The sequence below is a fragment of the Panthera uncia genome (assembly GCF_023721935.1).
Source record: "Panthera uncia isolate 11264 chromosome C1 unlocalized genomic scaffold, Puncia_PCG_1.0 HiC_scaffold_4, whole genome shotgun sequence".
Taxonomy (NCBI): Eukaryota; Metazoa; Chordata; class Mammalia; order Carnivora; family Felidae; genus Panthera; species Panthera uncia.
In genome coordinates, this window is record NW_026057585.1 from 40291373 (window position 1) to 40363461 (window position 72089).

The 72089-nt window shown below is 38.0% G+C and overlaps 2 pseudogenes; one reads left to right on the forward strand and one right to left on the reverse strand.

Annotated features, from left to right (window-relative positions):
* Nucleotides 1-16485: 16485 nt before the first annotated feature.
* Nucleotides 16486-18151, forward strand: LOC125912475 (BTB/POZ domain-containing protein 10-like; annotated as a pseudogene).
* A 52190-nt stretch (nucleotides 18152-70341) lies between these two features.
* On the reverse strand, nucleotides 70342-71224 carry LOC125912480 (mitochondrial nicotinamide adenine dinucleotide transporter SLC25A51-like; annotated as a pseudogene).
* Between the last annotated feature and the right edge of the window lie 865 nt (nucleotides 71225-72089).

The window sequence follows — 72089 nt, forward strand, 5'->3', positions numbered from 1 at the left end:
GAGATATCCTTAGTGTTTTACGTGATGGTCTTATTTAATACTGACAGTATTACTATGAATTAAGTACCATTATTGATTATTTCCATTTTCCAAATGACAAAACTAAGGTTTTGAGAATGTAAATAACTTGTCCAAGGTTGGTCACACAATTCACAATTAAAAGAGCCAAGATTCAGGAAGGAAGTGAAGAAAGGATACTTGAAATGTCCAAAGTACAAAGTATATAAATTTTTATTATATTATCTATACTTTCCTCCCTTTTGCCACTAAAAAAAAAAAAAAAACAAGAATTGATACATCAGTAATATGGAACCTGCTCATCAAAAGCAGCTGGAAAAGTTGTTAAGACAGCAAATGAAGTGAATCATTGAAAAAAGGTATAAAGTGTGGATCCATCTGTCTTAATCTTTGTTAGAAAATACACTTCTTTTGCTAGAAATTCCTGGTGCTGACACAGTTATTACCACAGTATTTATGAAAGTTGAAGTTGGTCCCAAGATAGTTTAAACAACCTAGCTAATGTGCTGAAAAAGAAAATAAATGGCTTACAAACCTGATTCATGAGAGGACTCTAGGATACATTGCCCTTACTTCCTTTTTCAAAAACAGTGATATCTAATCTTATTCTGTGAATTAGCATTTTATCAGTTTTCAAGCAGTATCTAATGACCACATCTACATATTTATTCACAGAGGCATGAAGAACTAGAACAAGAAAATTACTAGTATCTCTTGCTTTGAAGATGTCCAGCTAAGTTCTGAATGCCTGCCAGCTTCATCAAGCATTAATTATTAAAAAAAGTAAAACATAAAAATGATCCTGAACTTGAATGATCACTGTAGAGAGATTGTACAACTGTTAGAAATGAAAAATGGCTCATTTTGATATTGGGAAAGGAGGTTAATCATGCAAGTTAAAGGAGATTTTGTTAGAATTCATCATTTACTCATAGCATTCAGATTTTTATGTTACCCTACCTCACTTTTCTTTCTTCTTCCTTAATTAAGGTGATAACAAAACCAATGAAGTTTAAAACACAATGGTTGCTTTTAGTCAAGAAGAAAATAGAAAATTTTTAATTTTCTACCTAAAGATAAGGTGTTTCTTAAATCTTTCTTTCACTCTCAAAGTAGCAGAATATATTACATATCTGGGGAATATTTTGGAATTCATTACACAGGGACCAAAACTATCATGCTTTCCCCAACAATCCTGCAGCTGACAGAGTTTGTGCCTGGGCAATGTGCTTTTGAGTTACTGTTTACCATAAAGAGAGGTATGTGGAACATACAACTTTCTATATTGACCAAATTGCCCCCATGCACACGTTTCCAGAAGATTCCTTTGTGGCTTCATTTAAAACAATACATATTTCAGATAATACCTCACTGCTGCCACCTAGGCTGTTTAAGCCAAGAAAAGTGACTTATGCATTGACCATATTATACAAAGGCAACTCAACTCCTCAAGCCAGCCCATAACTGTTTCCCAAAAGTTAGAAAAAACTGAGAGGGTTTGTGATCAACACTCTCCCCCCAGCCAAGGAAATTCTACAGAATGTGCTGCAAGGAGAAAAAAATGATCCCAAGTTAAGGTTTGAGATGTAAGAAGGGATGATAAATAAAGAAATTGGAAAATATATGGGAAATCTGAATAAGCATTGATTACATAAAACAAGAGTATACATGTCTAAAACAATAGCAATAGTGTTTAACTAGTGATTTTTTTTTACAATACAACTAAAATACTGCACAAAAACAGCATATAAAATGGAGGGGCATATTTGACTTAATGTGTTTAACATTATATTATTCACAAAGATAATACTTACATTGATCAACTTTAGACTTGTTAAGTATGCATGTTTGAATGTTTTGGGTAAACACTAAATGTTTAGAAATAGAGTGTATAACTTCCAAACTAATATAAGAAGGAGAAGATGAAATGAGAGGAAAAGGAAACTAAAGAGAGAGAGGATTGTGTGCTACAACAGAGACCAATACACCTGTCAAATTAAGAATGTACAGGGGTGCCTGGGTGGCTCAGTTAGTTGAGTGTACCACTCTTGATTCTGGCTCAGGACATGATTCCAGGGTTGTGAGATTGAGCCCCGCATGGAGTTCCGTGTTGAGTATGGAGTCTGCTTAGGATTCTTTCTTTCTTTCTCTTCCTCTCTACCCTCTCCCCTGCTCGCTCGTGCTCTCTCTCTCTCTCTCTCTCTCTATTAAAAAAAAAAAAAAAAAAAGAATGCACATAACTGCAGAGCCCATGATCCACAAGTTCCATGCCTAGTAACACACATTTGAAAGCCTCTTGCACATGTGCACCAGGAGATACTTACGAAATATGAGGGAAGCAACCCCCTCAAGGTCTTTGCACTATCCCCTCTGCTTGTAACATTCTTTCCCCAGATCATTGCATAGTTCCTTCTGTCACCCCCAAATCCATTTTCAACTATTCACACTCTCTATTCATTCATTCATTCATTCATTCATTCATTTTGAGAGAGAGAGAGAAAAAATGTGAGCAGGGCAAAGGCAGAGAGAGAGAGAGAGAGAGAGAGAGAGAGAGAGAGAGAATCCCAAGCAGGCTCTGCACTGTCAGCACAGAGCCCAACATAGGGCACAAACCCACAAACTGTGAGATCATGACCTGAGCTGAAATGAAGAGATGGATGCTCAGCTGACTGAGCCACCCAGGCACCCCAAACTATGCACACTGTTAATGAGATCTTCTCTGATAACGCTGTTAAAATCTCAATTCTATCCCCAATATAGTCACTCCTTATCTTTGTCTCTGCTTTGTCTCTATCATACTTATCACATTCTAACAAATCATATAATTTACTTTTTTTGTCTGTGTCTTCCAACTAGAATATAAGTTCAATAAGAGTGGGGATTTCTGTCTCTTTTGTTCACTGAGGTATACCCAGAATCTAAAACAGTGCCTCACATACAGTGGGCATTCCACTGAAATAATATCCTCACTTATTTTAGCAGAGAGGAATAAAGAAATAGCTCTAATGTCCATCAACATGGAAATAGACATGGGATTTGTGTTTATACAAAGGTATATTATGCAAGTGAGAATGAATAAACTGCATGCATCGATATGAATGAATTTTAAGAACAGATTGTTGAGCAAAAGCAAGTCACCAAAAGATATATACAGCATGACTACCTTTACATAAAGCTCAAAAATGTGAAATGTAAACAATATATTGTTTAGGGATACATGAGTATCTGCTAGAACTATAGACAAAATCAAGAGAATGAAAACTCAAAATCAAGATCCTGATCAAGTCTGGGCTCTGAGAGAGAAGGTAGGTGAGATGGGAGTACAGAAGTTCTATGTATTAAGCTGAATGGTAAGTACATGGGTATTTGCTTTACCATTTTTTGTATTATTTCCTATATATTAGATATAATATATACCCAACTGATTTGATTTTTTTAATTTTTCAATGTTTATTTATTTTTGAGAGAGAGAGTGTGTGAGCAGGGGAGGGGCAGGGAGAGAGGGAGACACAGAATCTGAAGCAGGTTCCAGGTTCTGAGCTGTCAGCACAGAGCCCGATGCAGGGCTTGAACCCATGAACCATGAGATCATGACCTGAGCCAAAGCCAGATGTTTAACCGACTAAGCTACCTAGGTGTCCCTATACCCAACTGACTGTAAAGAGCAACACAGGTTTGGTCTTTGTCTTTCAATGATTTTCTGCTTCTCTGGTCACTAAGATATAAAACATGGTTCATGTCTCCCTGCTGCTGAGTGAACAAGAAGCTACTGGGCATCATTAAGTAAGCAGCCCTAAGGGCTACACTTGGGGCCAGAAAGTAATAAGCCTCAGATCCAGGTCTAGCTCTTGTCTTCTAACAGAGTATATGAAAAGCCCACATTTGATGGGTAATAAAATGGTGCTTTGCTATTTAATCTTGTCAAATCCATCTTTATTCCTCTCCTTCTTGATGAGTCACGGCAGTTAGTCCTCAGATAACATAAAAAAATTCGTTCAGGGAGCCTGTGTGGCTCAGTCCATTCAACATCTGACTCTTGATTTTGGCTCAGGTCATGATCTCATGGTTGTGGGACCCAGTGCCATATCAGGTTCTGCGCTGACAGCATGGAGCCTGCTTGGGATTTTCTTTCTCTCTCTCTCTCTCTCTCTGTCTCTCTCTCTCTCTCTCCCCTTCTCCCCTACTCTCTCTCAAAATAAATAGAAATGTTTTTAAAAAAAAAAAAACACAATTTATTTCAAAACTACGCACAAATCTTTACAGCACAACGCCACAACTGTTAGAGGTATTTAACCTCTAACAGACCATCAATCAGGTATCTAAGTCACTGTGACTAAACTCTCTCCATGGTCCATGCCATGAGTACATTTGTCAATGGCATTTATTCTATTTTACTTCTACCACCAAAGCAATTCCTGATGATGTTAGAATGAATAGACTTAAGTTTCATATCCTTGTAAAATGTTGCCACCTTGGCCTTAAATTTTATAATATTATAATAAATATAAATTAATCATGACCTTTGGAGAGCCCCATCACTTAACTAATTTTAACCATTCTACATTAAACCTTTGAAGATTATTCTCAACATAGAAAAAATAAACTGTTTCCCGATATTATACCTGTCATAGGTACCATATCTAAAAGTTCTTCAGTCACAACTGAATTTTCCTCAATACCAAGATAAATACAGACAACGTGGTAGTATTATTTATATCTGTGTTCTCATCAGCTACAATTTAAAAACTCTGCAAATGCTCCTACACTCAGAAGCAGTATTTCTAGATAGGCTTCTATCTGTAAATGCTTTCCTTAGTTTGGGAAACAATTTCTGCCACACTTGGTAGATAATCTTATAAATAAAATCTTATAAACTTTTTACTATCTGCAAAAAGTTTTCATACTGGGTCAGTTGTTTCAATTACCACACAGTTGTTTCAATTAGCATTTCAAAGTATCTGCAACTGTTTTGTTAACACTCCAAAAGAAGCCCTACTGGTATGTCAGTTCCTTTATCAGATCCTTAGGTTTTTCTTTTTTATCAGTTGTCTTTACCTGGTATCAGTCACAGTCCTAGGATGATTTACTTCCTAATGACCTTTTAAAGTTGTATTCTTTCAGGGGCACCTGGGTGGCTCAGCTTGTTAAGCATCTGACTTTGGCTCAAGTCATGATCTCACTGCTTATGAGTTTGAAGCCCTGTGTAGGGCTCTGTGCTGACAGTTCAGAGCCTGAAGCCTGCTTGGGATTCTGTCTCTGTCTCTCTCTACCCCTCCCCCACTCATGTACTGTCTGTCTGTCTGTCTCTCAAATATAAATAACATTAAAAAATGTTTAAGTTGTATTCTTTCAAAACAGACATATCTTGATATTAAATACATGGAATATCTATCTCTTATGTGTACGCACAGAAAATATTCCCTTTTGCTCTCTCCCATTTTTCTTGACATATGCAGCCTTCTTTATCTATCTTTTACTTTGCCACTGATGCCAGAGATAAGAATACAAGAAATGTTTTATTTCTCTCTTAATAAGTGGTGGCTGACCCTCAGTGTCAACATCAGAGAGACCATTAGAAGAGACAGAGCCTGGAGCAACTCTAGTACTCACCTCCAGTCAATAGTTGCTTTATGAAAATGTGGGTCCATCATTGTCGAATGTCTGATGTTTCAAGAAGTACCAGAAATTCATGCTTGAGGTTATTAAAAATAACTCACAATTTTTAATGTTGGCAAATAATTCAATTTCTTTCTAACATTATATGGTTCAAGTAAAATACTTAGCTGACCAGGTACAGCCTATAGGGAAGCTGTTTGAGACACCAATAAATGCTTTGATGTTTCAGTTGTTGATGTGACCTTATCAAATTCAAAGGTAATTTAAGATACTTAAACTTACAATGCTCCCAAGGAAACACAAGATTCTGGTAGCAAGTAATTAGATTCTGAGTTCCAAAGCTCTGCAGAAAAATACCCACACTCCTAGTTAAACAGCAAGACAACAGATCTCTGGTCCACTGTCAGTGCAAGTTCACTTGTGGCAGTATTTAAACAGAAGGATAAATGGAAAGAGACAAGTCACCTTTTTCCCTTTAATCTTTACACACAGTGAGACTCCAATTCTTCCCCTTTCCTTTCCTTTTTCTACTTTATCAAATCTGAAAATGCCAAGGCATTTTACAGTTTCCCAATATTAACCAAAATGTCTGAAGTCACCAGATAAAAACAAAGAAATATCCTCATAGTTAAAGGGGATATGGGAGATAGTTAATTTAACTCATGTAAAAACCCAATGATTTAGTCTTAAGCTAAAAGAAAAAAATTCTATGTGCAAAAGTAGCAGAATTAAATAATTTCTGAAAAAAATTCCCAGCAACTGATGGACTAATTTTACATGGCTTTGCAGAGTGACTGACTACCCTCTTAGGAGTTCATTAAAAGCCATTTAATGAAAAATGTAAAATGTTAACATCCTCTCTGATACCAGATCTAACTTCATTGCAATTTGCATATTTTATTCATCAACATTGTCTTTTAATTTTTAATTAGTGTTAGCCTTAAAACACATTTCCATCATCTGTTTCATCAAATTAACCTTTATGATGTAATGAAAAAATACAAAGTACAAAACACAGACAGACTACATTTAGGAAATTTACAGACACTGATGATAATATTAAGAGCCTCTTAATATTGTTTCTTAGGTTAAGGTCCATCCATAACCTACTAAAGCTCTTAATTGACCTTCTATCTCAGGTCAGACAGATCCAATAAAGTATGTAAAACTAATGTGAATGCCTGCAAATAATGTTTTGAGGATGGAGCCAAGAGAGCACAACTTACTCATTGGTATATTACCAGCACCAATACTTAACTCATTTCACAAATGTTAGTTAAGCAGCTACTGTGTGTCTACCAAGCCCACTATACTAAGTGCTGGGAATAATAAAATGATGAACAAGTAGCTAAAGAATTTACAGAATTGCTATTTATTCAGCACTGTACCATATACAATGCTGTTATAAGAAGATATGTTAATTTGAATCACAAAACCAAAGCATAGCCTATAATAAACATCCTTGTGGTCTTTCTACATTTTCCACTTGAACATTTGGAAGTTTCAAGTGTATATAAATGATATCCTATTAACAGCATTATGCACATATTAGAGGTAATTGTGCATTGTTATATCAAATATTTGAAAGTCTTCAGTATCCATTATTTAATCAAGTGGTTGCAGAGTCAGCTGGCATATTATTAACCAGCTTCTCTACTCTGCCTCATTAAAAAAGCTTGTGTACAGAAAACAAGCACTAAACGTGAAATAACTCCATGAGGTATTTTATTTTAATAAAAAACATATCTGTGTATACATACACACACACACACACACACACATATTTTGTATGTATGCCCTAACTGTCCACTAAAGAAGCCTAGAAACTGATCAACACAGTAGTAAAATTCCTATTAATGAAATTTTTTCCATTAAAAGAAGCCAGAATTTCTTGAAGAAATTGTTGATTCAAAGTCTGGGACAGAAGCTGTACGAGAAGAACCTGGAATATCTTGACATACCAGAGAGCAAGGAAGTTATCAATAGGACTCCAGAGGATATCACTGGTCAATGATGGGGTAATTTGAGCTTCAATAAAGAATATAATTGCATGTTTCTTGCTCAAGATGGTGATGTAGGAAGACTCTGAACTCACCTCCTCCGTAGAACACACCCAATTACACCTGTTAATAGAGCAATTCCTCCTGAAGAAGAACTGAGGTCTGACTTAACAGCTATTAAATAACCAAAGACAAAGAGAATGGCAAGAGAAAAATAGGAGAGATGGAGACACAGTAACAAAAGGAATCCTTACCCCCAACACTGTGAGTGGCAGTGGGAAGGGATAGTACTAAGAGACCTAGAACAGATCCCTCTGTCCTTGGGCACAGAAAAATAGTTGTGGTTGAAAAGAACAACTAGCATATAAGACAGAAAACACTAGAACCCTGCCAAGAAGTGAAGGAACTATGAGAAGGCTCTCCAGGTCAGTGGTACTGGAGAATGATCAGGTTTATGTTCCCACCCCACAATGGAAACCTGGACCAGAGCAGGGTCCAGACACCATAAGGGGTGGGTCCAGCTATCACAGGGAGCTTACAACTTCAGGGAACCCAGGGTCCACAGGCCCACACCAGCACTAGCCATGTTGGGACACAGGGAAAAAAAAGGCTGTGGTTCCAAAGGACCCAAGAACTACGGGAGTATTCTCTCCCCATGCACCTTAAAAGCCTGGAGCAGGATCTGACTCACTGTGATTCAGTCAGTCAACAAAAGTCACCAAGCATACATAGTTTGCATAGAGGTCACCATACACAAGACCACTTCTTCTACTTAGGAGAAGTAGTCATTTTGCCTTATCCATAGAAACAAATACAGGAAGTCAAGCAAAATGGGGATGCAGAAGAATATGCTCCAAAAGAAAGAATAAGAAAAAAACCTCAGTAAATGAATTAAATGAAACAGATAAGCAATATGACTGATAAAGAATTCAAAGTAGGGGCGCCTGGGTGGCGCAGTCGGTTGAGCGTCCGACTTCAGCCAGGTCACGATCTCGCGGTCCGTGAGTTCGAGCCCCGCGTCGGGCTCTGGGCTGATGGCTCGGAGCCTGGAGCCTGTTTCCGATTCTGTGTCTCCCTCTCTCTCTGCCCCTCCCCCGTTCATGCTCTGTCTCTCTCTGTCCCAAAAATAAATAAAAAAACGTTGAAAAAAAAAAATTAAAAAAAAAAAAAAAAAAGAATTCAAAGTAATGATCATAAAGATACTCACTGGGCTGGAGAAAAGAATAGAAGAACCCAGTAAGATCTTCAATAAAGAGATAGAAAATGTTTAAAAGAACCAATCAGAAGTAAAGAATATAATAACTGAAATAAAAAGAAAAACACACACTAGAGGTAATCAATAGTACATTAGAGAATGCAGAACACATCGGCAATCTCTGGAAGACAGGGTAATGAAAAGAACACAAGCTGAGCAGCAAGAAGAGAAAAGAATTTAAAAAGTCCAAGAAATCTTTCACATTACAGGGGTCCCAGAAGAAGAAGAGAGAGATGAAGGTGTAGGAAGCTTATTTGAAAAAATAATAACTGAAAACCTCCATAACTTAAGGAGGGAAATAGTCCAAGAAGCACAGTTCCAAAAACGATGAACCCAAGGAGGTCTACACCATGGCACATAATAATTAAAATGTCAAAGTTTAAAGATAAAGAGAGAATCCTAAAAGCAGCAAGACAGAAACAAAAAAAGTTACCTACAAGGGAAAAATCTACAACACTATCAGCTAATTTTCCAGCAGAAACTTTGCAAGCCAGGAGGGAGTGGCATGATACATTCAAAGTGCTGAAAGTAAAAAACCTACAACCAAGAATACTCTACTGAGAAAGGTTATCATTCAGATTTGAAGGAGAGATAAAGAGTTTCCCAAACAAAAGATAGAGGAGTTTATCACTACTAAATCAGGCTTACAGAAATGTTAAAGGGACTTAAGTGGAATAGAAATAGCCATAATAAGACATAAGAAAAATATGAATAAAAGATATAAAATATGACAACATACATAAAATGATACATATGATCATTTTATGATATGATACATAAAATGTGGAGAAGGGAGTAAAAAAGGAAGAAAAGAAGAAAAAGGAAAAGAAAAAAGTATTTTTCTGGGTTTTTTTTGGTTGTTTGTTTTTTGGGTTTTGTTTTGTTTTTGTTTTTGCTTTTGTTTTTGTTTTTGTTTTTTTTAGAATGTGTTTGAACTTAAATGACCATCAAATTAATATGGACTGCTATTTACATAGGACGTTATATATGAACATCATGGTAACCACATACCCAAAACCTATGATAGATACACAAAACGTAAAGGGAAAGAAAACTGAACAAAACACTATAGCTACTCATCAATCACAAAGAAGAGAGTAAGTGAAGAAAAAAGGAACAAAGAGGAACTACAAAAAACAAACTTTAAAAATGGCAATAAGCACATGTCTATCAATGATTACTTTAAATGTAAATGGCCTAAATGCTCCAATCTAAAGGCAATGGTAGAATGGATTGAAAGAAAGAAAGAAAGAAAGAAAGAAAGAAAGAAAGAAAGAATAATCATATTTATGTGGCCTACAAAAGACTCACTTCAGACCTAAAGATGCAAACAGACTGAAACTGAAGGGATGGAAAAACATTCACGATGCAAATAGAGGTGGAGAAGAAAAGCCAGGATAGCAATAATTGTATGATATGAAATGACTTTAAAACAAAGACTGTAACAAGGGACAAAGAAGGGTACTACATAATGATAAAAGGATTAATCCAACAAGAGGCTATAACAATTGTAAATATCTATGCATTCAACACTGGAATACCTAAATGCATAAAGCAAACATTAACAGACATAAAGAGAGAAACTGATGATAATACAACAATGGTAGAAGACTTTAACACTCCACTTACGTCAATGGATAGATCATCCAGACAGAAAATCAATAAGGAAACAATGTCTTTGAATGACACATTGGACTAGATGGACTTAATAGAAGTATATAGAACATTCCATCCAAAAACAAATACACATTCTTTTCAAGTGTGCATGGAACATTCTGCCGAATAGATCACATATTGGGCCATAAAGCAAGCCTCAATAAATTTAAAAAGATTGAAAAGATGTCATGCATCTTTTCTGACTGCAATAGTAGTACTATATCACAAGAAAAAAAACACAAATACATGGATACTAAGAAAAAACAAATGGGTCAATGAAGCGGTCAAAGAAGAAATAAAAAAATACATAGCGACAAATAAAAAAGGAAACACAACGGTCCCAAAATCTCTGGGACACAGGGAAAGCTGTTCAAAGAGGGAAGTATATAGCAATAAGGACTACCTCAAGAAACAGAAAAAGACTCAAACAATTTAACCTTATGGCTAAAGAAACTGGGAAAAGAAGAACAATGGCCAAGGTGAATAGAAGAAATGACATAATAAAGATCAGAACAGAAATAAAACACATAGGGACAAAAAAACAATAGGAAAAGAAACAATAAAACCAAGAGCTGGTTATTTGAAAAGATTTAAAAAGTTGACAAACCCTTTACCAGACTCATCAAGAAAAAAAGAGACGATCTACTGAGGATTGATGGGGGGTGGGAGGGGGGGGAGGGTGGGTGATGGGTATTGAGGAGGACACCTTTTAGGATGAGCACTGGGTGTTGTATGGAAACCAATTTGACAATAAATTTCATATATTAAAAAAATAGATATATTATTTCCTAAAAAAAAAAAAAGAAAAAGAAAAAAAGAGAGGATCCTAATAAATAAAATCAGAAACAAGAGAGAACAAATGATATCACAGAAATACCAAAGATTGTAAGAGAATACCATGAAACTTATGTGACAACAAATTGGACAACCTAGAAGAACTGGATAAATTCTAGAAACATACTATCTTCCAAAACTAAACCAAGGGGGAGGAGAAAATATGAACAGACTGAATATGAATAATGAAATTGAGTCAGTAATCCAAAAATACCAAAAAACAAAAGTCCAGGATCAGATGGATTCACAAGTGAATACTACCAGACATTTAAAGAAAAGTTAAAACCTATTCTCCTTAAACTATTTCAAAAAATAGAAGAGGAAAGAAAGCTTCCAAATACATTCTTCAAGACCAGCATTATCTTGACAGCAACACCAGATGACACTGCAAGAAAAGAAAACTACAGGACAATGTCCCTGATGAACATAGATGCAAAAATCCTCAAAAAAAATTAGCAAACCATATACAACAATACATTAAAAAGATCATCATGATCAGGTGAGATTTATTCCTTTGATGCAGGGGTGGTTTAATATTTCAATTCAATCAACATCATACACCACATTAACAAAAAATAAAAAATCATATGATCATCTCAATACATGAAGAGAAAGGATTTGACAAGATTGAACACTCATTCATGATAAAAACTCTCAACAACATGGAGTTAGAGGGAACATACCTACCATAATAAAGGCCATATATGAAAAATCCACAGCTAATATAATCCTCAATGGTGAAAAACTAAGAGCTTTCTATCTAAGGTTAGGAGTGAGACAAGGATGTCCACTCTCACTACTTTTATTCAACATAGTACTAGAAGACCTAGCCACTGCAACCAGAAAAGAAAAAAGAAGGGGCATCTGGGTGGCTCAAACATCCAACTTTAGCTCAGTTCAGCTCTTGCAGTTCATGAATTTTGGCCCCACATCAGGCTCTGTGCTGACAGGTGAGAGCCTGGAGTCTGCTTTGGATTCTGTGTCTTTCTCTCTCTCTGCCCCTTCCCAACTTGCTCTCTTTCTCTCTCAAAAATAAATAATAAAAACATTGTAAAAATTTAAAAAAAAAGAAATAAGAAGCATCCATACTGGTAAAGAAGATAAACTGTCACTATTCCTAGACAACATGATGCTACACATAGAAAATCCTAAAGATTCCATCAAAAAAACTACTAGAAGTAATAAACAAATTCAGTAAAGTGGCAGGATACAAAATTAATATCCTGAAATCAGCATATTTCTATACTAACAATGAAGTCACAGAATGAAAATTTTAAAAACAACACCATTTGCAATTGCACCAAAAAGAATAAAATAAAACATCTAGGGATAAACTTAACCAATGAGCTGAAAGACCTGTACTCCAAAAACTATAAAACATTGATGAAAGAATTTAAAGATGACACAAACAAATGGAAACATATTCCATGCTCACGGGTTGGAAGAATTAACACTGTCAAAATGTCCACGTGACCCAAGGCAATCTACAGATTCAGTGCAATTTCTATCAAAATACCAACAGCATTTTTCACAAAACTAGAACAAATAATACTAAAATTTTTATGAAACCACAAAAGACCTCAAATAACCAGAGCAATCCTGAGAAAGAAGAAAAAAGCTTAAAGTATCTCAATCCCAGATTTCAAGATATACTACAAAGCTGTAGTAATTAAAAAGTATGCTACCAGCACAAAAATAGACACAGATCAATAGAATAGGATAGAGATCCCAGAAATAAACCCACATGTTAATGGTCAATTAATCTATGACAAAGGAGTCAGGAATATATAATGGGGAAAGACAGTCTTTTCAATAAATAGTGCTGGGAACATTGGACAGCTACATGCCAAAGAATGAAATTGGACTAATTTCTAACACCATACACAAAAATAAACTCAAAATGTATTAAAGACCTAAACATGAGACCTGAAATCATAAAAATCCTAGAAGAGAACAAAGGCAGCAATTTCTCTGACATCAGCCATAGCAACATTTTTCTAATTATGTCTCCTGAGGCAAGAGAAACAAAAACAAAAATAAACTATTGGGACTACATCAAAATAAAAAGCTTTTGTACAGTGAAGGAAACCATCAATAAACCAAAAAACAACCTACTAATTGGGAAAAGATTGTTGCGAATGATATATCTGATAAAGGGTTAATAACCAAAATATATAAAAAACTCATACACTTCAACACCAAAAGAACAATTCAATTTAAAAAAGACAGTCTCTTCAACAAATGGTGGTGGGAAAACAGGACAGCAACATGCAGAAGAATGGACTACTTTCTTATACCATACACATACAAAAAAAATCAAAATCGATGAAAGACCTAAATGTGAGACAGGAAACCAGTAAGATCATAAAGAGAACACAGGCAATAACCTCTCTGACACTGACCATAGCAACTTCTTACTAGACATGTCTCTGGAGGTAAGGGAAACAAAGGCAAAAATGAACTACTGGGATTTCACCAAGATAAAAAGCTTCTGCACAGTGAAGGAAACAATCAACAAAACTAAAAGGCAACTAATGGAATGGGAGAAGATATTTGCAAATGACCTATCTGATAAAGTGTTACTATCCAAAATCTATTAAGAATTTATCAAACTCAACACCAAAAAAACAAATAATCCAGTTAAGAAACGTGCAGAAGACATGAACATATTCTTTTCTAAAGAAGACATATACATGGCTAACAGACATATGAGAAAACACTCAATATCACTCTTCATCAGGGGAAAATCAAAACTGCAATGAGATACCACCTCACACCTGTCAGAATGGCTGAAATGAACAGCACAGGAAACAGATGTTGGCAAGGATGCAAAGAAAGAGAAACCCTCTTACACTGTTGGAGGGAATGCAAATTGGTGCAGCCACTCTGGAAAACAGTATGGAGGTTCCTCAAAAAGTTAAAAATAGAACCACCCTATGATCCAGTAATCACACTACTAGGTATTTACCCAAAAGATACAAAAATACTGATTTAAAGGGGCACACGCACTCTGATGTTTATAGCAGCATTATCAACAATAGCCAAATTATGAAAGAGTCCAAATGTCCATCAACTGATGAATGGATAAGGAAGATTTGGTATCTATATACAATGGAATATTACTCATCCATAAAAAAGAATGAAATCTTGCCATTTGCAATGACATGGATGGAGCCAGAGTATATTATGCTAAGTGAAATAAGTCAGAGAAAGACAAATACCCTATGATTTCATTCATATGTGGAATTTAAGAAACAAAACAGATGGACATAGGGGAAAGAAGAGAAAAAGGAGAGGGAGACTCTCCCTCAAATGGTAAGAGACTCTCAAACCATCAGAGACTATTAACTAAGAGAGAACAAACTAAGGGTTCCTGGAGGGGAGGTGCAGGGGATGGACTAAATTGGTGATGAGTATTAAGGAGGGCATTTGTTGTGATGAGCACTGGGTGTTATAGTAAGTGATGAATCACTAAATTCTACTCCTGAAACCAATATTACACTATATGTTAATTAACTAGAATTTAAATATAAACTTGAAACAAAAAAAAATCCAATTAAAAATGGGCAGAGGATCTGAATAAACATTTTCCCAGAGAAGACATACAGATGGACAACAGATACATGAGAAAAATGCTCAACATCACTCAGCATCAGGGAAATGAAAATCAAAACCACAATGAGCTATCACTTCATGCCTATCAAAATGGCTGAAATCAAAAACACAAGAGGGGCGCCTGGGTGGCGCAGTCGGTTAAGCGTCCGACTTCAGCCAGGTCATGATCTCACGGTCCGTGAGTTCGAGCCCCGCGTCAGGCTCTGGGCTGATGGCTCGGAGCCTGGAGCCTGTTTCCGATTCTGTGTCTCCCTCTCTCTCTGCCCCTCCCCCGTTCATGCTCTGTCTCTCTCTGTCTCAAAAATAAATAAAAAACGTTGAAAAAAAAAATTAAAAAAAAAAAAACACAAGAAACAACAAGTGTTGGTGAGGATGTGAAGAAAAAGTAACCCTCATGCCTTCTTGTTGGGAATGCATTCTGCTGCAGCCACTATGGAAAATAATGTAGAGATTCCTCAAAAAATCAAAAACAGAATTACCATATGATCCAGTAATCCCACTACTATTTACCCAAGGAATACAAAAACACTAATTCAAAAGATATGTACCCTTATGTTTATTATAGCATTATTTATAATAGACATATTATGGAAGCAGCCCAAGTGTCCATTGATAAACAAATGGATACAGAAGATGTGGTACACACACACACACACACACACACACACACACACACACAAATGGAATATTACTCAGGCATAAAAAAGAATAAAATATTGCCACTGCAACAACATGAATGGATTTAGAGAGTATAATGCTAAGCAAAATAAGTGAGTAAGAGAAAGACCAATACCATATACGATCTTACTTACATGTGGAATTTAAGAAACAAAACAAATGGGGGCACCTGGGTGACTCAGTCAGTTAAGCCTCTGACTTCAGCTCAGGTCATGATCTCCCAGTTCGTGAGTTCAAGCTCCGCATCAGGCTCTATGCTGACAACTCAGAGCCTGGAGCCTGTTTCAGATTCTGTGTCTCTCTCTGCCCCTCCCCTGCTCATGTTCTGTCTCTCTCTCTTTCTGTCTCTCAAAAATAAATAAAAACATTTTTAAAAACTAAAAAAAAAAAGGAACAAAGAAAAAAAGAGCAAACCAAATAACTAACAGACTCTTAACTATAGAGAACAAACTGATAGTTACCAGAGGAGCCATCAGGGGGTGCAAGGATGGGTGAAATAAGTGAAAGGAATTAAGAGTATACTTATCATGATGAGCACTGAGTAACATACAAAATTGTTGAATCACTGCATTGTACACCAGAAACTAATATAACATTGTATGTTAACTATACTGGTATTAAAATAAATTAATTGAGGCAGCCACCTGAGTGGCCATTGCCACAGACACCTCCAGAGGACCCAATTGAGGAGGAAGCAGAGGTTTCGCTGGCTCCCGCCTTCACCTAGGTCCTCCCTGGACATTCAAGAGGGACTGCAGGTTATGGGTACTACATATGCTTTCAGAGCAGTACTGTGAGGAAGCTTAAAGTGGGATGGCAGGAGAGCCTCATCCTTATGACCCGTGACTCCAGTGATCCAGAGAATTGGGATCAGAAATTGCATAGCAGATCTCATAAACTGTGTAAACATTCAAGTACTCCCACACGTGTTGCTAAAGGAGTTGTTGACCACACCAAAATGACTCTACATGGTGCTAGTGGGGAACATGAACGATCAAGAGATAGATGAAGGTCAAGTGCCAGATCACAAGATTCATCTCATGAAAGAACGGAATCTCAACTCACTCCTTGTATTAGAAATGTTACTTCTGTGGGGTCCTGGATGGCTCAGTCAGTTGAGCATCCGACTTCGGCTCAGGTCATGATCTCATGGTCTGTGAGTTCGAGCCCCACGTCTGGCTCTGTGCTGACAGCTCAGAGCCTGGAGCCTGTTTCAGATTCTGTGTCTCCTTCTCTCTCTGCCCCTGCCCTGCTCATGCTCTATCTCTCTCTCCCTCTGTCAAAAATAAATAAACATTAAAAAAATTTTTTTAAAGAAATGTTACTTCTCCAACACAACAGCACCATGTAAACGAGAAAAAGACCATAGTTCCTCTCATCCAAGCAGTCCTCGTCTTCAGAAGGCATCTCCAAATGATTCTAGTAGCAGTGCTGGGAACAGCAGCAGAAACAGTAGTCAGTCAAGTTCAGATGGTACTGTAAGACATCTGGGGAGATGGTGTTTATATATGAAAATGCAAAAGAAGGAGCTCGGAATGTAAGAACGTCGGAACGAGTAACACTGATAGTGGATAACACTAGATTTGTTGTAGACCCATCCATTTTTACTTCACAGCCAAACACAATGTTGGGCAGGATGTTTGGATCTGGCAGAGAACCTAATTTTACACGTCCCAATGAGAAGGGAGACTATGAAGTGGCAGAGGAAATTGGCTCCACTGTGTTTCAAGCTATTCTGGATTACTACAAAAAAGGAATAATCCATTGTCCTGATGGCATATCTGTTGCTGAACTGAGAGAAGCATGCGACTATCTTTGTATTTCTTTTGAATATAGCACTATTAAATGTAGAGATCTCAGTGCCCTAATGCATGAGTTATCAAATGATGGTGCTCGTATACAGTTTGAATTTTATCTGGGAGAAATGATCCTGCCTCTCATGGTAGCTAGTGCCCAGAGTGGGGAAAGAGAATGCCACATAGTAGTGCTTACCAATGATGATGTGGTTGATTGGAATGAAGAGTATCCACCACAGATGGGAGAAGAGTATTCACAAATTATTGATAGCAAAAAATTATATAGATTTTTCAAGTACATTGAAAACAGATATGTGGCCAAATCAGTTTTGAAGGAGAGTGGTCTTAAGAAGATTAGATTGGGAATAGAAGGTTATCCTACCTACAAAGAAAAAGTAACGAAAAGGCCTGGTGTCCCCCCTGAAGTGATTTACAACTATGTCCAAAGACCCTCTATTTGAATGTCTTGGGAAAAGGAAGAAGGAAGGAGTCAGCATGTAGACTTTCAGTGTGTAAAAAGTAAATCTATCACCAACCTTGCAGCAGCTGCCACAGACATTCCCCAGGACCAGCTGGTAGTCATGCACCCGACTCCACAAGTGGACGAGCCGGATATTCTCCTGATGCACCCCCCTTCTGGCAACAGTGACCTCAGTCCTGATGCACAGAATCCAATGCTGTGATGCTGATGTTCTTGAAACCATCGCATGCTACCCTTCACAATGACGTCGCACTCTCATTCTGCACTACAAGGCCACGCTCTTCATCGTGAGATGCACATAACAATGTTTAGGATATTGCACTGGAGGCTTTTTTAAAGACCAAAGGTAGCTGAATGGTTTTTTAAATGAGTACAACTCTAGCATCCTGAGGTTCCAGTTATATAAATGTATTTGCTTACCAGTAAGTTTGTGAAATTGGTGCTTTGTATGGGGGACTGTCCTTTTTCATACACATAGATATTTTCAGAAGTGGGGAAAATTGGCAGGTGGGGTCTTTTCAGCTTAGATTGACACTTTTCACACCCCATGTAAAATGTAGAATATTACATAGTTGCATTTTATAAATGGTGGTTAAATGGAACTGTTCAAGCCATTTTTATAGTTGTGATGCACAATATAACTGAAATAACTGCTTCTATCAAAGTATTCCTTCAGTAAAATGTATATAGTTTGCTGCCCATGATGAGCAAAAAAAATGAGTATTTATCATTGGGCTTATTTGAATGGTTAGGATGAGATTCAATGCCTATATCTTCTTTCTCCCCACTGCTGTTCTCGCCCTTTTACAGTGAGTCACATGCAGGAAGTGTGAACATGCCTTACCCTTAAACTGTTCAGATATTTACTTACTAATTTTTAAAAAATTTTTTTCAATGTTTATTTATTTTTGAGACACAGAGACAGAGCATGAGTGGGGGAGGGGCAGAGATAGAGAGGGAGACACAGAATCTGAAACAGGCTCCGGGCTCTGAGCTGTTGGCACAGGGCCCAACAGGGGGCTCAAACCCACGAACCGTGAGATCATGACCTGAGCCAAAGTCAGACGCTTAACCGACTGAGCCACTCAGGCACACCACTAATTTTTTATTCTTAAGAGTTATGGGATAGGAAAATGAAGTGTTTGCTCTTCATTTACTAAATGATTGTAAACTCGAGTTTTTCATCAAAATAAAATTCCATTGTTCTAAAATAAATAAAAATAAATAAATAAATAAATAAATAAATAAATAAAATTAATTGAAATTTTATTTTAAAAAATCTTTTAAACAATTAAAAATAAAAATACCAGATAATCCAATAATTTCACTATTGGGTATTCACCCAGGAAAAACTAAAACACTAACTCAAAAAGATGTATGCACTCCTTTGTTTGCTGAAGCATTATTCACAATAGCTGAGACATGGTAGCAACCGAAGTATCCATCAGCAGACACATGGATGAGGAAAATGTGGCATATATATACAATGGAATATCATACATCCATAAAAAAAGATGAGATCATGCTATTTGAGACAACATAGATGGACCCAGAGAGTATTATGCTAAGTGAAATAAATCCACTGAAAAAGATAAATACTATATGATTTCACTCATAAATGGAATTTTAAAGAATAATAAAAAGCAAAATTAGAACTATAAATACAGACAACAAATTGATGCTTGCCAGAGGGACAGGGGCTTGGGGGTTGGGAAAAATGGGTGAAGGGGAAAGGGAGATATAGACCTCCAGTTATGGAATAAGTCACAGGGAAAAAAAGCAGAGCATAAGGAATGCAGTCAATAATATTATAATAGCAATGAAATGGGACAGATGGTATCTATACTCATGGTGAACATAGTATAATATATAAACTTGTCAAAAAAACTAAGCTGTACACCTGAAATTAATGTAACATTGTGTGCCAACTATACTCAAATTTTTTTTAAAACACAATTTTATGGATTTCATGCTATTTCATTGTATGGAATAAACCACAATTTAAAAACTTCAAAAAGAAAAGGAAAAGAATTGCAATGGGTTGAAACTCATAAAATATGTTTAAATTTTTTAGAAACTATTAAATATTTATTAAATATTTTTATAAATTCAAAAAATTATAAAGAACAAATTTATTATCTTAAATAATGGCTTAAAAAGGGGGAAAGGGAAGGGGTGCCCGGGTGACTCAGTCAAATAAGCATCCACCTCTCAATTTTGGCACAGGTCATGATCTCATAATTCATAGGTTTGAGCCCTGAGTCAGGCTCTGTGCTGACAGTGCAGAACCTGCTTGGGACTGACTCACTCTCTCTCTCTCTCTCTCTCTCTCTCTCCCTCCCTCTCTCAAAATAAATAAATAAACTATAAAATAATAAAATAAAAAGAAATAAAAAGGGGAAAGGCACTCTAGTCTTGATAAGGGATCAAAAGATTTATTCTGCTTTTCTTACACAAATTGAAACAATGGCAACAAATAGTTGAAAAGACAAAGCATTGCTTTATAAAAGTATTTCATTTATGAGATAAAAAGAAATTATAAAATTAGAATATCTCCACTGAATTAATAAGTTAAGGCTTTGAGCATTAAAAGCTACTGACATCAAAGAAAATCAAAACTGGATGAAAATCAAGCTGATAAAATTGGGATGTACCTCCCAATGAAAGAAAACAGCAAAACAAACAATCCAATTAAAAAATGGGCAGAAGATCTGAATAGACATTTCTCAAAAAAAGACATACAGATGGCCAGGAGGTACATGAAAATATGTTCAACATCATGATGATCAGGGAAGTGCAAATCAAACCCACAAAGTTATATCATCTCATACTTGACAGAAATAGTTATTTTCAAAAAGACAAGAAGTAAGTGTTGGCAAAGATGGAGACAAAAGGGAACCCTCAAGCATTATTAGTTGAAATGTAAATTGGTGCAGCCACTAAGAAAACAGTATGGAGGTTATCAAAAATTTTTAAATAGAATTACAAGGGGTGCCTGGGGCTCAGTCAGTTGGACATCCAACTTGATTTCAGCTCAGGTCATGACCTCACCATTTGTGAGACCGAGCCCCAAGTCAGGCTCTGCACTTTCAGCATGAAGCCTGTTTGGGATTCTCTCTCTACCTCTCTCTCTGCCCCTGCCAGCTTGCACGTGCTCTCTGTCTCTCTCTCTCAAAATAAATAAACTTTTTAAAAACTTAAAAAATAAAAAAGTTACTAAGAGAGGAAATCTTATAAGTTCTCATCACAAAAAAATTCTGTAATTATGTATGGTGACAGATGTTAATTAGACTTATTGTGGTGATCATTTTGCAATATATGCAAATATTGAATCATTATGCTGTGTACCTGAAACTTATATAATGCTGTATGTCAATTATACCTCAATAAAAAAGAGAAAATAAGAATAAAGAAAACATCAGCATCTATAGTCTTGTCAAAGGGTTAGAACCTCAGTCTGATCATTTCTCTGGATCCAGCTGCTTATTTGCAGAAAATAGAGGAAACAAAGGAACAAGTTGAACTGCACCATGAGTCTTCAATAAGTAAACTCCAGATGGGGAAACTCTAGAGTTCAAGCAAAACAGACCAAGTTCTTCAAAAGAAAACTTATAAGGGAAAAATAGGAATAAAAGAAGAATTTGTAGGTTAAAGGAGACTAAAAAAAACACATCAATTTTTCTTTTATTTGACAATACTAAACTACTAAATCTAGGGATGCACCTTGGCTCATGGTTGTATGAACCATGAAGAACTTCAAGGAAATGATTACTGTAAAAGTCAGTGGTGACTTTGGAAGAAAGAAGGGAACTGTGATTGAGATGTAGCACAGAGACAGGCTCCTGAGGAGCCTAAATTCAATTTCTTGACCTGAGTGGCGGTTATAAGGGTCTTCACTCATTAATCTACATATTTACTTCACGTGATCCTCTGCATCAGCATTTTTTAGCCATTTCTTACAGTAGACAAGAGAGCACAAGTACTACAGCACATGCTATAGGATTAGTCTTGGATTTATACAGCCCACATTCTATCCAGTCCTCGTTTTCTGAACACAAGCACCAAATGAAGTCATTCATCAAATTAGGCAATTAGGAAATATTTATTGAGACCTAGTTCAATAAACTGTTCAGACACTCTTCTAAACTTCTAAGCTGACATTAAAATGAAGAGTCTTGACATTTCTAAATAATGAGTTTTTGCTTTATCAGTCTAGTAACTATTTACTGTGTATCTCCTAGGTGTCAGGCATTGTGCTGAACATACAGAGGAGGAACAAGACAGACATGTTCCCCAACTTCAAGAAATCCATATAATCTCCATTCATGAACTGAATGGTATGTTGTAACAGGTTCTCTGTATACATGCTTTCATTTCCATCCCTCAGAATCCCCATTTTATGCTTGAAGAAATTAACTTAAAGTTTAAGATAGATTAAGTGACATGTCAGTTTAGGAAGAAATAAAGCCAGGATTGAAACTAGGTCAGTATAAATCCATAATTAGCATTCTTAAGTGTTTCCCAAAGCTTCTCAAAGTGAGATTCTAATTTTCACAAGAGTATCTGATGATTTGCCAGGGTTATAAAAATAAAAAAAATCACAGGATAAATATGGAGCATTTTCCTGGAATGATGATTATACTAAAATTGTAAAGAATTTAAAACATATTTGATACTAGCATGGATATATTTTAGTGTATTACACAAAATTCAAATACATTTTAAGATATAATATTACAACAAAGTCATTTCACTCTAGAAGGTGAGAGATCAAGACTTTCTTACTCAGGACAAGTCATTTGTGCTTGTTCCTATAATTCCCTGCCCTATTTTCCTTACCTGGATAACTCTACTCCTATTCAGGACTCAAACTGAATCATCACTTCTTCTAGGAACCTTTCTTCCTCACCTGTCCCAACCCCTCAAATCCCAGACTGGATTGGAGGCCCATCCCTCCCCTCCCAATTGTGTACTAGTAGTACTAGCTAGTGGTGTGCACTATCTACATCTTGAAATTGTCTTTTGGTTTTTGTTTGTTTGTTTTGTATTTTCATTATTTTTTTAATATATGAAATTTATTGTCAAATTGGTTTCCATACAATACCCAGTGCTCATCCCAAAAGACGCCCTTTTCAATACCTATCACCCACCCTCCCCTCCCTCCCACCCCCCATCAACCCTCAGTTTGTTCTCAGTTTTTAAGAGTCTCTTATGCTTTGGCTCTCTCCCACTCTAACCTCTTTTTTGTTTTTTCCTTCCCCTCCCCCATGGCTTTCTGTTAAGTTTCTCAGGACCCACAGAAGAGTGAAAACATATGATATCTGTCTTTCTCTGTTGAAATTGTCTTTTGACAGTCTACCTACCCATCTTGACCATGAACTACAAAAGAGCAAAGTCCATGTCTTACTCGTGGTCTTAACTGTGAGCCATAGAGTAGGTTTTCAATACGTGTATATTAATTTATTTTATTCAACTTAACTATCAATTATTACTAGTTATTTCTAATTTATTCTAATGAGGTTTTTGATGAGTCAATCATCCACATTTATTTTAGTGGCTATTGTTCTAAGAAAATGACTAAGATAGGGGCGCCTAGGTGGGTCAGTCAGTTAAGGGTCCGACTTCAGCTCAGGTCATGATTTCCAGGTCTGTGAGTTCAAGCCCCATGTCAGGCTCTGTGTTGATGGCTCAGAGCCTGGAGCCTGCTTCAGATTCTGTTCCCCTCTCTCTGCCCCTCCCCCACTCGTGCCTCTGTCTCTCACTCTGTCTCTCAAAAGTAAAATAAACATTAAAAAAAATTTTTTAGAAAAAAGAGTAAGATATCCAAACTAGCACTTTTTTTCACTGTTCTAATTAATCAAATACCTAAATAGATGTAACATTAAAAGAATGTACTCAACGTAAGGCAGATCTGTTTTTTAATGTTTATTTATTTATTTTGAGAGAGAGAGAGAGAGAGAGAGAGAGAGAGAGAGAGAATCCCAAGCAGGCTCCACACCGTCAGCACAGAGCCCAATGCGGGGTGCGTTCATGACCTGAGCTGGAATCAGGAGTCAGACACTTAACTGACTGAGCCACCCAGGTGCCCCATAAAAGTAAGGCAGATCTTTAAATGATATCTGGTGGCTTGAAAGTTGTGGAGTTGCATTGACCAAAATAAACTAGGAGATTGTTGATAGTGAGTTCAGATTCCATTCTTCATTCTTTAGAGTCAAGTTGTGAGGTCTTGGATAAATCCAATGTACATGTGACTCAAAAGTTTTCAGAAGTAGTAATACAAAATGAAAGCATGAACAATACAAAAGCATTGTAAGTAGCAAACCCATTTTGGAAGAAAGTAGCTAGAGGCCTTTACCTGATTCTAGCTGCAGACTCCCTCCAGGTACACAGCTACATTTTCTCAGGCTTGTGCCAAAGACCAGTGGTGGGTGGAGTAGAAAAATGAGTAACCACTAGGGGGACAGCCAACCAAAGAAAATTCCGTGCCAGGAGTGAGCAAATCATCTACTGGGAAGTGATGCAGAAGGGTTCAAGAGCCAAAAGACTTTAATTGAGCTAGGACTCAAACTGGAACAGCCAAGCAGACAGAAAGCCAGGGAAAAAGAGTATGGGTCAAAACTGCACAGAGAGGAGATCAAGATACAAAGAAGATAAGGCTAATATAGAAACTGAACTTAACACAGCCCAACAGAACTTTGCCAAATAGCAAGCAAGGATGCCTCGTACCTTTAAAATCTAAAAAGTGTTGTAGTAATGCATAATTCAGCTTTTGCTTGAACACTAAAAGTAGCCCTAAATTTTTAACAAGCATGGCTAATGGAAAGAATTCTTATTTTTCTCTTTTAAGAGGCAAAAAAAAAGAAAGGCAAAAGTGCTGTAGTGATAGATGAAAATACAACCTTGAAGATCAATTTATGTTATATCATGTAGAATTGCCATCTGTTCCATGTCATTCTATAAATCAAGGGAGAAAAAAATCCACTGTTTAATATTAAATAAGCAATTCAAAAGGCAATAAAACTCAAAGTAGTCATTTCTCTTGGAGAAAGTAAAGTTGGTCAGTTGGTTGGTTTGAATTCCCTAGTGTCATCACTGTGTCTCACACATAGTACACATTTGACAAATAAATGAGGAATGATTTTCTGCATCTGGCCAATAGAGCATTCCCTTGTCCTAATTCCTCAGTGAAATAATCTCTTTCTAATATGAAATGTATTCAAAACTATAAGTGACTTTTTCACCCTGAAATTTCCATATAAAAATAGCCAGGGCAGAAAAATTGGATTCCATGAAATTTGTTTCTAAAATGACTCAGTAGAAAAAGAAATGTTTCCTTAGGATAGTCTCTAGGCTTCAATCCTTCATAATGTTTCATTCAGTTTTGGAACATATATGTGCAATGTGTGCATCTTGGACAGAGTGCTCCTTCAGAGCCTTCACCATATCGCTACTTACTTCAACAAGAGCAGGAATTACTTGTAAAAATAATAGCCACAAGGGGACTACAGTATTTAGAAAGCTGCTGGTTTGTAATTTACAGTTCATGTCAGTTCTTTCATAGCCAGTGAACACATAAAATGGAAATGATTTCACATTTCACTGGTTGGGTTGTTTGTTTTTAATAGATTATAATAACACAGGAGGATAATATATGGATAAAACTAACAGGTATATAAGGGGTCTGCATTTGTTCATCAACACATTTTGCAATCAATGTAGAACTTGCATGAAAACTACTCTGCAGTGAAAGCTAATTATTGTTTAGAATATTTCTTTCAAGAAGCCAAGGACTGTCAGAACTTATTCTTTCAAAACAGCTTTTCTGCAGATCTTCCTGAAAACTCATTCTTTAAGAAACAAAACAAATTCACTCAACATAATGAGAAGAAAAATGCTCCACTGTGTGAGGTTTAGACCTTGAAATAGGTAGAAAACAAGTTATTTTCATGGTAGGCCTTTGTTTATGTGTTTAAGAAACAACAAATCCTAAGACTATTTGTGGAGAAACCATTACTCTTGGCCATCAATCAGAAATCAACTGCCGGGAACTTTCACTTCCAGCCAAGATGAAGTAACAGGAACTGGTTTACCCTTTCACCTTAAACAATTAGAAGACCAAACAAAATATATGGAAAAAAAATAGTTTCCAGACATTTGACAAGAGGCAGCATGAGATTTGATCTCTTGGAAAATAGAAACAGATGAGATGAGTCCTACTTATTGCATAGAAGGATTTCCAAGCAGAAGCACAGACCATGGGTGACCCAAACAGAGATCAGCGAAATTACTCAGTGGACAACACAGAGATCAGAGCACAGGGAGGCCAAGGAAGCTAAAAGACATGGAAAAGAATGCCAAAGAAGAGAAAGCTTCACAGAGAGAGTGCGGAGGGGTCCTCTCCAATCTTGATAGATACAGTATGACTATCTCCACATGCATAAGAAGAAACAGCTCCAGGCCAGGCAAAGAACCAATAGAACCAAACAATTACCTAAACTTGCACAGGGCCAGAAAATACTTTGTGTCCCCTCCAACCAGAATGAAAGATGTCTTAATATTCAAGATATTGGGTAGTCTTCAGGAGAGTTATCACCTTAGTAGTGAGACTAAATTAACCCTAGACTAAATACTTCTCTGGATCTGCCCTAAGAAAGCTTAAAAGCAAGTTTCAAAAGGGTCAAACTGAATGAAGTAACTTAACTACATACCAGAACAGTCTGAAACACCACTGAAAGGAATTTGACCAAATCTACTAACACCTGATAATATAAAATTCCCAAAGTCTGGTACCCTATAAAAAAATACCAGTCATATATGACCCACAATCAGAAGAAAAATCAAACAACAGAAACAGATCCAGAAATTACAGAGATGTTGAAATTAGCAGAAAAGGACATTAAAATAATTATAACTATGATCCTTATGTTCAAGAGGGAGAAGAAAATATAAACAAGAAGAGGATAAATATGTGAGATTTTTTTAAAGACCAATGAGACTTCTACAGATGAAAAACACAACATATGAAAAAAAGGGGGGGTGGCTGGGTGGCTCAGCCAGTTATGTGTCATGACTTCAGCTCAGGTCATGATCTCATGGTTTGTGAGTTTGAGCCCCATGTCAGGCTCTGTGCTGATAGCTCAGAGCCTGGAGCCTACTTTGGATTCTGTATCTGCCTTATCTCTGCTGCTCTCCCATTCACACTTTGTCCGTCTGCCTCTCTCTCAAAAATAAACATTACATTTAAAAAAATACACATATGAAAATATATATCAACATGTTTAAGGAAATTTGTTGTGGGGCAAATACACAAAAATGCAACCACCACACATTACCTAGTGGGGCTGTTATTTAGGTAGCTGCTTTTGGGGCTCTCTAATCAAACAATGTAATGGTCTTCTGAGTAATAGGACCATTTCCCAAACTTTCTTCATATTCATATTTCTTTCATATTCTCAGGATTCAGGAAGCTTCTTTCATCTTAAGATTATTATCTTAACATATAATTCTTAATATCTAATTATATTTGGGGCACCTGTGTGGCTCAGTTGGTTAAGCATCCAACTCTTGATTTCAGCTCAGGTCATGATCTCACAGTAAGTAAGATCGAACCCCATGTCAGGCTCTGCACTGACAGCGTGGAGGCTGCTTGGTATTCTCTCTCTCCCTCTCTCTCTCTCTCTCTCTCTCTCTCTCTGCCCCTCCTCCATTCACTCTCACACTCTCTTTATCTAAAAATAAACTTTTTTTTAAAAAAAGGACACTTAGTCATGTTTGCCAGCTTATAGAATCACCTTCCATATTCCTGTAGATTTTAGGAGCCAGCCTAGAGGAATGAGACAGGAGAAACAAATAGAATATTTGCCCATGTACAATGAGGTCAGCAATGACTTTGTATCTACCAGGATTCTTTCCAGTCCTTATCTCACTTAGGCTCTCTTTGGAATATACTACTGCTGGCTATTTGTTCCTTAAAACTCTCTCCATCTGGGGTTTTTCACCCCCATTTCTCCTGCTATGTCCTCCTTTTTTCTAACCACTCCCTTTCAGTCTGCCTTAATGATGCCCAGGGAAATGATTTAAACTAAGAAAGCTTAAGCTTCAAGGCCCCTAACAATGTGTTTCCAGAGTCAGGCATTTTTATAAAATGTATAAAAATTTATGGAAGATATATTCCCTGCATCTTGGAATCCAGGAAACATTGAATTGGCAATATATTTAGTGGAGTATCTTTATGTGGTTCACAACCACTTTCATGTGTCATAAGTTATTGCTCATCATTACAGAGCAGGAACACTCCTACTGACCACTGTGCCTGCAACATGACACCAAAGTGCAAGACCAGAAGTCACACTGTAATGTGAACATGTCCTATAACTCCCAGCCCCAAAGGTATGTGAGGATGGAGGGAAAATAAGGTTTGAAACATACAGAGTCAGAAGCAGTTTTGTGGAAAATACTTCTAATCATCAGTCAAGTAAAATTATAAATGGAGGATTCATTTCTCAGCAACACCTAATCTAGAGGGAAGTTCTCTCCCTTCAAAACTCTATTTCATGGGGGCTCTTGGGAGGCTCAGTAAGCTAAGTGTCCAACTCAATTTCAGCTCAGGTCATGATCTCATGGTTTGTGAGACTGAGTCCAGCACTGGGCCCCATATTAGGCATGTTGCCTGCTTAGGATTCTCTCTCTCAAAATAAACTAAAAAAAACTCTATTTTATGGATAAAGAAGATGTAAGATATATATAGAGAGATACTCTTACACACACACACACACACACACACACACACACACACAGAGTGGAATATTACTCAGCCATAAAAATGGAAGCTAGAAAGTATAATGCTAAGGGAAATAAGTCAGTCAGAGAAAGACAAATACCATATGACTTCACTCACATGTGGAATTTAAGAAACAAACAAATGAGCAAAGGGAAAAAAAACAGAGAGGCAAACCAGTAAAACAAACTCTTAACTAGAGTGAACAAACTGATGGTTACTGAAGAGAAGGTGGGTGGGGAGATGGGCTAAATAGGGAATGGCAATTAAGGAGTGCACTTGCTGTGATGAGCACTGAATGTTGTATGGAAGTGTTGAATCACTATATTGTACACCTGAAACTAATATTACACTGTATGTTAACTAACTGGAATTTAAATAAAAACTTTTTTAAAAACTCTATTTAATCAGGGCACCTGGGTGGCTCAGTCAGTTGAGTGTCCAACTTTTGATTGCAGCTCAGGCCATGATCCCAGGGTCATGCTCAGCATGGAGCCTGCTTGAGATTCTCTTTCCCTTTGCCCCTCTCTCCCACTCAAGCTCTCTCTCTAAATAATAATAATAATAATAATAATAATAATAATAATAATACAGCATATATAATTATATCTATATACCCAAAAGAAAATGTATTAGAATTCCTGTTTGTGGGGAATAAATCATAAATCCATTGGTTCCAAACAGCAAATATGTCTATTTCTGATGCCTTGTGTTTTATACACCCCAAAATATAAGTTCACATTCTAGCATAATAGACACATCTTGTCCTAAGTATGATGCTTCAAGCCTTGCAATAAAGGTTGCAACATGGCTAGCACAGCTGGTATGGTCAGTGAGGCCAGGGTCAGGGATGTGGTGAGTTAGGGCTAGCTTGATGGAAGCATGTCTAGAACCAGCGATCCAGACAAAATGATCCTCAAGTTCAGAGCAGTCTGTGTAATTAATGAGGTCCACGCAGTCACAGAGGTTTATGGGGCAAGGTCTATGGATCAGGCCAATATAGTTGCTGTGTTTATATAGGGCTGGGATTGAAGATTCGACCAGTACAGCTGGCACACTTAGTGGGTCAGGACCAAGAATTAAATGTACCCAGCAAGCCAAGGATCTGGCAAGAGCACAAGAAAGCCTACCCCTATAATCATTTTTTTCTTGAAATATTAAAATGTTAATCACAATATTTTTCATCAAGTGCTGTAATGTGAGAAAAAAAGTTTTTTTCAAATTTCTATTTAAATTCTAGTTTGTTAACATACAGTGTAATATTGTTTTCAGGAGTAGAATTTAGTGATTCATCACTTATATAGTACACCCAGTGCTCAACACATGTGCACTCCATAATACCCATCACCCATTTAACCTGTTCCCCTGCCCACCTCCCCTCTAGCAACCCTCAGTTTTTTCTCTATACTTAAGAGTTCCTTATGGTTTGCCTCTCTCTTTTTGTTTCTTCCTTCCCATATGTTCATCTGTTCTGTTTCTTAAATTCCACATGAGTGAAATCATATGGTATTCGTCTTTCTCTGACTTATTTCACTTAGCATTATATACTCTAGCTCCATCCACATTGTTGCAAATGGCATATATATATGTGTGTGTGTGTGTATATATATATATGGGAATATTACACATATATACATATGTATACATATGTATACATATATGCATACATATATACATATACATACATATACATTATACATATATACATATATATGAATGGATGAAGAAGATGTGGTGTGTCTGTGTGTATATACATACACACACACACACACACACACACACACACCACATCTTCTTCATCCATTCATTAGTCAATGGACATTTGGGTTATTTCCATAGTTTGGCTATTATTGATAATGCTGCTATAAACATTGGGGTACATGTATCCATTCAAATCTGTACTTTTCTATCCTTTGGGTAAATATCTAGTAATGCAATTGCTGGATCATAGGGTAGTTCTATTTTTAACTCTTTGAGAAACCTCCATACTGTTTTCCAGAGTAACTACACTAGTTTGCATTCCCATCAACAGTGCAAAAGGGTTCTCCTTTCTCTGCATTCTCACCAACATTTGTTGTTTCTTGTATTGTTAATTCCAGCCATTCTGACAGGTGTGAGGTGATATCTCATTATGGTTTTTATTTGTATTTCCCTGATGAACATGGATGCAAAAACTTTCAAAAAGATACTAGCAATTTGAATCCAATAATACATTAAAAGAACTATTCACCACAATCAACTGGGATTTATTCCTGGGCTTCAGGTGTGGTACAATATTCACAAATTAATCAATAAGATATACTACACTAATAAAAGAAATGATAAGAACCATATGATCCTCTCAATAGATGCAGAAAAAGGATTTGACAAAAATACAACACTCATTCTTGATAAAAAGCCTCAACAAAGTAGGGATAGAGGGAACATACCTCAATATCATAAAGTCATATGCCAAAGACCCACAGCTAATATCATCCTCAATGGGGAAAAATTGAGAGCTTTTGCTCTATGGCCAGGAACAAAACAGGGATGTCCACCCTCACCATTACTATTTAGCATAGCACTTGTAGTCCTAGCCTCAGCAATCAGACAGCAAAAAGAAATAAAAGGCATCCAGATCAGCAAGGAGGAAGTCAAACTTTCACTATTTGTAGACAATATGATATTCTATGCAGAAAACCTGAAAGACTCCACCAAAAAAATTTCTAGAACTAATACCTGAATTCAACAAAATCTCAGGATATAAAATCAACATACACAAATCTATTGCATTTTTATACACCAATAAAAAAGCAATAATAAATCAAGGAATCAATCCCATTTACAATTGCACCAATAACAATAAGACACCTAGGAATAAACCTAACCAAAGAAGTAAAAAATCTGTACTCTGAAAATTATAACACACTTATGAAAGAAACTGAAGAAGAAACAAAAAAAAACGGAAAAACATTCCATGCTCATGGGTTGGAAGAACAAACATTGTTAAAATGTTTATACTACCCAAAGCAATCTACATATTTGATGCAATCTCTAAAAATACCACCAGCATTTTTTACAGAGCTAGAACAAATAATCGTAAATTTGTATGGAACCACAAAAGACCCTGAATAGTCAAAGCAATCCTGAAAAAGAAAAGCAATACTGGGGCACCTGGGTGGCTCAGTCAGTTAAGTATCTGACTCTTGATTTCAGCTTAGGTCATGATCTCACAGTTTGTGGTATCAAGTCCCACATCAGGCTCTGCTCTGACAACATAGAGCCTCCTCGGGAGTCTCTCTCTCCTTCCCTTTATGCCCTCATCCTGCTCATTCTCTCTCTCTCTCTCTTTCTCTCTCTCTCTCTCTCAAAATAAGTAAATAAGTACCTTAAAAAAGAAAAGCTGGGGGCATCATGATGCTGGACTGCAAGCTATATTACAAAGCTGCAGTCATCAAGACAGTAAGATACTGGCACAAAAACAGACACAGATCAGTGGAACAGAATAGAAAACCCAGAAATGGACCCACAACTATATGGCCAACTAATCTTTGACAAAGCAGAAAAGAATATCCAATGGAAAAAAGACAGTCTCTTTAACAAATGGTGTTGGGAAAACTGAATGGCAGTATGCAGAAGAATGAAACTGGACCACTTTCTTACACCATACATAAAAATAGATTCAAAATGGATTAAAGACCTAAATGTGATATAGGAAACCATTAAAATCTTAGAGGAGAACACAGGCAGTAACCTCTCTAACCTCAGCTGCAGCAACTTCTTACTAGACATGTCTCCAGAGGCAAGGGAATCAAAAGCAAAAATGAACTACTGGGACCTCATCAAGGAAAAAAGCTTCCACACAGTAAAGGAAACAATCAACAAAACTAAAATGCAACCTACAGAATGGAAGAAGATACCTGAAAATGACATATCGGATAAAGGATTAGTATCCAAAATCTATAAAGAACTTATCAAACTCAATACCCCAAAAACAAATAATCTAGTTAAGAAATGGGCAGCAGACACGAATAGACATTTTTCCAAAGAAGGCATCCAGATGGGTAACAGCCTCATGAAAATATGCTCAGCAAAAACAAATGTTGATGATATTTGAGCCTACTTGTTTTAGATCTAGTTGTTAAGCAGTTAATCTATTCTAGGGTGTGCACACACGCATGAGCGTGCGCGCGCATGCGCGCGCACACACACACACACACACACACACACACACACCCCAACTCTTATGTTATCTGCAGAGTCAGCCAGCCTGGGAGGCCTTGCAGGAAAAGCAATGTTTCTCTCAGAAAGGCACGTTTTGGTTAAAACAAGGAATAAAGATAGGACTCCATAGAGATGTTCAAGACAGAGCAGAGATTTAGTAGAAAAAACAATAATTCTAAAAGGCAGAGTAAAAGAAAGGTTGCCAGAGAGGGAGGGAATCAGGATAAGTATGAATTGGGAGCAGAAATCACACAACAGTGCTAAGATGACTAGACAGGCTTAGATTTTGGGTCTTGGCACACCACAAGAATGGCAGCATCAACTCCAAGGCTTTGGTTAGGACTCGTGACAGGTGACAACAATCTGTAACCCTCTTGAACCCATAACCTACATAGATAGGTGTGTGAGTCAAATTGCATTCAAAAAGCACATTGTCACAGCTTAAAAAATGCTTTATAATATCATCCTCAAAGGGGAAACTGAGAGCTCCCCCCCTAAGGTCAGAAACGAGACAAGGATGTCCACTTTTACCACTGTTATTCAGCATAGTATTGGAAGTCTTAGCCTCAGCAATCAGACAACACAAAGAAATAAAAGGAATCCAAATTAGCCAGGAGAAGGTCAAACTTTCACTCTTCGCAGATGACATGATACTGTATATGGAAAACCCAAAATATTCCACCAAAACCTGCTAGAACTGATCCATGAATTAAGCAAAGTCACAGGATATAAAATCAATGCACAGAAATCAGTTGCATTCCTATACACCAATAATGAAGCAACAGAAAGAGAAATCAAGTACTCGATCCCATTTACAATTGCACCAAAAACTGTAAAATACCTAGGAATAAATCTAATCAAAGAGGTGATAAATCTATACACCAAAAACTATAGAAATCTTATGAAATGAATTGAAGAAGACACAAAAAAAAATGGAAAAATACTCCATGCTCCTGGATAGGAAGAACAAATATTGTTAAAATGTCGGTACTGCCCAAAGCAATCTACATATTCAAAGCAATCCCTATCAAAATAACACCAGCATTCCTCACAGACCTAGAACAAACTATCCTCAAATTTGTATGGAACCACAAAAGACCCTGAATAGCCAAAACAATCCTGAAAAAGAAAACCAAAGCTGGAGACATCACAATCCCAGACTTCAAGCTGTATTACAAAACTGTAATCATTGAGACAATATGGTACCGGCACAAAAACAGAGAGATCAATGGAACAGAATACAGAACCTAGAAATGGACCCACAAACATATGGCCAACTAATCTTTGACAAAGGAGGAAAGAATATCCAATGGAATAAAGACAGTCTCTTCAGCAAATGGTGCTGGGAAAACTGAACGACAACATACAGAAAAATGAACCTGGACCACTTTATTACACCATACACAATAATAAACTCAAAATGGATGAAAGACCTAAATGTAAGACAGGAGGCTATCAGAATACTCTAGGAGAAAGCAGGCAAAAACTTCTTTGACCTTGGCCACAGCAACTTCTTACTCAACACATCTCCAGAGGCAAGGGAAACAAAAGCAAAAGTGAACTATTGGGACCTCATCAAAATTAAAAGCTTCTGAACAGTGAAGGAAACAATCAGCAAAACTAAAAGCAACCAACAGAATGGGGGAAGATGTTTGCAAATGGCATATCAGATAAAGAGTTAGTATCCAAAAATCTATAAAGAACTTATCAAACTCAACACCCAAAAAAAAAAGTCCAGTGAAGAAATGGGCAAAAGACATGAATAGACACTTCTCCAAAGAAGACATCCAGATGGCCAACCGACACATGAAAAAATGCTCAACATCACTCATCACCAGGGAAATACAAATCAAAATGAGGTACAATCTCACACCTGTCAGAATGGCTAACATTAACAACTCAGGCAACAACAGATGTTGGTGAGGATGCAGAGAAAGAGGATCTCTTTTGCACTGCTGGTGGGAATGCAAACTGGTGCAGCCATTCTGGAAAACAGTATGTAGGTTACTCAAAAAATTAAAAATAGAACTACCCTATGACCCAGCAATTGCAATACTAGGCATTTATCCAAGGGATACAGGTGTGCTGTTTTGTAGGGGCACATGCACCGCAATGTTTATAGCAGCACTATCAATAATAGCCAAAGTATGGAAAGAGCCCAAATGTCCACTGATAGATGAATGGATAAAGAAGATGTGGTATGTATATACAATGGAGTATTATACGGCAATCAAAAAGAATGAAATCTTGTCATTTGCAACTACATGGATGGAACTGGAGGGTATTACACTAAGCGAAATTAGTTAGCCAGAGAAAGACTAATATCATATTACTTCACTCATATGAAGAATTTAAGGTATAAAACAAATGAACATAAGGAAAGGGAAGCAAAAAGAATATAAAAACAGGGAGGGGAATAAAACATAAAAGACTCTTAAATATGGAGAACAAACAGAGGGTTGCTGGAGGGGTTGTGGGAGGGGAACGGTCTAAATGGGTAAGGGGCATTAAGGAATCTACTCCTGAAATTATTGTTGCACCATATGCTAACTAATTTGGATGTAAATTAAACAATATATAACTTTTTTAAAAATTTAAAAAAGAATAAAATAAAGTGAAAAGAAAGAAGAGAGGGAGGGAGGAAGGAAAAGGAAGGAAGGAAGGAAGGAAGGAAGGAAGGAAGGAAGGAAGAGTCATTGTTATTGAGGAAAGACAGAACTCCTGGTCCTGCTAATTTAGGTCACACAACTCTGAATCCATCTCTGAAGCAACTTAAGGAACTAATCATACTGCCTGTCTCCCCAGTAAGATATGGGAAAAGACTTTGAAAACTTTTTGTACATTGCCAATTATTGGTGACTTATACCAACTTTCCTCTTCTATATTTAAAACTCTCCTTGGGACTAGCCACTAAGCATGCAAAATAAGATATATGGATGTTTGTAGATAAATGCACCTTGTCACTCCCGACCTCTTTTCCCTCTGAGATTTAAAAGCTTGATAATATAAAGGTTATATCAATCACTGTTAACCTCTGTGGGTCCTTAGCCCTTTTAAAATGAGGCAAGCTGGGGCCCCTGGGTGGCTCAGTCGGTTAAGTGGCCGACTTCGGCTCAGGTCATGATCTCGTGGTCAGTGAGTTCGAGCCCCGCATCGGGCTCTGTGCTGACAGCTCAGAGCCTGGAGCCTGTTTCAGATTCTGTGTCTCCCTCTCTCTGACCCTCCCCCGTTCATGCTCTGTCTCTCTCTGTCTCAAAAATAAATAAACGTCGGGGCGCCTGGGTGGCGCAGTCGGTTAAGCCTCCGACTTCAGCCAGGTCACGATCTCGCGGTCCGTGAGTTCGAGCCCCGCGTCAGGCTCTGGGCTGATGGCTCGGAGCCTGGAGCCTGTTTCCGATTCTGTGTCTCCCTCTCTCTCTGCCCCTCCCCCGTTCATGCTCTGTCTCTCTCTGTCCCAAAAATAAATAAAAAAACGTTGAAAAAAAAATTCAAAAAAAAATAAATAAACGTTAAAAAAAATTAAAAAAAATAAAATAAAATGAGGCAAGCTACTGACTCTCAATCCTGAAAAAGTACATATATACATATGCACACCCCAAAATTTCATATAATTCCAAGGGATTCAGGTAGACTCCAAGTTTAATATCTCGTGAGATGGTTTACTAGATCCCTCTTGGAGACAACTGGGTCTCAAAGGACTCAATTAATTTACTCAAGGTAGTGAACTGATTAGCAGACATACGAACCCAGATCCTCTGACTCCAAATACAATGCTTTTCCTACCACCCGCATGGAGCTACTTCCAAACATGTATCCATCCATAGACTGGGCTCAGCTGCTGTTTCACTTCCCAGGGTGCTTTAGAAATGTGAGAGTTAGCTGTAGGCATCCACATGGCAACTTTCACTTTTTCAGAGGACATAACTACAGAAATTCTTGGCATTGGTTTATTCATTTTACAAATATTTATTAGGTCCCTCCTATGTGGCTGGCACTATAGACTTCAGGGACACAGAGCCAAAAAAAAAAAATACATACACACACACACACACACACACACACACACACACATATATATATATATATGGTCACTGTCAGCATGGGACCTGTGATCTAATTTGCTGTCTCTCCTCTGAAAGGCAGCAAACCCCTAGAATGGTAATTTGTTTAATTTGTTTCTATAGCACTCTGCATAAGAAAAATTATTAAAAAATCACCATAATTTTTAAGTTAAATATATAGGTATGCATATTATGTATATACATTTTTATATATAATACAAATATACATTTAGCCAATAAGCTTTGAAGTGGTTCATTGATACATATGCTTTAGAGATACTGTTGGTATTTAATGGTAGAACATGATTGACAGTTTGGTTAAATAGTTTTTGTACTCTCAAAAAGTAAACTAACTGGCTTGACCTCATTGAAAAAATAATGTAAAAGAGATTTTGAACAACTTGTCCTTAATGATTCTAGACTCTATAAACTATTCAATAACTCTATGATATAGTCACATATTACTCAAAAATACTGATTTTGGGGTGCTGTGGAAGGAAAATGGCAGGCTTAAAAGGGGTAATAGCATGACATGGCCCAATGGGAACCTTTTGGGAATTAAAAGATCTATTATGTGAGCTCAGTTTCATTTTTAATTGATCAGAAGAGACCAGATGGCTACAGTAATCAAAATTTCAATAACCTAACAACAAAGGTTTATTTCTTGTTCAGGGTCTATTACCAGTCCTGGATGCTCCCCAGGGCAGCTTTCCTCCATATGTTGGCTATAACATTCCTGACTGCTTCAGTGTAATGGCCTCTCCACGTCAACGTGTGCCTCAGTCACTGCCAAAGCGAAGGAAAGAGAGCATAGAGAAGCACACCCAGCTTTTGAACGTTTCCACCCAGACTTTCCCACTCTTCATGTTTCATTGGCAACCGTAGGTCACGTGACCATGCCTAGCTTCACAGTGGATAGAGAACTCTCCCTCCGACATTGCTAGAGCGGAAGGTAAGAATCATCTGCCAGTGCACAGAACTAATGTCTACATGCAGAGCTGCAAACTTAATGCCAACACAATGATTCCACAGATAGTCTTCAACATAGAAACTGAAACTATATAACTGAATTAGTTATATATTCAGTATAACTGAAACTAATTTTATTTGTTTTGTTAAAGCAAGGACGATGATATGTCAGGTGTTTTTTTTTCATTGTAGCCCTTAGTAGTATGTTGTTTTAGGTAACTGTCCGTGAGAAGAAGGTAGTTTTTTAGCCATTTCTAATGTTTTCATTAGATTAGCTCTAGATTACAGAAGCCACTACCTAATATTCATTCTGAAATACAATGTGCAAATTCATAAGTCACGTGCCCAAAGTCACAATCTAGTAATCACACTTGAGTGTAAATTCTCTCTACTTTCCAGATCTGATTTCACCACCACTAGCCAGAGATTGGAATAACTTTGGAGGGCTGCTGTTGCAGTAAACCTGGGACAATATCCCCATCTCACAAGGTTGACATGATAATCAAATTAAACAATTAAAGATTAAAATGCTATTAAATCTCTAAATCAACATGAAAAGTAATATATTATTTAAAATATGCATAATTTGAAAGGTTAAACTTGGCTAACAACAATAAAAAAAATTCCTTAAATTTAAATTCAATACCCAAGTAACATATTAGTCAAAAAATCTCACTGAGCTCTTATCATAATATCCAGAGATCTGAAAAAGAGTTTGGATAGGGTTTTGATAATATTTAATCGTTGTTTTTTTTCTAATTTTATTATCAACTGGGCATATCCATGCAAGTTCTTAAACAACCCTAATGAGTATCATTTATGCAATCCCTTCTATGAGATCACTGTCATTTATGGCTCCCAGGAAAAAGCATGAGGTGGTCCAAAGTGAAAAATTACTCAAATTAAACCCATCTGCTGATACTAACATAATAGACCTAACTTGGATATAAAAGGGAAAAAACAATCAGGGTTTTACGTAATAACATCTTGTTCTAGAAATAGGAAAGACATGTGTTCATGTTAACTGAACTATGTGGCTTTGTATCTAGTGTCCAACACTATGTGAATTGTCAGGTTATATAAAATCTCATTCCAAAACCAAATATCTGTCTAAAGTTACTATTTTTATTAATAAATTCAAACAAAAGAGGATGAGGAGGAGGAAGGGGAGGAGATGAAGGCGAGAGGACAGGAGAAAGTGAAGAAGTAAAACAGGAGATGGAGGAAGTAGGGAGTGATCTCTCTAATAAACTTTATCACTAGGTAGATATAGAAATTTATTTCCTGGGAAATATATTAATTCAAAATGTTTTTTTTTCTGGTAAGAAACTAATGCAACAAGGCAAAGAAAAAAAGCTCAGACTAAAAGATAACCTTATAACTCTTTGGAATACCTTATTACTAATAGTATTTAAGCTAAGAAAGTAATTTTCTTCCAAAATACCCACACCTCTTTTCCCCCATTTTTCCCTTTGACTGGACAGGACAGTGTTCCAAAATAAATTTTCCTTTCTGGCACATACTTTCTAGTCCCTCTGCTTCTTACCAAATATGTGCTTCTGAATGTGTTTTCATTCAGCCTTGAGATAAGAAAACCCATGCTGTATCAAACCAAAGAAACCAAATGTCTGCAGTGGCATTACATTACTGTTCAGAGTTTCATCAGGAAACATCATCATGAAAGCTGATTATCACTCAGGCAGAATAAACACTAAAAAAAAATTTTTTTAATAGCAACACATAGTCCATACTGAATTTGTAATCCTGAAAGAGCAATGGAATATTTCCTAAATATGTTTTTAATTTTGGATAGCAGAATATAATAGCATCTTACTGATGAAGCACATTTTCTCTGTAATCTATACATGGAAATTCAGTTTTGTGAAATACTTTGACTCATCAGCTCTTTTTCCCTTTAGTATTTTTTTGTAACAAAAAACACACTACACATACACACATACCTATTGAGTAGCCAAAAATTTGTTCTGGCCCTGCCAGACAGCAGTATGTTTCAAATTAACAGAGTTGGCACAAGACAGGGTACATATGGAGCACACTGACTTGCGTGTAACCTAACAATTAAATTAATACAATTTCTCCTATGTCTACAAAGGGTTGAGCCAGTCTGCAGATCCAGAAATGCAGCAGTGTAATCAAGCATGCTCTCCAAAGACAGCTTTTGCTGGCAAATAAAGCCATGAAAAATAAACCATACAACAGGTAATTTGGGACTGAACCTGTGGGCTTCCCGGCACAAGGGTGGTAATCCAGCCTGATACTTAGAGATATACTTCCTACAAAATGTATGATAATCCTGACAAAGGAAGCCCTCTGTCAGGTGGCACAGATCATCGCTAATAAATATATTAAAATCTGATCATGAAAGAACACTTACTTTTCACACCACTTTGAACTCAGCCAAAGTTAGAATGATTTGGTTGCTGTCCCATTTGTTTTCTGTTTTGAATCTCTTTATATTGACTATTGAGGAACAGCGTAGGCCTTTCTCAAGCATAAGAAATACAGCTTGAGGTTGACTGGGAAAGTTCCCTCTCCTCCCCGACCATATGCTGATTCCTTAAATTCCATTACTAGCCAATGGTCCTTTTAACAAGGAGACCTTCTCCCTCAGGATCCCCTAAAATATCAATTACTGTAAGAAAGGTACCACACTGTGCACTAACGAATTTTGGGTTGATTTGTGAAAGAGCTGTTATTCTTTCCAGCAGGGGTTAGCAAACTATGGGCCAAAGTTTTTCTGGAACATGGTCATATCCATTCCTTACCCACTGCTTATGGCTGCTTTTGTGCTGTACTATCCAAGCTGAATAGGTGAGACAGAAACAGTATGGCCCACAAAACCTAAAATATTTACCATCTGGCCCTTTACAGCAAAGTCTACCTATTCCTGATATAGAACAATGAACCTCCTGGGTACCTAGAAGTGAGGGAAAAAATGAAAGAGGAGATGGAGAACATAAGTAACAATGTTTTACATTTGGGGAATGCTGCATTTAAGGAAGGATCTTTGTTTTTGTTCTTGTTTTTGTCTTTTTAATTTTTTTTTCGATGTTTATTGAGAGACAGAGCGTAAGCAGGGAAGGGGCAGAGAGAGAGGGAGACACAGAATTCAAAGCAGGCTCCAGGCTCTGAGCTGTCAGCAAAGACCCCCACGCGGGGCTCGAACCCACGAACCGTGAGATCATGACCTGGGCCAAAGTCGGACACCCAACCGACTGAGCCACCCAGGCTCCCCAGGAAGGATCTTTGCATAACTAATTCTCACAATATAACATGCAGAGAAAGATATCACAGGCTCTGACACATGTAGATGTTCAAGAAACATCTACTGGCTAAATACATTCATTCATTCATTCATTCATTCATTCATTCATTCAATATGTATCAAGAACTTACATGAAAAGCACTTTTTTTTAACATTTATTCATTTTTGAAAGACAGAGAGAGACAGAGGGTGAATGGGGGAGGGCTAGAGAGAGAGAGAGGGAGGGAGACACAGAATCCGAAGCAGGCTCCAGGCTCCAAGCTGTCAGCACAGAGCCCGACGTGGGGCTTGAACCCACGGACCGGGAGATGTGACCTGAGCCAAAGTCGGCCGCTCAACCGACTGAGCCACCCAGGCACCCTGAAGAGCTCTAAGCCAGAAAAAATGTAACAAAACTCTACTCTTAAGGCTTTCATTCTAGTGCAGGGAAACAAATAACATATAATTTACAAATTATACAAATATTAAATAATATTTTCGGGCAATTGGACAGTGGAGGGTGCAATTTCACAAAGCAGTCCCAGAAGCCTTCCCTAATCCTAAAACCTTCAATCAGAGTCCTGAAAAAAATGAGGGTGAAGCTGCAGGCTAGCTGGTACCCTGGGGCCCTTGGGTACCAAGGAGTTTGGCTGGATCCAGAAAGCCACGGTGGCTGGAGCACAGTGAGGGAAGGGTCATGGCAGGTCAGAAGTCATAGAAGGACCTGGAATAGCAGCACTTTGGTTCCCAAACACCACCACAGGAACTTTGAATCTTACTCTGAACTGTGAAAAGTTTGTAAGGAAAGGAGACACAATCTAATTTGTGATTAGAATAATCACCCTGCCTGCTGCCTTAGGGAGCCACGGTGAATATATTCATAGAGTAAACTAATTGCTATGAAAACAAACCAACAACAACCAAAAAAAACACCAAAAAACAAAACAAAACAAAATAAACAAACAAAAACACTTTCCACACAGTAGACTCTTTCTCCTTTGGGAAAATACCTTAATGAACTTGTCTGGTTATTAAGGGTTAGCCCCACTACCCTCACCCTAGGCAGACCCAAGAAGGGAGAGATTTAAAATGAGAAGAGGTAAAGTGGCCTTTACCATAAACTGACGGTTTTTGCTATTACCCCACAAGAAGAGGTAGACACAGATTTGGGCTACTCTGACATGGGATAAAGGAAGGAGATGCTTGGGCAAGAGAAAGGCCTGAGCTGGGAGCTGCCAGCAGGGCTCTGAGAAGACACCAGCGGGTAGAGGTGGCTGGAGAATGTGAACAGAATGATGTCTACTACTTCCTTCTCAGCTGTGTACTTCTCTCTAATGAAATGTAACAACCCCTACACACCCTCTCCATTACCCCCAGTCATGAAATGCATCTGATACATACAACTGTTTGGTGTTGCTGTCATGTTTTGTAGTTTTTTCAAGAGAGACAAGAGAGAAGCAGGCCTCATTGTAACCTGCATCCGGAGACACCTAAGGTCTCCCATTCTCTCCACCAGAAAATGAAAATTACTAAAATAAAAATACTGGCCAAACAACAACACTCACATTGTAGTGTTCAGAAATCAAGATATTTTATGTAGGTATTTTTTAAGGATAATTCCAGAGCACTAGAGGATTTGTGGTCTATCACCCACACAGCTGAAACTTGGGTTACATATTTGAATTCAAATTAAGGACATGGAGGCACTTTTAAGCTAGGGGACTTGCCAAGGTCATACAGCTGGTTGCCTGGTAACACCGGGACCTAAGCCCAGTCCACCACAGCTGTGCTTACCAGCCCAACTTTTCCTAAGCCCAGCTGTACCGATGGTGTGTTTATTGAGCCAGATGTTTCCAACGACTCAAGTCACTTCCCGAGAGAAATTACTCATATAGGAGGGCAAGCTAGCACTGACTGCAAACAACTCTAAGATGCTAATTTCAAGAGCCAGTATGCCTCTCTGACAGCCATTCTCTAAGGTAAATAAATCCTTTGTATCTAAAACTACCTTTTTGCAAGGGCACCTGGGTGGCTCAGTCTGTTAAGACTTGGACTCTTGATTTTGGTTCAGCTTATGATCTCACAGTTTGTGGGTTTCAATCCCCTTGCACTGGGCTCTGTGCTGACTGTGCGGAGCCTGCTTAGGATTCTCTCTCTCCCTCTCTCTCTGCCCCACCCCCATGTGCATGTGCACACAAGCGCTCTTTCTCTCCCTCTCTCTCTCTCTCAAAAAAAAATTTTTTTTAATTTACCTTTTTGCAGAAGCATAAACCCTTTCAATTCACTGATCCAGCTGTGATGTAGGAAATGAAAAGTTCAACCAATCAAAACGGGGTGCTCAAAGGGACCCATGTAAGGCCAGAATTGCTCAGGACTTTTCTGCCCAGCCCCCACCAAAGAAAAGACCCCAGGTACAGCCACATACACACCTACCACCCCTGGAGCAGACGTCCTGAGGAATAATAACATGCACAGAGAGGTCCCACAGTTAGCCACATTCACTAGGTGAGGTCTTTAAGTTATCAACTGTGGTGTACAAGAAGAATTAATAAAATTCTATACATTTTTAACTTGTTATAGAATCACCCACACTAACGTTTTATTGTCTTTTCTTTTTTTAATTTTTTTTAATGTTTTTATTTATTTTTGAGACAGAGAGAGACAGAGCGTGAGCAGGGGAGGGGCAGAGAGAGAGGGAGACACAGAATCTGAAGCAGGCTCCAGGCTCTGAGCTGCCAGCATAGAGCCCGATGTGGGGCTCGAACTCACGGTCTGTGAGATCATGACCTGAGCCGAAGTCAGACCCTTAACTGACTGAACCACCCAGGCGCCCCTCTTTTCTTTTCTTTTAGTATGATTTCAGGAATAGAATTTAGTGATTCATCACTTACATATAACACACAGTGCTCATCCCAACAAGTGTCCTCCTTAATGCCCCTTGCCCATTTAACCATCAGCCCACCCAACACTCCTCTAGCAACCTTCATTTGTTCTCTGTATTTAAGAGTCTCTTATGGCTTGTCTCTCTCTGTTTTCATATTATTTTTGCTTCTCTTCCCTTACGTTCATCTGTTTTGTATCTTAAGTTCCACAGATGAGTGAAATATGATATTTGTCTTTCCCTGACTGACTTATCTCACTTGCATAATACACTCTAGTTCCATCCACTGCATCCACATAGTTGCAAATGGCAAGATTTCATTTTTTGATTGTCCATTAATATTCCGTTGTGTGTGTGTGCATGTGTGTGTATGTATGTATAATATATATATATGTGTGTATATATATGTATATATATATGTATATATATACATATATATTATGCATACATATATATGTATATATATACATATACACATATATATACATATATATATGTGTATATATATATATGTATATATATACACCACATCTTCTTTATTCAGCAGTTGATGGACATTTGGGCTCTTTCCATACTTTTACTATTGTTGATAGCACTGCTATAAATTTTGGGGTGATGTGCCCCTTTGAATCAGCACTCCTGTATCCTTTGGATCAATAGCTAGTAGTGTAATTGCTGGGTCATAGGGTAGTTCTAGTTTAATTTTTTGAGGAACTTCCATACTGTTTTCCAGAGTGACTGCACCAGCTTGCATTCCCACCAGCAGCGCAAAAGCATTCTTCTTTCTCTGCATCCTCACCAACATCTATTGTTGCCTGAGTTGTTAATGTCAGGTGTGAGGAGATATCTCATTGTGGTTTTGTTTTGTATTGCCCTGATGATGAGTGATGCTGAGCATTTTTTCATATGTCTGCTCACCATCTGGATGTCTATTCATGTCTTTTGCCCATTTCTTCACTGGATTATTTGTTTTTCCGGTGTTGAGTTTGGTAAGTCCTTTATAGATTTTTGATACTAGCCCTTTATCTGAATGTCATTTGCAAGTATCTTCTCCAATTCCATCAGTTGCCTTTTACTTTTGTCGTTGTTGCCTTTTCTGTGCAGAAGCTTTTTATATTGATGAGGTCCCAATAGTTCATTTTTGCTTTTATTTCCTTTGCCTTCGGAGACATGTCAAGTAAGAACTTGCTGTGGCCAAGGCCAAAGAGGTTGCTGCCTGTTTTCTCCTGTAGGATTGTGATGTTTTCCTGTCTCACATTTAGGTCTTTCATCCACTTTGAATTTATTTTTGTGTATGGTGTAAGAAAGTGGTCTAGCTTCATTCTTCTGCATGTTGCTGGCCAGTTTTCCCAACACCATTTGCTGAAAAGACTGTCTTTATTCCATTGGATATTCTTTCCTGCTTTGTCAGAGATTAGTTGGCCATATGTTTGTGGGTCCATTTATGGGTTCTCTATTCTATTCCATTGATCTATGTGTCTGTTTTTGTGCCAGTACCCTAAATCCTTGATGATGATAGTTTTGTAGTACAACTTGAAGTCCAGAATTGTGATGCCTCCAGCTTTGGTTTTCTTTTTCAGGATTGCTTTGGCTATTCGGGGTCTTTTGTGGTTCCATACAAATTTGAGGATTGCTTGTTCTAGCTCTGTGAAGAATGGAGGTGTTATTTTGATAGGGATTGCATTGACTATGTAGATTGCATCGGGTACTGTCAATATTTTAACAATATTTGTTCTTCCAATCCATGAGCATGGAATGCTTTTTTCCATTTTTTGTGTGTCTTCTTCAGTTTCTTTCATAAGCTTTCTATAGTTTTCAGTGTATAGATTTTTCACCTCTTTGGTTAGGTTTATTCCTAGGTATTTTATGGGTTTTGGCGCAATTGTAAATGGGATTGATTCCTTGATTTCTCTTTCTATTGCTTCATTGTTGGTGTATAGGAATGCAACCAAATTCTGTACATTAATTTTATATCCTGCGACTTTGCTCAATTCATGTATCAGTTCATGTATCTTTTGGGTTTTCCACATAGAGTATCATGTCGTCTATGAGAAGTGAAAGTATGACTTTCTCCTTGCCGATTTGGATGGCTTTTATTTCTTTGTGTTGTCTGATTGCTAAGGCTAGGACTTCCAATACTATATTGAATAATAGTGGCAAGAGTGTATCCCTGTCGTGTTCCTGACCTTAAGGGGAAAACTCTGTTTTTCCCCATTGAGGATAATATTAGCAGTGGGTCTTTCATATACGGTTTTTAGGATCTTGACGTGTGATCCTTCTATCCCTACTTTCTTGAGGGTTTTTATCAAGAAAGCATACTGTATTTTGTCAATGCTTCCTCTGCATCTATTGAGAGGATCATGTGGTTCTTATCCTTTCTTTAATTAATATGATGTATCACATTGGTTGATTTGCAGATATTGAACCAGCCCTGCATCCTAGGGATAAATCCCTCTCGATCATGGTGAATATGTCTTTTAAAGTATTGTTGGATCCAATTTGCTAGTATCTTCTTGAGGATTTCTGCATCCATGTTCATCATGGATGTTGGTCTGTAGTTCTCCTTTCTCTGGGGTGTTTGTCTGGTTTTGGAAACAAGGTAATGCTGGCCTTGTAGAATGAGTTTGGAAGTTTTCCTTCCATTTGTATTTTTTCGAACAGCTTCAAAAGAATAGGTGTTAACTTTTCTTTAAATGTTTGATAGAATTCCCCTGGAAAGCCATCCAGTCCTGGACTCTTGTTTGTTGGGAAATTTTTGATTACTGACTCAATTTTCTTACTGTTTATGGATCTGTTCTAGTTTTCTATTTCTTCTTGTTTCAGTTTTGGTAGTTTATATGTTTCTAGAAATTTGTCCATTTCTTCCAGATTGCCCAATTTGTTGGCATATAGTTGTTCATAATATTCCCTTATTATTGTTTGTATTTCTTCAGTGTTGGCTGTGATCTCTCCTCTTTCATTAGGGATTTTATTTGAGTCCTTTCCTTATTCTTTTTTGATCAATCTGGCTGGGGGTTATAAATTTTATTAATTCTTTCAAAGAACCAGCTCCTGGTTTCATTGACCTGTTCTACTGTTTTGTCTTGGTTTTTATTTCGATATCCTTAATCTGCTCTAATCTTTATTATTTCCCTTCTTCTGCTGGGTTTGGGCTTTATTTGCTATTCTTTTTCCAGATCTTTTAGGTTTAAGGTTGGGTTGTGTATTTGAGATCTTTTATCCTTCTTTAGGAAGTCCTGGATTGCTATATATTTCCCTCTTATGACTGCCTTTGCTGTATCCTAATGGTTTGGGGTTGTCGTGTTTTCATTTTCATTGGCCTCCATGTACTTTTTAATTTCCTCTTTAATTTCTTGGTTAACCCATTCATTATTTAGTATGATGTTCTTTATTTTCTAAGTATTCATGGTCTTTCCAAATCTTTTCTTGTGGTTCATTTCGAGTTTCAAAGCACTGTGGTCTGAGAGTATGCACGGTATGATCTCGATCTTTCTGTACTTGTTGAGGACTGATTTGTGTCCCAATATGTGATCTATTCTGGAGAATGTTCCATGTGCACTGGGGAAGAAAGTGTATTCCACTGCCTTAGGATGAAATGTTCTGAATATATCTGTTAAGTCCATCCGGTTCCATGTGTCATTCAAAGACATTGTTTCCTTGTTGATTTTCTGCTTTGATTGTTTCCTTGTTGACTTTCATTGCTCTCAGTGGGGTGCTGAAGTCCCCTACTATTATGGTATTATTATAAATGAGTTTCTGTATGTTTGTGGTTAACTGATTTATATAATTGGGTGCTTTCACATTGGGGACATAGATATTTACAATTGTTAGATCTTCTTGGTGGCTAGACCCTTTAATTATGATATAATACCCTTCTTCATCTGTTACAGTCTTTAAGATCTAGTTTGTCTGATATAAGTATGGCTACTCTGGCTTTCTTTTGTTGACCATTAACATGATAGATGGTTCTCCATCCCCTTACTTTCAATCTGCAGGTGTCTTTAGGTCTAAAATGGGTCTCATGTAAGCAGCATAGAGATGGGTCTTGTTTTCTTATCCATTCTGATTCCCTTTGTCTTTTGATTGGGGCGTTTAGTCCATTGACATTTAGAGTGAGTACTGACAGATATGAATTTATTGCCATTGTGTTGCCTGTAGAGTTGGTGTTTCTGGTGATGTTATCTGGTCCTTTCTAGTCTCTGTTGCTTTTGGTCTTTTTGTTTTGTTTCATCTTTTCTCCACTCAGAGTCCACCTTAAAATTTCTTGCAGGGATGGCTTAGTGGTCATGAACTCCTTTATTTTTTGTTTGTCTGGGAAACTCTTTATCTCTCCTTCTATTTTGAATGACAGTCTTGCTGGATAAAGAATTCTTGGCTGCATATTTTTCCAATTCAGCATGTTGAATATGTCCTGTGACTTTTTTCTGGCCAGCCAAGTTTCTGTACATAGGTCTGCTGTGAACCTGATCTGTCTTCCCTTGTAGGTGAAGGGCTTTTATTCCTATGCTGCTTTCATAATTCTTTCCTTGTCTGTGTACTTTATGAATTTGACTATGTTACACTTGGTGATGGTCAGTTTTTGTTGAATCTAATGGGAGTCCTCTGTGCTTCTTGGATTTTTATGTCTGTGTCCTTCCCCATATTAGGAAAGTTTTCCACTATAATTTGCTCACATAAACCTTCTGCCCCTTTTTCTCTCTCTTCATCTTCTGGGACTCCTCTGATTCAGATGTTATTCCTTTTAATAAGTCACTGAGTTCTCTAAGTCTTGTATCGTGCTCTCTTGCCTTTGTTTCCCTCTTTTTTTTTCTGCTTCATTAGTCTCCATAATTTTCTATATCTCTGATTCGCTGCTCTGCTTCGTCCATTTGTGCTGTCGTGGCATCCATCCAAGATTGCATCTCGGTTATAGCATTTTTAATTTCGCCCTGACTAGATTTTATTTTTTATCTCTGCAGAAAGGGATTCTATGCTTTTTTCCAACCCCAACTAGTATTCTTATTGTCGTGGTTCTTAATTCTATTTCAAATATCTTGCTTATTATCTGTGTTGATCAACCCCCCTAGCTGTCATTTTTTCTTGTTCTTTCCTTTGGGGTGAATTCCTTCATTTTGTCATTTGGAGGAAGAAAAAAAATAATAAAATAAAAATTTTTAAGTTAAAAAAATTTAAAAATTAAAAACAAGACAAAAATCAAATAAAGGAAGCTAGATCCCTAGGTGAGTTCTGGTCTGCTTGTTGAAAGAAGCTTGAGTAGAATAAAGAAAACAGGGAAAGAAAAGAAAGAAAAAAAATGTAAGAAAAAAATTTATACAATAAAATAGAATAAAATGAAATTAAAAATGAAATCGAATAAAAAAATTAAAAAATTAAGTAAAAATAAAGTTAAAAGTAATTAAAATTTTTTTAATGTAAGAAAAAAAGAAAAATAAATTTTTTTCTTTCTGCCAAGTTCTGTGGCTCAAGTTGCAGCTTGTTGTGTTAATCCTCAGATCAATTTCCTAGGCATGCAAAATGGTTTGGTGCTGATCTAGCTGTGTTTCGGGGACAAGACAAGCTGACGATCTCCATGCTGCTCCACCATTTTCTCTCCTCCCTTCACACTAACATTTTAGACGCAAGAGTGAAAATGACCAGGTCTAAAGTGACTTAATTTTAGGACCTGTATAAGTTAAACTCTATGATTCCATTACCAATAAAACATAAATCACAAAATCTACTTCATATAATGGTTTTTCAGTATTAGAGATAACATCTATATGGTATTTAGCACTGTGCCTGGCACAGAGATGGCACTCAATAAGTTGTACCTATTATTAGTAATTAATAATGATAATTACTTGAAGTAAGCAGGGCTGACCCTATATTGGGGTGGTGGTGAGGGCCACCCACATGATTTGTGGAGTTCTCTAGAACACCTGCTCCCCAAGTAACTTCCCTTCCTGAGAATACAAGAACTGAAGAAGTACAACATGGTCAAGACAACAATAGACATCAAATGTCTGCAAGCTGCATAAATACCTCTCAGCACTATATCTGTTTCTGTCCCCACACTAAAACACTGTGTAAACATCATAACCTCAGCCATAGCCAGGTAAACTTTAATAAACATCAGATTTGAGAAATAAAAACCACAGTTTACTTACTATCAGCTCAAACTTTCACCACCTTTACTTAAAACAATAAACTTTACCAAGGTCAAAATTGAATTTAAGAAGTAATCCTGGAAAAGTTTAGGTTAGGACAGCCAGGCAAGGGAAGGCCCTGGACAATTAAGCCTGAGCTGCTATCCTGGGAAATGTGGTTCAAGGAAGTTTGGCACAGAAGAACACACAGATCTCAGGTCAGGAGGGCCTGGGCTCTGTCTTAACCTCCACCACTTACTAGCTGCATAAACATCAAGCAACTGTTCCAAGACTCAGCATCCCTATATGTAAATGGGGGATAACAACTGACCTACCTGCTTTATTGGAATACTAAAAGATTTAGTACATGAAGGTATTTTATAAACTATAAAGTGCTATGTGTGAGTTATTGTTTTCAATTCTGTTCCACATTCAGTAAAACAAACAAGCTTTTAGTTTATGAGTGTCCAGTAAGCTAATAATTAACTAGTGGGGTTATTTTCTGTTTTATTTTTTTTATTTGATTCATTATTTCCAAAATGACCCTGATCCTGTTTTATAAGTATTTTTAAAATGAGGAATAGGGGTGCCTGGGTGGCTTGGTCGGTTAAGCGTCCGACTTCGGCTCAGGTCATGATCTCACGGTCCGTGAGTTCAAGCCCTGCGTCGGGCTCTGTGCTGACCGCTCAGAGCCTGGAGCCTGCTTCCGATTCTGTGTCTCCCTCTCTCTCTGCCCCTCCCCTGCTCACGCTCTGTCTCTCTCTGTCTCAAAAATAAATAAACGTTAAAAAAAAATTTAAAAAAAGAAAAAAGAAAAGAAAAAAAGAAAAAAAAATGAGGAATAAGTTAGGCAGTTGGGACTCACATAGGCCACTTAGTGACCCTACATTTGATAAGTTCCTTTTCCCTATGTAATCTCCTTAGACACAAGCTTTGCTGTATGCTGAATAAACAGGGCTCCCTGCATACAACCTTACAGCAGTAATGGGTCTTTGGCAACCCCCTCCCCTCATTTTCAATGCTCCCTTTTTCCATAATATCTTGTACTTTCCCAGTGCTTAGTATCCTCATACTGGTCCCTGATCACCCAGAGACCCCACCAGTAGTCCATTCCAGTCTGGCATCCTGAGGAAGGGCCCCTTGTTTGGGCCTTTCTAATGCCCCATCTTTCCTTCTTCCATTAAATTGTTTCTGTCCCAAGTTATATCACTTTGACCTCTGCTAATATGAATGACAGTAATGTCTCTCTCAGGTAAGGGACTTTCATTTAGGTCTTCTTAGATATTGCCTAAATCCCAAAGGTGAGACTGTAGTGACCAGAAATTTGAAACACCAGCACAAGAGGTATTTGAGGTGTTCACACACCCTCACTTGTTCATTCATCAAACATGTACTCAGAACCCACAGGAGATTAGGAACAGTCAGAGGGAGGAGGTTACAAAGATCATGACAATGATGACACCCTCCAACACATCTGAGAAAAGCCCAATAGCCAAGGTGTCAATGGTCTAAGGCCCAGTTATGCAGTATGATGAATGATGTGGCAAACAGTCCAGGAAAAAGGCCTCTTACAAGTAAATCCAGTATTTCTGACTAGGTCAATACCCAAACCCACAGCATCATTGTTACCCAAGCAACAGTACCAGCTGCATGAAGCATTTCAAGTTGCAATTTAAAATCAATTGAAAAACTCAGAAGATACTGTTCTTGTCCTCAAAGATCACCCAATCAGATGGGAAAGGCAAACAAGGAGTCAGTTTATTATAATACAAGGAGATACTAACTTATCTTCAGTCTAATCAAATACCCCTAACACCGATAAATACCAGGAACTAAAAGAATTCTATCCACTACCAATAGATGAATGTACCACATAATACTGAGAGTCCATATAATAGTAATGGGAATCAGTTTGTGCCCATCAGGAGCAAAATCCTAAAGACACTCTCAAGTTGAAAACTAACAACCAAACCTTTCATCCTGAGAACAAATTGGACATCTAGAATGACAATGCAGCTGGATTTTCTTATTGCACTGAATTGCTCAGCAGTAGTTCTATTTAGAAGATCAGCCTATTTCCAAAGAGCCTATTTTATAATCCCTTAATTGTGGTCTTTGGGGGCAAGACAAATAGAAGAACAAGATATTTATCCCCTTTGTCTTGATTAGATTGTTTTCTGCTGAGCTTTAAGATTTGCTAAGGTGCAGTAACCACCTAGCAGCAAGGCTATCAACACACCACTGGAATTAGGTGATGAAATGAGACCCCATTTGGGGAGAGGGGTTCAATAACTGCAAATCCAGTCAACAGCCATCAGGACTTTTGTCTTTCAGTTAATTTAAGAGAGCAGACAAGGGGCGCCTGGGTGGCGCAGTCGGTTAAGCATCCGACTTCAGCCAGGTCACGATCTCGGGGTCCGTGAGTTCGAGCTCCGCGTCAGGCTCTGGGCTGATGGCTTGGAGCCTGGAGCCTGTTTCCGATTCTGTGTCTCCCTCTCTCTCTGCCCCTCCCCCGTTCATGCTCTGTCTCTCTCTGTCCCAAAAATAAATAAAAAACGTTGAAAAAAAATTTTTTTTAAAAAAGAGAGCAGACAAACTGACCAACACATAGGTGCCATGAGGTAGCAAGTTAACACGTGACTCAAGGGCTAGAGTCTCTTCCTTGAACATATTTACCAAAGAACACAAAAGTATTTTACGAAGGAACTGAAGGTTAGGAGTCTCCTGCATGCTGGCCCCATTTAGGCTCTGGGCTAGGAAAACACTTGGCTGGCAAAGGGTTTAAACCTCTACCATCTCCGAGTCTCTAGCCATTCACCCTGTTCTTGATGGTTTCAACTTGGAAATGTCTGAGGGAAGCCCATTTAATAACAACAATAAATATTGTTTAATAAAATTTCAGAAAATTTGTGCTTCTCGTATTTCCTTCTTTTAACCCTGATTTCTGGAGCCAGAAAAACAATGTTCATTTTAACTTGTTAGTTTTAGAATCTGGATTACATTTCCAATTCAAATGGAAGCCATCTTTATGAAAAAGGAATCAGTTCAGATCTTATCAATCAGAAAAAGGCAAAGCTATGTTTGAAAAATTTTTTAGCCAAATAATAAATAATAGTAAATAGCTTAAAAATATCTTTGGATTGTATAGAAAATCCATAAATAAATCAGAAAATAAAGGTGGCAGGAATTCTGGATAATATCCTGTCCTTACAAAATGCCTGATTCAAAGCATACAATGAAAGGAGTAGAAGAGGACAAGACACTTGATCACTGGCTTTTTCCTTCCAAATGAAGAGAATACACTAATTATTGAGACTGTGTGTATGTTCTTGGAAAAATTACTTTCTGCATATCTATTTAAGAAATAAAACCAGCCTTGAGGCTAACATAGGATTAAAGGAGGTAATATCTGAGAAGTACTTAACATAATAATCAATCACTAAATGCTCTTATTTATTCATTTGGTCACTTGGGCAATAAATGTTTAGTGACTGCCTGCTACATATCAGACATTCTGCACCAGAATACAAAAAGGACCAAAACACAGCCCCTGCCCTTATAGAACTTAAAGTCTAGATAGACTGACCAGAGTTTGGTGGGGAGGAGGGAAACAAAACAAAACAAAAACAAAAATTTAAAAAAACCAATCTTAAGAGACTCTTTAAAAAATGAGAACAAACTGAGGGTTGATGGGAGGTGGGAGGGAGGGGAGGGTGGGTGATGGGTATTGAGGAGGGCACCTTTTGGGATGAGCACTGGGTGTTGTATGGAAACCAATTTGACAATAAACTTCATATATTGAAAAAATAAAAAACAACAACCTTGACTCATAGAAGCTTCTTTCTGTGTCCCTGGACTGTTGCCACAGTAGTCATTATGCCGTTCACAAAATATTCCCAGCTTTCTTTTTTCCAAGTAGATGGTAGGATTATATTCTCTATCTCCTTTGAAATTAGATATGCCCATATGACTTGCTTTGGCCAATGAAATATGAATAGAAGGTACCGGTGACATTTCTAGGCTAAAATTTTAAGAGTCATGACACATGCCCTCACATTCCCTTCTGACAGAGGGATCATGGAGCATATGTCAATGGAGCCTACATCAGCCTGGGTTCTTGAGTGACTATGGAAAGCAGAGCTCCCTCTGGTAGTCTATGCTGGAAATGCAGCAGGAAGGAGAATATACTTTTGTTCTGTTAAGCCTCTGAGATTTGAGGTTATTTGTTGGTGCATAATATTCTATCCTTAGCCTAACGAGTATAGGTGCTTTCTCTAATCACCCAAATATCACTACAACCTGCATTCAGTCATTGAGAGTAAACTTAGGAAGTAGAGCTGATGAGCAAAGATCTGAAGGACATGTTGAAGTGATCTAAATGAAGTAGTATGAGATGGGGTGTGGGATGTGGGGTGGGCAAAAGAATGGGAGCAATGAGCAGAAAGGTCCTGAGAAAAGAGGGAACATGAGCCACTTCAGGAACCAAATGAAAATAGGTATGACTGAAAGGGAGATCAACGGAAGAGGCTCAGGATGAAGCAGACATGTGGGCCTCAAGGCCATGTTGAGATTTTTAGCCATTATCCTAAGAGCAATGGGGAGCTTTTGAAGGGTTTTACATATAATAACAGCATGGTTAGATTTGTGTTTTTGAAATATAATTCTGGATGTAGGATTGGAGAATAGACAGGACACAAGCAAGAGTTAATACCAGGAGACCAGTAGGAGACTATTGCAATAATGGTGCAGGAAAGAGATGATGGTCACTTGGACCTGGCAAGAGTAGCAGGCATAGAGAGATATGTGGGAAAACATTAGGGATATTTAGGCAGCAACATCAAAAATGTTTTAATCATAGACTGGAAACAGGAGTGAGGTAATTTCCACAGCTGGTTGGATAGTGGTGCCAGTCTCCAGTGCAACAAAATCTGCAAGAGAAGCAGGCTTTGAAAAGAATATTATAAATTCTGACTTGGGTATTTTGAAGTTTAAGTTCCTCCAGCATCTTAAACTTCAACAAAATCTAAACTACAGATATTAACATGGGCAGTGATTCATTTGTATTTTGGAAAAACTAGAGAGTTGACAATAAGGGGGCATCTAGGATAAGTCTTAAATAATTCCTTCTTTTGAAAGCCAGGAGAAGATGAGGAGAAAGGAGAAAAGGAGGTCAAGGAGTGGCCACAGAGTTGGTAGCAGGCATGGATGCAGCAGAAGTCAAGGAAGAGAGTTTGTCCAGGAGGAGAGATTCTACTCTGTTAGATGCTGCTGACTGGTCAAGTAAGGTGAGAAGTATGAGTGTCCATTGGATTTAGAAATAAAGCCAACTGGTAGCATTTGGTCTGGGGGAAGAAGGATGAACAAGACCAAACGAATCTCTGCCTCCATGGGGCCAACATTCTAGGCATATAAACAAAATAAAAATAATTGCAAACACTTTTAACTATTATGGAGAAAACAGAGAACTAAATTTAAAATACATATGAACATATACATATATATATACACATACATACACACAAACAACTGGGGCAGGAGGATAAAGACAGGGATAACAATTAAACTGAGAGATAAAGAATAAAAATGAGCTAGTTACACAGAGGGGTGGGGTGGGAAGGTAATGAGGGGACGACTTTAGACACAGGGAACAATGAGTAAAAAGAGTAAATTTTTTTAAGTCTTGTCATCAAGGAATTTCTAGAGGACCATGATGACTAGAGTTTAAAAAGCAAGGAAATTTGGACAAGATCAAATTTTACAAAAAATTTTGACATAGTAAAATGTTTGGATTTTACTTGCTACGTTGGTTTGCCAGGGCCATCATAACAAAGTACCATAGACTGGGTGGCTTAAACAACAGAAACTATTCCACCGTTCTGGAGGCCAGAAGTCCAAGATCAAGGCATCTGCAAGGTTGTTGTCAAGGATCTTCTGAAGCCCTCTCCTTGGCTTGTAGATGACCATCTCCTCCTTGTGTCTTTACGTTGTCTTTCTTCTGTACCTGTCTGTAACCTAATCTCCTCTTCTTTAAGGGCACCAGTCATATTGGATGAGGGCCCATAGTGGTATCATTTTAATTAATTACTTCTTTAAGACCCTATTTCCAAATGCAGTCACATTCTGAGGTCCTGGGGGCTAGGAATTCAACATATGAATTTGGAGGGAACACAATTCAGCCCATGAAACTTATGCAAATAGGGAGGCCATTAAAAAGATTTAAGCAACAAAATGACATCCAATTTATATTTTAAGAGCAGTGTGACTATAGTATAGAGAAAACATGGGAGAAGAAGAAAAGTGGTGATAGGGAAATGAGTTAGCAGATTATTTCAGTAATCCAGATCCCAAGGCAGACATTCTTAATCTAGAACCTATATTTAGACTTGGGTAATAGGTGATCCACAATTTTCTCAGTGCTGTATTTACAGAATCATATGAGGATGCATATATACCCATAATGTGATTTACTCTCAAACCCTGTTACATCCAAGAAGCACCGTGCAATGGCAAAAGTAAATAAAAATAATTAGGAAACTCCATATTTTACTCTAATTACTCAAAGGCACTCAACCTCACAATGCATAAGAGCACTTATTAAAATATCTTTTGCTCTCCTGCCCATTTTACTCCTTTCTGCAGTTATTCCAAAACCTGTCTCCTCAAAACCCTCAGGGAAAACGATTCCTCCACCACCAACCCTCTATTGCCTAAAGCATTTCTCCTCCACTTATTCATTCTTCCCTTTTCCTCTAGGAACTTTATCATGCAGAACAACTTAGCTTCTATTCTGCAGAAAGAAATCTTTGGAGGGGGAGAAAAAATTGCTTCACTTACAGTAAAGATTCTATTTGTGAGACAGGGAGGTGGTGGGAAAAATCTATGAACTCATTAATCATTTTTGTCTGATCCCATACATTTTCTTTTTTTTTTTTTAATGTTCCTTTATTTTGAGAGACAGAGCATGCACAAAAGGGGCAGAAAGAGAGGGGAGAGAGAATCCTACACAGGCTCCAAGCTTAGCATGGAACCCCTTGTGGGGCTTAATCTCACAACCGCGAGATCATGACCTGAGCCAAAACCAAGAGTCGGACGCTTAACTGACTGAGCCAGCCAGGTGCCCCTGATGTCATGCATTTTCTTAAATAGTCTTGGTTTTCATCAGATTCTCAAAGGTGTTGTTAAATATGCTAATAACCATCAAAAGAAAAAGAGACACAGCTCTGAGGACAGGGACTGTGGTGTAGACAGAGGGTGAAACAGAGAGCTTGTGATCCTCTCGGAACTGAGCAAGACCATCTGACCATTCTCTAACAGTCAGACTGGTCCATAAATAGGCCACATCTGTGGTTCTACATTCTGCCCATATTGCATCCCCAAACAACCAACTGTGTACTGATGAGACATCAAACAAAGAAAGCTAATGGGCTAATTGGGTACCGCCTCAAAGGACAAGGCCCTTGTAAGTAAATGTATTCTTCTTTGAATGTGATCCATTAGGAAACCCTGAGTAAACTGGCTGATTTAGGTCATCTAATCCAGAAATAAGTGATCTTTTCATTCCAATCAAATAAGAATTTAATGAAGATATGTAAACAGTGATTCTATCAGACCACAAACCTGCTGTGTACAGACCATAAAGAGACTCTGTGGTAAGACACAAAAGAAATGAAACACAGATTATAAAAGAGGGAAATAAAATGTACCTTAACCTCACTTTCCTTTCTGGGTTAATTTCTTTCCAACCTTCAAGTTTCAGCTAAGGGCTTTTTTTTGAAGGCGTCACTCATCTTGGCTAAATGGCTCATCTCTTGCTGCACAGTATCCTGTGAGTGCTATCCTTCCATTACCACGTTGTAATTAAAATTATCTGTCTCCTCCATTTGACTTTGAGCTTCCAGAAATTAGTCACAGGATCTTATTGTTTTCTGAGCACCTAACACAGTGCCTGGTACAAAGTAGGTAAATATTCACTGATAAGATTGACTTCAAATTTTATGCTGTTTCAATTATAGTACCCTGCCTACTTGAATTAAAAGACCTAAGTAATTTACCTATCATTTACCATCTGGGAAGTTTTGCAGAGAATCTAGTGCTGTTCAGGAATTGGAAGTATCTTCGGCCCAAATTTCTGCCTAAGGATTAAGTAGTTGAGCCCTATTTTCTTGGAAAGCAGTGAGAATCGGGGCAGGAAGCTGATGGGAACCAGTGAAGGAATTAAGGAAAGGAAGCTTCCAATCCCCATTCTTTTTAAAGTTTTTTATTATTATTTATTTAGAGAGGGAGAGAGGAAGGGAGCAAGGAAGAGGGAGAGAGAGGGAGAGAGAAAGAGAGAGAGAGAGGGAGAGAGAGAGAGAGACAGAGAGAGAGAGAGAGAGAATCCCAAGCAGGCTCCATACTGTCAGTGCAGAGCCCAACATGGAGCTCGACATGGGGCTCGAGCCCACGAACCATGAGATCGTGACCTGAGCAGAAACCAAGAGTCAGATGCTTAACCAACTGAGCCACCCAGACACCCCACAATGCCTATTCTTTAGTCATCTATGGATGCCTGTTCTCATATTACTCAACCTTTCAAAGGGAACTTCCAAAACTGCTTCCCAAACCATATCCCATTCAAAATTGTCTTCTGAATCATTCAAGAGCCATCTAGAAGTGGGTAGAAAAAGCATTAAGCTATTGCAATAGTGTTTTTCTTAAGCATCACATGTGTTACAACATTGTTATGGGGCTATTCATGGTTTGAGCCTCCTCAATCAGGATTTAGAAAAGTCTAACATCTGAGATCCATGTAATGGAAGCAAAAAAGTTGAGTCCTTCAGTGAATCCATCTGCATCAGGTTCACCTACCATGCTTGGGTCTACTCCAGATCTAAGGGAAAAGATTCTCTGAGGTTGGGGGATAGAGATCTCCCTTCTTAAAACTAGCTCCAAGGTAATACTGTCATCAAAACTCAGCTCAGAAATTATATCTTCAAGGAAGACTTTTTTGAACATTCACCCAGGCTTGAGAACTGCCTCAACACTTCCTCTTATTTTATTCACTTTGTCTGTCTCACCTGCAACATTGGTTTCCAAGAGGGCAGCAACTTTGTCTCCTTGCTCACTCCTGATCCCCAGGGTTTTGAACAGTGTTGATGACTTGAATGGGCAATTCTTACACACTCTAAACATAGACAGCCAGATCCTAGGGTTGAAGCTAGTCCAGAGTATGCATGGTCCTCCAAGGTATGGCTCCTGACTACCTCTCCCAACCTTCCCTACTTCAACTCTCTGCTTCACACTCAATACTCCAATAAGATTCAACTGCTTGTTGCTCTTTGCACACTCCCTTAATTCTCCATGTTTTTGCTTAATTTGTCCTTTCTTATTCTGAACCCCTGTCACTATGTCCATTCAGACACTCCTCCATATACATGTCCATGCCACTCTCTGGAAAATTCCTTCTACTTCTTTTTAAGTTTCTGCTGAGGCATATTCTCCTTTCAGAACTCTCCTCTATTCCCACTACCCCAGAAAAATTTATTCTCTCTGGGATCAGTGACAGCCTATGCATATTTCCATCTTTGCCCTTAACACATTACTTAATAATCATGTTTGTCTTCCCCATTAGACTATGAACTAACTCCTTGATGATGCAGACCATATCTTTTTTTATTTATCCCCAGTTTCTATCTCAATTTTTGGCACAGAATAGCCATTCAACAAATTACTATTTAACAAATGAATGAACAGACAAGCAAACACAGTCAAATGTACAGGCACAACTGTAAATTGAAACAGGAACATGTGCATCTGAACACTGCCCAAACTGGTAATTGAATTGGTGGATCCCAATAGGGTTTCAGAAGTTGAGGGCATTTATACATAAAACCAGTCATCTTATGAGATTGGCAAGGAATGTTAAGCCAGAAAGGACGAATAGGTTGTTACATTTAAACTAAGTGGAGAAGAAGCTGAGAATTCTAAGGCTTATTAACTAAGTCATAGCAAGAAAGTAACTCATAAGCCTGGGATCAGGTCAGGACAAGTGATTGGCCAAGATGGTAGTCAGAGAACATAGAGGGAAGTAAAGAAGGTGGGAAGAGAGGGGTCCAAGAGAAAGTCCAAAAGACAATGAGTCAGTCATGGTGACTTCTGGGTGAGTAAATTTTCAGCTGCTTAGTGAGCCTGTCATGGCATCTCAAAGTGACAGAGCTCCCTGGATAGGATCTGAAATAACTTGTCACTAAGTTCTAGTTTAAAGAAATGAAAATCATTTTGTGTTTTTGATTAAAAGTCCAGTGTTTTGGTTTCCTATTGCTGCTTTAACAAATTACCATAAACTTAGTGGCTTAAAACATCATGAATGTATTATCTCACAGTTCCAGAGAAGACTTAAAAGGATTGCTCAGGGCTAAAATTAGAATATCAGCAGGGCTATTTTCCTTCAGGAACCTTTAGAGGATAATTACTTGCTTGCCGGCTTCCTCTTTCTTTGTTTCATGGCTCTTTCCACCAATGGCCTTACCCTAACCTCTGCTTCCATCATCCACAAGTCCTTCTTTGGCTCTCTCATCTGATCTTCCGCCTCCTTCTTACAAGAATCCTTGTGATCACCTTGGGCCCACCCAGATCATTCAAGAGAATTTCCCTTTACTCAAGATCATAACATAATCACATTTGCAAAGTGCCTTTTGCCATGTAAGGTAGCATATTTATGGGTTCCTGCATTAGGACATGAGCATTTTGGGAAGACTATTATTCTATCATATTCATCCAAAGGAAAAAAAAACTATTTTAAAAACTGAATCAGGTTTTGATGGAAACAGTAAGTACATAGCTCTAAACTTCCTGTCAGTGATAGGCAATCAAAAAAGTGACACAAAACCCTGAAAAGAAGGGGGTAGAGAAAGAAAAATTAGTATTGTGTAATAATTTATACTTTCAACTGGTTTTTCCCAAGTAAAAATTTAAGTGTAAATGTGATGCTGTCACTCCTAAAAGAAGATAACAATTGGACTCTGCTACCTGCTTTTTCACTGGCTATGTACCTCTGCTCTCTAGGTCCCCTCTCTGTGAGCAAGGACACACATCCCAAAACTGTAGGTGGTAACCAACTCATGTAGCACAGGGATTCAACCCAAGACATGAAAAGGAGGAAAGTCTGAGTTTTGTTGTTTTGTTTTGTTCTCTTTAAATAATAATAATAACAGCAAATGCTTTAAAAAGAATCTCTGGGTTTTATTAAAATTATTGAATATAAAGATAGAAAAGATTTGATATGCCTTACATGATCAAGATCGAGTATACATTTTCTTCCCAGCTGGGACAGAGACAGATTACAAACTCATTAGTAGATAGTGGCAGATGGTGCTAGTAGGGGTAAGTGCTGAATAAATCAGGACTGCAAAGGTGGGAGTTGTTGATGAAAGCAATATCATTTACCCTTCCTTCCAGCCACAAGAGAAGAAAAGTTATAAGCAAATAGCTGGTAACATTGGCAGACTCTTAATGTTTCCTTCATTTGTCTCTCTCTTTTCCTCTTTGGATAAAATGGAAAAGACACAAAAGAAAAGTTCAGAGCTCTTTTCAAAGCCTTGGCTGAGGGTCTAATTTTTTTTAAGACAACTTAGTTTATCCCCATAAAGTTGTTCTCACTTTATCAAGTCAGGTTACTCAATTTCTAAAGTGTTGAGGACTTGGTTTGTTTAAAACAAGAAAGATATCTACATGTTTATCAGCACTAGAGAAGGAGCCCATAGAAAGAGCTAAAAATATAATCAAAGAGGAAATAACTTGATTCCTGGATACGTTTTTTTTTTAAATAATAGAAAAAAATCACCAGCACAAGAGTGAGGGGATCTGTGTTTCTCAGAAACTGGATGAGAGCAGAGATGACTCTATGAAACTTGATGAGGATGGGGAAAGGCAAGGCAAGTTTATCCATTAATTTCAGGGCAGAAGCAAAACAAAACAAAGCAGATGAGATTTGAGGGCAATGATGAAGTTTTGGAACAGTCACTGAGAACCATCAGGATGGGGAGCTGTCCATATTATCAAACAGTTTTGAAGGCCATTCTGAGATCTGAGACTACCAATTTACAGAGGAAAAAAAAATCCACACAATTATATGACTTTTTCCAGTAGTCTAATGTAAAAGTAGACAAACTTGTTGGCTGGATTGATCCAAGTGTGAGGGTCTACAGGACGAATGGGATAAAAAACAGTGAGACACAGGGGTGCAGACCAAACAATCATTAAAGCTGAAGAAGAGTATGTGATAGGTGCAGGGGAGAGGCGCACTGAAACATGAAAAGGACAAGGCCACATTGAGCCTTGACTATAAGTACTCTGGCTACACAATGAACAATACAACTGAAGACTAGAGGCAGACAGACCATGAGGAAGCTATCACACTAATCCTAAAACAGAGATTACAAAGATCTGAACTGGCAAAGGTAGTATATTAGTTTCCTGTGGCGGCCACAATAATTTACCACAAACTGGATGGCTAAAGGCAACAGAAATGTATTCTTTCACTGTCTCACATTTCTGGAAACCATAAATTCAAAATCTTTCTTTGCCTCTTCCTGCCTTGTGTGGTCATCATTTCTTGACTTCTTTGACTGATGGCCACATCCCTCCAATCTCTGGCCACTGTCACCTTCACCTTCATATCACCTTCTCCTCCATGTGTCCATGTCTTCTCCTCCTGCCTTTCTTTTATAAGAACACTTGTCATTGGATCTGGAGTCCACCCAGAAAATCCAGGATAATCTCATGTCAAGAACGTTAATTTAATTATGTATGTAAAGACCCTTTTTTCCGTATAATGTAACAATCAAAAGTTCCAGGGATCTGGATATGAACATATATTTTGGGGACCACAATTCAACCCATTATAGGTAAAAATTGTGAAGAGGGAGAAACAAATCTGAGAACTATTTGAGAGGTACAGTCGGCATAATTTGATGTTTGATTGGCTGTGGGAGGGAAGGGGAGAGAGGAGTCAAGAATAACTTTTAACTGGCCACCCGAATGATACTACCTACTGAGATAGGAAACATGGACAGGGGTGCCTGAGTGGCTCAGTCAGTTAAGCATCTGACTTCAGCTCAGGTCATAATCTCATGGTTCGTGAGTTCGAGCCCCGTGTAGGGTTTTGTGCTGACAGCTCAGAGCCTGGAGACTACTTCATATTCTGTGTCTCCCCCTTTGTATTCTCCCCCATTCGCTCACTCTCGCTCTCTCTCAAAAGTAAATAAACATTTAAAAATTAAAAAAAAAAAAGAAAACATGGACATAAGAAACCACTGAATGAAGAATATGGCTTCCCTTTAAACATGCTGATTTTGAGGTACCCATGAAACGTCTAGATGGAGATATTCAGCAGATAGCAGGACCTATGCAACTGACTCAAATGAGAGAGCTGGTCTCAAAAAAGCGATTAGGGAGCTTATGAGCATAAAAGCGGTAATTCAAAACCTCATAGAGAAACAGATTCTTAACTATGGAGAACAAATAGCATTGCCAGAGGAGAGGTGGGTAGGATTAAGAGTACACTTACCATGGTGAGCCCTGAGTCATGTATTGAATTGTTAAATCACTATATTGTACAGCTGAAACTAATATAATACTGTATGTTAACTACACTGGAATTAAAATAACAAAACTTTAAAAATAAAAACCTCAAAGAGGATAGTATTGTTCAAAAAAAAATAATAGGTGACAAGAATTACAGAGGATAGAAATGGACACCTGGCAGTTTAAGGGGAGACAAGGGAGGAGCAGCCATGAAAGAGACCAAAAATGAATGGTCAAACAGGTATGAATAATTCCAAGAAGATGTAGTATCCAGGAGCCAAGAGAATAGTTTCGGGAAGTGGGAGGAAATAAGCAATGTCAAATGCAGGAGAGAGGGCAAGTGAGGAAAGTGTTGAAGCAGATGACAGAGGGGGAGATGTATCATGTGGGTGTCCAGATGAAAAGCAGTCCAGACAATGAGAAAACACATATAAAAACCATGAATATTAGGCATGCTCAAAGAACAACAAGGAGGCCAGTGTGGTTGGAACAGAGTGAGCAAGAGAAGTAAGTAAAGGACTGAGAGGTAACAGGAGTCCTGGTCCTATAGGTCCTTTCTGGCCATTGTAAAGAGTTTGGCTTTTGTTTGGAGTGAATATGAGAAGTTATCAGAGGGGTTTCTGCAGAGGAGTGACATGATCTGACTTCTGTTTTAACAAGGCCACTTGGGCAACTATGTGAGAATAAGAGACAAGGCTCCAAACACCTACTGGAGACAGACTGTAAAAGGAAAGATGTAAGTAAGGAGATAGTTTAGGAGAGAGTACTGCAACATCTCAACAAGAGATTATGGCAGCTCGGACCAAAAATCATATTCTTCCACATGTAAATAGTGGGCCTGCTCTACAAATAAAACTTCAAGGTACAGACCTAGTCCTGTATTCCAACCAGATGGCCTACCTTAAGCCTCTTCTATAAAATAATTTTGATGCAGCCACTGTGTAGGATGCTTTGAGGAGCACTAAAGTGCAAAGTACAAAAGTGAGAACAAGAAATAAGACTCAAAATATATGTTGAAGACAGATTGTAGAGATCTAGGAAAGAAACCAAACTACTTCTGAAAAATCTCACTTGGCTGTCTTACAACATATTGCATTGCACACTACAAACTTGTAAGTACACATATGTTTCTCCCATAATTCACCATAAAACCCAGTGATTCATTCCTCAGCAAGAAGGATCCTGGAAAAGTTTGATTAAATTGAAGCCACTAGTGCTGCATCAGTGCTGAAAAATTCATGCTCAAGAGGAAAAAAAGTTAAAGGTGTTCTTCATTAGACTATGAGCCAACTGCACATTCTCAATATCCCCCCCATATCAGGAATTGCAATTAATATTGTGAAATAATGCAGCAAATTGAATAGCATTGCTTCACAAACTCTCTGGGTGTTGTATGAGACATTTAAAGGGTCAGAGCTTGGCAATAGCTGAGCACTATGCGGAAATGACCAAGGGATATGCTCTACCTTTGGAGCCTCTCAGTCACTCAGGAAATTCTGAATTAAGGGAACAAGCTATTGCACATACAAACTGTATTCACTCTGAAATTTATTAGTGTTGCTCCAGCATCTTCTATTCAAATGCAGCCAGATTCTCTCCCATGGGCATATGATTTCCACTGAATCCAGGAGGAATTATGCCAATCTCAGAAGAGTACAATTGTTTCTTCAGCACTTGACAGCAAAACTAACATTTTAGTGCTGAAAATAAACATGCACATCCCAGCATTCTTTCATCCAGAAACATGTTGCACCTGAAGGTTTGATTTCCAGATCAGCTCACAAATGTTTGTTTAATCCACACTGTTCCTAAAATACTTTATAAACAGTGCCCTTGGACTTACCAACATGAGAACTTTGTTTCTGTTGATTTAATGAATATTTTTGCAACACTGGTTGCATGCCAATCATTGTGCTTGTACTGGGATTTCAGAGTTGTAGAATACAGAGAACACAGTTCTTGCCCTCAAGGGCTCACCTTGGACATGGTGATGACTATTTAGATGCAACTCTAAAAGCATGAAACATGACAGAAAAAACTGATGAGCTGGACTTCATTAAAATTAAAATTTTTTTTCCCTATAAAAGGCAATATCAAGAAAATTAGAAGATGAGCCACAAACTGGGAGAAAATATTTGCAAAAGACATTTTATAAAAGCCTGTTATCCAAAACCCAAAGATCTTTTAACACTCAACAATAAGAAAATAAATCACCTGATTAAAAAGTGGGTCAAAGACCTTAACAGACACCTCACCAAAGAAGATATACAGATGGCAGGGGCACCTGGGTGGCTCAGTCGGTTAAGCATCTGACTTCAGCTCAGGGCATCATCTTGCTGTTTGTGGGTTGAAGTCCCGCATTGGGCTCCGTGCTGACAGTTCAGAGCCTAGAGCCTGCCTCGGATTCCGTGTCTCCCTCGCTCTCTGCCCCTCCCCTGATCACTCTCTCCCTCTTTCTCTCTCTCTCAAAAATAAACATTAGAAAATTTTTTAAAAGATACAGAGATGGCAAATAAGTATATGAAAGATGCTCCACATCATATGTCATTAGGAAAATGCAAATTCAAACCAATGAGATATGACTACACACCTATTAGAATGGCCAAAATCTAGAACACTGACAACACCAATGCCAACAAGGATATGGAACGATAAGAACTCTCATGTGTAGCTGGTGAGAATGCAAAATGGTATAATCACTATAAAAGTTTGGCAGTTTCTTACAAAACCAAACATTTTCTTACCATACAATCCGGCAATCACACTCCTGGGTATCTACCAAAAGAAGTTGAAAACTTACTTCCACACAAAAACCTGCACACAGATGTTTATAGCAGCTTTATTTATAATTACCAAAAATTGGAAGCAACCAAGATACCCTTCAGTAGGGGAATGGATAAATTATGGGAAATCCAGACAATGAAATATTATTCAGTGCTAAAAAGAAATGGTCTTTGAAACCATGAAAAGAAATTGAGGAACCTTAAATACATATTACTAAGTGAAAGAAGTATGATTCCAATTATATGACATTCTGAAAAAGTCAAATCTATGGAGACAGTAAAAAGACCGGTGGTTGCCACAGGTCAGGAGGAAAGAAAGGATAAATAGGTAGAGCACAAGTAATTTTTAGGGCTGAAAAAATACTCTGTATGATATTGTAATGATTATAACATAATACATGTCATTAGACATTTGTCCAAACCTATAGAATATATAACACCAAGCATGAACGCTAAGTTCACTATGGACTTTGGGTGATTACAATATGTTGGTATAGGTTCATCAATTATAACAAATGTACTACTCTGGTGAGGGATGTTGATAATCAAGGAGGCTATGTATGTGTAGGGGCAAGGATATATGGGAAATCTCAGCAGCTTTCACCCAATTTTGCTAAGAACCTAAAATGACTCTAAAAAAAATAAAGCCTTCTAAAAAAAATGTTAAAGACATACAAAAGCAATTCAAAACAAACAAACAAAAAAAGCAACACATAAGACCAATAAACAAATTTTAATCTCAATGGTTTTTTAAAAAAATTTTGTTAATGTTTATTTTAAGAAAGAGAGACAGAGCAGAAGCAGGGGAGGAGCAGAAAGAGAGAGGGAGACACAGAATCTGAAGCAGGCTCCAGACTCTGAGCTGTCAGCACAGAACCCGACACAGGGTTTGAACCCACAAACCACGAGATCATGACCTGAGCCGAACGTTTAACCACCTGAACCACCTAGGCACCCTCTCATTAAAAGCTTTAAATGCAAAGTCACATAACATGCCACTTTTTCATCCCAGATATGGAAAAGGTAAGGAAAAAATGGTCATTGTCATACATTCCTGGTGACAGCATCTATTGATGCAACATTTGACAAGACAATTAAGCAAGTCATATCAAATACCTTTAAAAGGTGCACAACTTTTGACCCAGTGATTTTATTTCTAGGAATTTATCCCAAGTAAATAACTATGCACATGCACAAAAATGCATACACAAGAATATCTTAGTAGCAAAACATACAGATACACAATAAAGAATTAAATGAAGCATAGTGTGCCCAAACAATAAAATGCTGTGAAATCCTTAAAATTGACACACTAGAAGAAAACTTAATTATTGAAAGATTTAAACTAACATACACCAAAGATATAAATGGGAAAATATTATCCACTAAAAGATTAACAGTGTTAGGATTATGGGATTTTTATTTTCTTCTTTGTGTTTGTCTGTTTGTCCTAAATTTTCTGTAATAAGCATGGGCTGCTTCTGAACAAAAATATTTTTTAATGTTTATTTATTTTTGAGAGAGAGAGAGCAGGGGAGGGGCAGAAAGAGCGGGAGACAGAAGATCCAGAACAGGCTCTATGCTGACAGTAGAGAGCTCGATGGGGGGTCGAACTCATGAACAGTGAGATCATGACCTGAGCCAAAGTCAGACACTTAACTGACTGAGCTACCCAGGGGCCCCTGAGAAAAAATGTTTTCATTGTTTGATCCCCTCTTCAAAAAAACCTACTGAAAAGAAATAAATTTCCTACCTTGTGTTAGGCACTTTGAACAAACTATCTCTGATCCTTAGTATTGTATAACAAAGTAGCTGCTATCTCTGCATTTTCAGTGAAAAAAAACTGAACAAGGCAGTAGTAAGTTTCCTAACACGACTCCGCTTCTGTGATGGTTAATTTTATGTCATCTTTATTGGGCCATTAGGCACCCAGATTAAACATTATTTCTGGGTGTGTCTATGAGGGACATTTCCCAATGAGAGTAGTATTTTAATGGATGGACTCAGTGATGTAAATTCCCCTCCCCAGTGTGGAAGGGTCTGAATAGAAAAAAGCAGAGGAAGGAAGGATTTGCCCCCTTTCTGGATGCTTGAGCTGGGACTTCTGTCTTCTCCTGCCTTTGGACTGCGATGTATACCATTGACTCTTAGGGTTCTCAGGCCTTTGGAGCTACACCACTGGCTTTCCTGGGTCTCCAGCTTGCAGATGGCAGATGGTGAGCCAATTTCTCATAATAAATCTAGATAGATAGACAGATCAATCAATCTATAAATCAGTCCTATTGGCTCTGTCTCTCTGGAGAATGCTAATACAGATAGTAAGGAACAAGGCCAGGATACAGCCTAGAACTTCAGCTATTACTATTCACAATGTCCAGCTGTCTTTAAGACTACTGCATCAGCCATCAAAACTTTTCCACAGTAGTGACAGCACTGGGTTCTAACCACCATTGGCCCAAAATTTAAAAATTGCTGGGCGCTTGGGTAGCTCAGTCGGTTAAGCATCCGACTTCAGCTCAGGTCATGATCTCACAGCTCATGGGTTTGAGCCCCACACAGGGCCCTGTGCTGACAGCTCAGAGCCTGAAGCCTGCTTTGGATTCTGTGCCTCCTTCTCTCTCTGCCCCTTCCCTGCCCATTCATTCCCAACCTCTCTCTCTCTCTCTCTCTCTCTCTCTCTCTCAAAAATAAATAAACATAGGGGCGCCTGGGTGGCGCAGTCGGTTAGGCATCCGACTTCAGCCAGGTCACGATCTCGCGGTCTGTGAGTTCGAGCCCCGCGTCAGGCTCTGGGCTGATGGCTCGGAGCCTGGAGCCTGTTTCCGATTCTGTGTCTCCCTCTCTCTCTGCCCCTCCCCCGTTCATGCTCTGTCTCTCTCTGTCCCAAAAATAAATAAAAAACGTTGAAAAAAAAAATTTAAAAAAAAAAAAATAGGCTTCTATCCAAGGATCTATATAAAGTACTATAAGCTGCACAGAACAAAGGAATCAGATGGGGTTACTTCCTCTGAAAACTTCAATAACACAATCTTTAAACGTAGAGAAAAATCCATCAAAATCCAAGATTTAATAAGTTTGACACAACAGTGGAGGATCACACCACATGCTTCACTCCTTCAAAAATGTTGATTATAATTATAACTATTCTATATACTACTTCTCAGTCTCATTTCCTACCTCCACTTAGAAGCATAGAAACATCAAAGTCAGGACAATGCTACCTGTCATAGTCTATAGGTCATCCTTCACATTACCAGCTTCAGAAGCTTTGGGAATTCTCCTAAATCATTTGCTTCCCTCAATAATTTCATTAGGGCTTCTTGACTATATTGATATATTCAACCTTGAAATAATGAGTTCCATAATTTATCACTCTCTGAATGGGCAGCATTATCTTCCATAATTTTCTTCAAGCTATATAAAGTTTCCCCATTATTCTAGTGTAGAGAGCATTGCAAGAAAAGTCTATATTTTGTGTTAATTATTACTTCAAACTTCAACCTTAATTTTAGTCTTTCTGTAGTCTTCCACCAAAAGAAATTCTCATCACAACATACCCTGCCAGGCACTATGTTGCTTTTTTTTATTATTATAACAGTCCTATTAGAACCTTATATTCTGAATTTGTTGGTGCTTAAGGAAAACAGTTTGCCTGTAATTCATTGTGCCCTGACCTTATGACACCAACTTATACTTGGCCAATTAGGGACAAGGCCAAACTGCATTATTCTTAGGTCTATTCAGTTAATAAATGACACATTTCTTTCATATAATCTTTAACAAGAACTCATAAATTGCATTCATTATGCCCCAAGAGATGAGGTACCAACGGTAATTCAGGTGGGTACATCTGAAAAGATTTGTCAGTTTCCTATTCCATTCTAGCCAGATTTTTTGGAAAACATTGGGAAAAGACTGAAATTTCCCACCAGCCTGAGACTTCATGCAAGTTTTTACAACATTAACTGGAAAAAACAAGATTCCCAACATGGCACCCAACAGACCTCGGCACATAAAATCAATAAGCACTGTGAGTCACTGCAGCAGGCAGATGTTCTTTATGGAACCTCAAAAGCCAAACAAAAAAACGACATTGCTGAATCCATTATGGAAAAGAACGGATACCAAGTCTCAATAATACTCTAATTCCATGGCATTTGAGTGTCTTGAAAGCCTGGCAAGTGTTCATAAACGTTTTATAACGCTTGTGGTCTTGAAGCAATGTCTGAATTCTTTCCAATGGAGTGAAAATTGCTTCTGTTGTCCTTGGAAGTACTGCTGCCACACTACCAGTTGCAAACTCAGACGTAGGGATATGCTCTCAGAGACGACAAGATAAGGCCTCATACAGGCCAAACCTAAGTGCCAGTGTAGTTGTCTTCTGCATCGGTAGGGGGAAGGAATCCACAGTACAAGTTTTGAAAGCCATCCCTCCTGAACTGAAGCACTGCATCCCAGGTTTTGATTCCACACAGCTGCTGCTGAGAGAGGACCTTCTGAACCGGAAATGGGATTGCTACATGAAAGCTGCACAGCAGCCACACAAATAATGCTTCATTTCACCAACATTCGCAGCATAAGGTGACGGATCTTGTTTTGAAAATGTTAGGACTGGCAGCCTCTTTTCATGAGCTTCTGAATCCACCATGTTGCTTGAGATCTTTCTTACTCGGGGCACCTACGTGGCTCAGTCAGTTGAGCATCCAACTTTGGCTCCAGTCATGATCTCCCAGCTTGCAGTTTGTGAGTTCCAGCCGCACACTGGGCTGGCTGCTGTCAGCCTGTCAGCGCAGAGCCTGCTTTGGATCCTCTGTCCTCCTCTCTTCCCTTCCCCCGCTTGCACTCCCTCAAGAATAAACATTAAAAAAATAAAAGATCTTTCTTACTCAAGAGGGATTTCTTTAACCCACTGCAGCGGGCTGAACCCATTGCAGCAGGCCCCCAGCTCCATGCCCTGTCGCCAGCAGCCCACAGGTGGGCAAGCCCACAAGCCCTCATCTACATTGCTTTTCACACTTGGAGCAATCGGCATACGGATATATCATATAGTCAGCTTTATATCAGAAGCCTAAAAAATTGTTCCCGGAAAACTTACAAATTGGAAAAAGGAGCACAATCTTTAGATGAATTTTCCAAAAATCATTTAAGTTATTCCAAATATTTATAAAAACCTTTCTCAACGATGTCAACCAAAACTCACTGCAAGAGGCTGTGAATTTGAGATGAAGATAATTTCTCTTCCTCTAAGTTGATTCAAAGAGAGGAATGGAGAAATTAGAAAGATAAAAATATCTTAAAACGGTAGTGGAATCCTGTATTCCATACACTGAGTCAAATGCTTTAAGACTCGTTATAGAGTTCCCAGTTTACTTGATTTACTTAGAGTTTAGGAAGTTCTCCACAGTACGGAATATAATTGTGTCTCATTTATTGTGGATTAGGTATAGTGTAAAATTTGTGGTCATTTGGTAAGGGAAACCAAGTCCATTGACAGGAGTCTAACCTCTTTGGTG